Source organism: Oncorhynchus mykiss, chromosome 12 (genome assembly GCF_057628025.1).
Source record: "Oncorhynchus mykiss isolate SJ-2025 chromosome 12, ASM5762802v1, whole genome shotgun sequence".
In the NCBI taxonomy this organism is placed as follows: Eukaryota; Metazoa; Chordata; class Actinopteri; order Salmoniformes; family Salmonidae; genus Oncorhynchus; species Oncorhynchus mykiss.
The window spans coordinates 53,429,777-53,497,421 of record NC_143033.1 but is presented as its reverse complement, the minus strand read 5'-3'; the positions used below and the strand labels follow the sequence as shown (position 1 = coordinate 53,497,421).

The 67,645-nt window shown below is 41.4% G+C and overlaps 1 protein-coding gene and 1 pseudogene across 2 annotated transcripts; one reads left to right on the top strand and one right to left on the bottom strand.

The window, feature by feature from the left end:
• The window catches only part of LOC149979209 (ankyrin repeat domain-containing protein SOWAHA-like), a 1,415-nt pseudogene extending 416 nt beyond the window's left edge, over positions 1-999 (bottom strand).
• Positions 1,000-6,950: 5,951 nt separating this feature from the next.
• Positions 6,951-54,815, top strand: LOC110537756 (septin-8-A). 2 transcript variants are annotated; one of them, XM_021624123.3, is made up of 10 exons: positions 6,951-7,447; positions 15,998-16,112; positions 16,370-16,565; positions 17,421-17,607; positions 19,163-19,324; positions 25,918-26,014; positions 28,118-28,286; positions 28,495-28,627; positions 30,313-30,482; positions 52,807-54,815. In XM_021624123.3, the coding sequence occupies exons 1-10, from the start codon at positions 7,418-7,420 to the stop codon at positions 52,967-52,969; spliced, it is 1,422 nt and encodes a 473-aa protein (XP_021479798.2). In that variant the 5' UTR covers positions 6,951-7,417; the 3' UTR covers positions 52,970-54,815. The 2 variants fall into 2 exon arrangements, with proteins under 2 accessions (XP_021479798.2, XP_021479800.2); XM_021624125.3 differs by lacking the exon at positions 52,807-54,815 and adding an exon at positions 34,878-35,858.
• The last annotated feature ends 12,830 nt before the right edge of the window (positions 54,816-67,645 follow it).

The following is a 67,645-nucleotide window of genomic DNA, read 5'->3' as shown; positions in this document are numbered from 1 at the left end:
CACCTTGCCTGGATTTGTCAATGATCTTACCCACCATCTCACTGTTGCCCAGTGGAGGGCTGCGAAACCAGACATGAAGTCCTTCTTCTCTGCCAGCTGTGTGTCTCTGAGGAGCAGGCCGTACACCTAACTCCAATGTAAAGCAGCAGATCTCACTAGCCACTCGTGCTCTGCCTTTTCCAGGGGGACTGTGGATGTGTACTTAAGCTCCTCCGAGGGTTTGGTCGTCTTGACAGCCCTCCTTGGTATGGCCGAGCTCAAACCCACACTGTCAGTGGATGATCTTCTCTTGGTTCTAGAAGAGCTGAAGGCATCTTGGTCAGGTGAGCCTCTCCTTGGAGGGTCATCATCATCTTCCGATTTTAGTTTATGGATCTCCATTCTGGTTAAGTTTGGAGGCATTTGTAAAGTCAGTGCAAATGGCTTCTGCACATTAGGGTTCTCTATCTTCCATGGATACACAGTCCTTCCTGAGGGGCCATATTCTCTCTGTGCATCAGCCGTATGGTCTATGTTGAAATTCAGGGGCCTTTAAGGTTTGAAATCCACCTTTTTTAATTCCAGCTCTATAGATGAATGCACATCACTGTCATTTGAGATGCATTCACTGACACTTGGAATAACAGGTTCTTGGAGGTTTTCAGGACTTGAAGTCTCACTACCTCCACCTTGAGAACGTGCACTGTGCTTGATGTTCCATACAGGTGAGGATTCACCTGGCTCTGGGACCTCTTCACTTACAGACTCTATAACATGTACATAATTTGTTTCTCGTAAACAACTGCTGATTTTATTTTTTATTTTTGTAATATACCTGACATATTCAATTACTTTCACGACGGCAACAGTGTTGAACTAGAATAGATCCATGTGCTGTTTCTTCTCTGAGGGATCAGCGCAGTTCAGGAAACCTTTGAACCTACACAGTAACTCGGAATTCTTCAACAACCTCCTTCCTTCTATTGACAGTAAGATAATAGCTTCTTGAGTCAAATCCATTTGGAGCCCTATAAACAAAAAATTTAAATTAAGGACGAACGACCGAAAGTGAAAAGTCTTCTCAGACCTGTCAGATGTGTAACACCTACAGTTGAAGTCGGAAGTTTACATACACATTAACCAAATACATTCAAACTCAGTTTTTCACAATTACTGACATTTAATCCCAGTAAAACTTCCCTGTTTTAGGTCAGTTAGGATCACCACTTTAGAATGAATGTAAAATGTCAGAATAATAGTATAGAGAATTATTTATTTCAGCTTTTATTTCATTCATCACATTCCCAGTGGGTCACAAGTTTACATATACTCAATTAGTATTTGGTAGCATTGCCTTTAAATTGTTTCACTTGGGTCAAACGTTATGGGTAGTTTTCCACAAGCTTCCCACAATAAGTTGGGTGAATTTTGGCCCGTTCCTCCAGACAGAGCTGATGTAACTGAGTTAGGTTTGTCAGCCTCCTTGCTCACGCATGCTTTTTCAGTTCAGTTCAGTTTTCTATAGGTTTGAGGTCAAGGCTTTGTGATGGCCACTCCAATACCTTGACTTTGTTGTCCTTAAGCCATTTTGCCAAAACTTTAGAAGTATGCCTGGGGTCATTGTCCATTTGGAAGACCCATTTGCGACCAAGCTTTAACTTCCTGCCTGACTGATGTCTTGAGATGTTGCTTCAATATATGAACATTATTTTTCTACCTCATGATGCCATCTATTTTGTGAAGTGCACCAGTCCCTCCTGCAGCAAAGCACCCTCACAACATGATGCTGCCACCCCTGTGCTTCATGGTTGGGATGGTGTTTTTTTGGCTTGCAAGCCTCCCCCTTTTTCCTCCAAACATAAAGATGGTCATTATGGCCAAACAGTTCTATTTTGTTTCATCAGACCAGAGGACATTTCTCCAAAAAGTACGATATTTGTCCCCATGTGCAGATGCAAACTGTAGTCTGGCTTTCTTATGGCGGTTATGGAGTATTGGCTTCTTCCTTGCTGAGCGGCCTTTCAGGTTATGTCGTTATAGAACTTGTTTTACTGTGGATATAGATACTTTTGTACCTGTCTCCTCCAGCATATTCACAAGGTCCTTTGCTGTTGTTCTGGGATTGATTTGCACTTTTCGCACCAAAGTACCTTCATCTCTAGGAGACAGAACGCGTCTCCTTCCTGAGCGGTGGGACGGCTGCGTGGTCCCATGGTGTTTATACTTGTGTACTATTGTTTGTACAGATGAACAGATGAAATCTTGGCTGATTTCTTTTGATTTTCCCATGATGTCAAGCACTGAGGCACTGAGTTTGAAGGTAGGCCTTGAAATACATCCACAGGTACACCTCCAATTGACGCAAATGATGTCAATTAGCCTATCAGAAGCTTCTAAAGCCATGACATAATTTTCTGGAATTTTCCAAGGTGTTTAAAGGCACAGTCAACTTATTGTATGTAAACTTCTGACCCACTATAATTGTGATACAGTGAGTAATAAGTGAAACAATCTGTCCGTAAACAATTGTTGGAAAAATGTATTCTGTCATGTGCAAAGTAAATGTCCTAACCGACTTGCCAAAACTATAGTTTGTCAACAATATATTTATGGAGTGGTTGAAAAACGAGTTTTAATGACTCCAACCTAAGTGTATGTAAACTTCCGACTTCAACTGTAACTACCTGCAGATTCAGGGGACACATGGAAATAATGTAAAAAATACTTGTCTTGGGAGGTGGGCTCAGCTAGCCTGTAGTTGTCAGCACATTATATAAATGTTAGCCTACTCCAACATTATTCAACGGTTAGCCAACAAAAAGTTTGAAAAAAATACCGAAAACACTAGGGAGTATCTGACCATTCACATACCTATTCCACACATGCATAGAATGCATTGATACATTTAAGTATTACAATATGCTAGGCAAAGATGATGCAATGTTACAAAAACAGTAGAAATGCCAGGCAACACTGTTTCAATACCAAAGACACGGGGTGTATTCATTACGCCGATTCTGTTGCAAAACATTTAGTCTGTTGCAAAAGTAACCTTTTACTCCAAACGGAAAATGTTTTGCAATGAGAACGAGAGTTTTGGACAAATTCAGGTTGGTCCCTCCCATTGATGGTCCCTCCCCGTTTCGTTCTGTTTGTTCTGTTTGCTTCTGTTTGGGTCTTAAAGGCCCAGTGCAGTCATATATTTCCACTCTTTGAGATTTAAATAATACTGTGAAATTGTGAAGATGATGAAAATGCCCTTTTAATGTAATAGCTGTTTTAAAAATACCACCTGCAATACCAGCCTGTTTTGATGGGATGGAATTTTGGCCTGCCTGGTGACATCACAAGGCAGTAAGTTAGCTAATAGACCAATAGGAAAGAGAGTTCCAAATCTCTCTGCCAATAACATCTAGTTTTCAGTTTCCCCCTCCCCACTCAGACCACTCCAAGACCAATAAGAAATTTACAGCAGAAAATGTTTTGTCTTTGGAAAAGGGACATATCCATAGATTTTTGTTGTTGATGTATCTACACTCAAGCTGGGTGACGTTTTTACAATGTCCACATGTAGCCTACACCTGAAGGGATATCCCTTTAAAAAAGAGTGCAGCATTGAAACTGCAGTAAAAGTGCAATAACTGCAGTCGACTGTGGAATTTTGGACGCAGTAATTGCAGAATAACTGCAGTGTACTACACTATAACTGCAATTATACTGCAGCTACACTGTAAAATTACTGCAGTTTAAAAAACTGTGTTATTTTGGATGCAGTATTCGCAGCATACTGCAGTTATACTGCACTCTAACTGCAATCTTTAATCGTAAGGAATTAGTTATTGGATTTGTCTCCCAGGAAAGATCTAACAGTGGACATGAGAGATGAGACAAAACTAGCCAATTATAGAATAATGTGTTGAAGGACAGCTGAGCTGACTGAAGACCACTTAGGCTTGTTGATATTGTTTCCACGGTAGCAATTGACATGACGTGATGAAACTTTGAAAATAAGTTGCAAGCTACTTTCGTAGCAAGGCGCTGTAAAACAAGTGCCTTATGAAACACTTTCCAGACACTGGGTCTTGCTATCTTGCCATAACTGACTTGACAGAGAAATATTAGCTAGATAGGATGGCCAAGAACTGAAGAACAAGGACATTGAAAAGATAAATCTAGCTCGTTTTTTATGCATCGGCAGAACAGAATGGCAGCGTCTCGTAAACTCATGGGTGGGGGAGTGTGTCTCTTTGTTAATAGCTAGTGCGCAATCTCTAATATTAAGGAAGTCTCAAGGTTCTGCTTGCCTGAGTTAGAATACTTCACGATAAGCTGTAGACCATACTATTTACCAAGAGAATTTTCATCTATATTTTCTGTAGCTGTATATTTACCACCACAAACCGATGCTGGTACTAAGACCGCACTCAACAAGCTATATAGGGCCAGCATTCCTAGTGGCCGGGGATTTTAATGCAGGAAAACTGAAATCCGTTTGACCTCATTTCTACCAGCATGTCACCTGAGTGTGCAAAGCTGTCATCAAGGCAAATGGTGGCTACTTTGAAGAATCTCAAATATAAAATATATTTTGATTTATTAAAAACTTTTTTGCTTACTACATGATTCCATATGTGCTATTTCATAGTTTTGATGTCTTCACTATTATTCTACAATGTAAAAAATAGTAAAAATAAAGAAAAACCCTTGGATGAGTAGGTGTATCCAAACCTTAGACTGATACTGTATATGTATAGTACATAGCTATCTCAACTACCTTGTACCCTGCACATCGTCTCGGTACTGGTACTCCTTGTACAGTCGTGGCCAAATGTTTTGAGAATGACACAAATATTCATTTTCACAAAGTTTGCTTCTTCAGTGTCTTTAGATATTTTTTGTCAGATGTTACTATGGAATACGGAAGTATAATTACAAGTATTTCATAAGTGTCAAAGGCTTTTATTGAAAATTACATGAAGTTGATGCAAAGAGTCAATATTTGCAGTGTTGACCCTTCTTTTTAAAGACCTCTGCTATCCGCCCTGGCATGCTGTCACTTAACATCTGGGCCACATCCTGACTCATGGCAGCCCATTCTTGCATAATCAATGCTTGCAGTTTGTCAGAATTTGTGGGGTTTTGTTTGTCCACCCACCTCTTGAGGATTGACCACAAATTTTCAATGGGATTAATGTCTGGGGAGTTTCCTGGCCATGGACCCAAAATATCAATGTTTTGTTCCCCGAGCCACTTGGTTATCACTTTTGCCTTATGGCAAGGTGCTCCATCATGCTGGAAAGGCATTATTCGTCACCAAACTGTTCCTGGATTGTTGGGAGAAGTTGCTCTCGGAGGATGTGTTGGTACCATTCTTTATTTTTGGCTGTGGCTGTGTTCTTAGGCAAAATTGTGAGTGAGCCCACTCCCTTGGCTGAGGAGCAACCCCACACATGAATGGTCTCAGGATGCTTTACTGAAGGCATGACACAGGACTGATGGTAGTGCTCACCATGTTGTCTCTGGACAAGCTTTTTTCCGGATGCCCCAAACAATCGGAAAGGGGATTCATCAGAGAAAATGACTTTACCCCAGTCCTCAGCAGTCCAATCCCTGTACCTTTTGCAGAATATCAGTCTGTCCCCGATGTTGTTCCTGGAGAGAGGTGGCTTCTTTGCTGCCCTTCTTGACTCCAAAAGTCTTCGTCTCACTGTGCGTGCAGATGCCATGGTTGACAGATGAAGAACAATGATTCCAAGCACCACCCTCCTTTTGAAGCTTCCAGTCTGTTATTCAAACTCACTCAGCATGACAAAGTGATCTCCAGCCTTGTCCTCGTCAACACTCACACCTGTGTTAACGAATCACTGACATGATGTCAGCTGGTCCTTTTGTGGCAGGGCTGAAATGTAGTGGAAATGTTTTTGGGGGATTCAGTTCATTTGTCTGGCAAAGAGGGACTTTGCAATTAATTGCATTTTTTAACATATGCATATGTTAACTATGTATAAGTAAAAGCCCTGGGTGGCAAATTGATACAATTGCAAGTCTGGAAGGTTAAAACCACCCTTTGATTTAGAAAGATGTAGAACTTCCATTTTTATTCTATGAGTTGTATTTGACCATATAAAGTCTGTTATGACCTAGTATACTTTTTAAAAGAATGTATTCCGTGTGGTCATGGGTATTACCAAGAATAAATATAAAAACTTTGGGAGCCATGCCATTCTGAAGAGGTTTATTCTGCCTGTTAGATTTATGGGAAGATTGTTTGTTTTAATTAGATCTGTTTACGTATTGTTGAGTAATGGGATAAAGTTATCTTTATATATTTGTTGTTTGTTGTCACTTATTAAGCCATCCTAAGTATTTGATATGTTATTGTGGTCCACTTAAAGGGTTGCTGTAGAGATCAAGAGTTGTTATTTTCCCTATTTTATAGACAGAGCATTTAGAGTATTCTGAACATATTTTTTTGCAAGGGGGGCATTGCGTTTTCAATATTGGTCTGGAATATCAGGAACTATTCTGCAAATAAGTTTAGTTTATGTTCATGTTTACCAATACTGATACCTGTTAGGTTTGGGTCATGTAGTACAACTGCAGTTATAAAGTGCAGTATAACTGTTGTACGCGGCAAATACTGCGTCCAGAATAACAGTTTTTTACTGCAGTAATTTTGCAGTGTACCTGCATTTAGAGTGCAGTACAACGCAGTTATTCTGCAATTACTACATCCAAAATTCAACAGTTGACTGCAGTTAATGCACTTTTTGTCAGTTTCAATACGGCAATCTTTTTCTGTAAGGGCAGTGCAAACTGGTGGGAGAGAGGTCATTCATCCCTGTCTTGTGCCCCTTTCTAAAGCGATTCATCAGATAATGCATTATTATCAGTACATTTGTAACAGCCTAAACATAACGAGACTTATATTCGATCAAATAAGCTTCACGTAATTCGACACTCTATCATAGACCTCCATACAAAAAAAGGGTTTATCTCATTCGGACAAATTTTGGGCGCAGGAAAATCCTCTCGCTTCGCCTCTTACGCTCTTGCATTGATTGAAGAAAAACGAGGCCAAATCAGGTATTGCAGTCAAAGCTCTCCAAACTACAAATCCCATGAGTGACCCTGCACGGCAAAAGCTTATCGATGGCTTTTCATAATCATCAGCGCTTGGAACGTCAATGATACAATGTTGAAAAGGTTTCTTCATCTGCAAAGATAATAATAACCGTTCCAAATCTTCAGCGCGCTGTCCTGTCGTCGCTTGCATACCTCCGACAGCATTCCTAAACCAAATGGGAGTTTCCAGGAAGTGGCCATATTGGAAGCACTACCAAGCTCGTTCCCCTGTGTCAGTTTACGGAGAGAGTGAGACGAGGGCAGTTAGTTCCCTTTTGCCTAGCTCGGCATTAAAACGTATACATTCCGCACCATGGCTGCTACGGATGTAGACATATTTTCCGTAAGTACACTAATACAGTTTTCTGCCTATCAGCGTATCGCAATATGCATCTATGTAAGGGAATTTGCAATTATTCGTGGAAGTGTGGGCTATGTGGACTAACCGTAGTGAGCAGAGATGGTGGAAGTGATTTCTCTCAATAAGTGTTCACGTTGGATTGTCTTGATGGTGTTGTGCTCAGGACATGGCTCATTAATTATTTGCGAGTTTCGTAATGAGTTGACTACAAACAGAGGCATATCGTTATTGCTGTATTGATAGTAGCATATACCGGTAGTATGTGCATTGGTGTAATTCCTCCATTGAGTTACACCAGCTGATAGCTGCTCATACCACGGTATGGTACCTACAGGAAATTGTAGTGACTCCAAATCTCCCTGGACAAGCATTTAGCCTACCCCATATTAGCTACAATGTAGCAACATTGTTTACTAATCATTGGTTGGTTTTATCTAATCATTGATTTGACCTTCTTCCTTTGAGAAACAATGTGGTTACATTGGAACTTCCTGTTTAGGCAGTCTAAAATTATGCTTTAGGCTAGCCGCCATACTAATGATTTAATGTTGTGATGGAGATTGAATTGCCTTTTTGAAGGGAAGATGGGCATCTTTTTGTTCAGTAGCCTAATTCAATTCTCAGGGATTTTTTTTGAAGAGTATTTTTTTATATATATATATTTTTTGCAGCACTTCATTGTTTCTGAGTATTATTAAACTGATGTTTTATTTTTTGTTTAACTAGGCAAATCAGTTCAGAACAAATTCATATTTTACAATGACGGCCTACCCCGGCCAAACCCTCCCCTACCCAGGACGACGCTGGGCCAATTGTGTGCCGCCTGATGACGGCCGGTTGTGATACAGCCCGGGATCGAACCAGGGTCTGTAGTGACGCCTCTAGTACTGAGAAGCAGTGCCTTAGACCGCTGCGCAACTTGGGAGCCGTGATGTAGTAGTTCTTTCTGTCTGAATGCATCCCAAAATCTATCCTGAAGATACAATGTTGAATTGCATCTCACAACCTCTAAAAGCCAGGATGTTGAATTAAAAACATATTTAAACTTATTTTACCAGTTGTCTGTACGGTTGGTCCTTTTGCAGATAGGAATGTGATACAATTTATCCAAAGGAAAGTATAATTACATGAACTTTTCAAAGCGCTGGTACGAAGTTCAGATTTCTATGATCTGAAACATGCGCAGATCCACGTTGTGTGCATACTTCGGGTGATGGAAATCTGAACGCACTACCAGCGCTTTGAAAAGTTGAAGTAATTAATCAAATAAAATCAATAATTGTCACATGCTTCGTATCAACCGGTGTAGACTAACAGTGAAATGCTTACTTATGGGCCCTTCCCAACAATGGAGAGAGAGGAAAAATAATAACACAAGGAATAAATACACAATGAGTAACATTAATTTGCCTATATTCACAGGGTACCAGTACCGATTGTATGTACAAGGTAATTGAGGTTGATATGTACATATAGGTGGTGATAAAGTGACTAGGCAACAGGATAGATAGATAAAACAGTAGCAGCAGCGTATGTGATGAGTCAAGAGTTATTGCAAATAGGGTCCATGCACATAGTCCGGGTAGCAATTGGTTAACTAATTATACTTTTCTATGGATACAGAATCACACTCCAACTTGCAAAACGACCAACCACACGGACAACCGGTAAAGTAGGTTAAAACATTTTCATCAAAATTCTGTCTTTTAGAGGTTGTGAGATGAAACTTTCCTAATCCAAATGCTCATTTATGCCTGTCGTAGAATTCAATGTAACTCAACGTATGGTCTTCAGGGCAGTGTTCATTTTGGCAGCTATTTTAGATGGTCTAGTTTTAGTCTTAAAATACCTTTTTTAGTTTTAGCCATGTTTATGTAATTTAATCCTTCGTTAGTTTTAGTTATCAGTCGACTAAAACTCTGGACAATTTGTCTAGTTTTAGTCACAACCATCTTAGTCACAAGTCAGTGCATTTTTTATATTAAATTATGAATATTTAGGCACATTCAGATAGCCTTGTCCAACTAGGCCTATTATTCCTTTGTGTACCTTAGCTGGCAACATTGATATTGTGGCAGATTTTAACCAATGCCAGCCATAATTAACTCTATAGGCTATAGAGCTTTGACTACAGGTTAAACAATTTACAGCTCTGATTTTCTCCACATCATAATCAAGGGGGCGAAATAACAGTGGCATTAAAAAATGCCAGAAGTATTACTATACTTCTAAAATGTTACATTGTTTGAGTTTTTTTCCCCCCATGTGTCTCGTTATAGTCATAGTTTTAGTCAGGAAAAATGGGTAATTGACAAGTATTTTTCGTTATAGTTATTGTTGGGGAAATTAACACTGATTCAGGCTACCCAAAACCTAAAACTGGATTATGATTACATGTCATCATAAACAATGCAAAATATGAATGGTGTTTGTGAGGCATGTGGCTACAAAGACACCACACAAGATGGTGTGATAAGCTTTTTTGGTACAGGTCCACAGTGTTGATTTAACTTTTAGCCAATCCATAAGCACATTCCTTGAGTTGTTGAATTAGACAGTAAGCACTAAATTGCTTGGATAAGTAGATTAACAGAGGAGCCACTCCTTCCTCAACTTGTCACATTTGATTTAGGGAAGGGAGATTTTTCACCCTAAAGAGAGAACACCTCCTAAATTGCAGATTGCATGCAGATACAGTACTCCCCATAGGTTCCATTGTATTGCCGAGTAGGGGCAGTGATTACAGAATGATCAAGCCAAATGATTAGATTTGCGTATAGGGAATGCAGTGAAATTGGTGTGAGGAACAACTGTGTCATTCCTATTTACTACCCAAGTTTTATGTTGTAGCCTACGATGCAAGCAAGACGATTTGTTTGAAGGGCACTGTTAATTATGACTGGTTATTGATGGGGAGGATGTATGGTTGATTGCATTGATAGGTTGAACAAAGTAGGGTGCAGAAAGCTATGTGAAACAATCAGTGTCAAAACAATAAAACAAGAATTGTAGGGGAGCATTGATCGTATTGTACTACAGCGATCTATTTTAGCCCTGATTTATATAATGAATTGCCCGTAGCGGCTGTAGAATGTTTGATGCTTACTGACCCCTAAGAACATCAATGTGTTATGATGCCAACATAATGCATACCATTGGGCCACGCACATTGCCTTGAGATGAAAGGCATGCTAATGAGTTTTGACACTTAAAAAAAATCATAATTTTTTGGTTGTTGATGCGTATTAGTAATCCTATAGTAGATATGCATCTGCTGCTTGCAAACCAGTAGTGTTATTTTCTTGGATATCCACTTTTTCTTTGACAGTCTTTTATTCCCATCAGTGGAGGCTGCTCAAAGGAGGACGGGGAGGAGGACCATCCTCAGTGAATTTCATAAAAATTGTGAAATTAAAAAAGTTTAGAATTTAGAATTTTTAGGTAAAACTATTTTAAATATATTCACGTGACCAAATAAATGATTAAAACACACTGTGTTGCAATGGAAGTCTACAGTAATCTCAACAGCACTCTGTAGGGTAGCTCCATGGTGTAGTCGGAGGACAGCTAGTTTCCGTCCTCCTCTTGGTACATTGACTTCAATAAAAACCTAGGAGGCTCTTGGTTCTCACTCACTTCAATAGACTTACACGGTAATTATGACAACTTCCAGAGGACGTCCTCCAACTTATCAGAGGTCTTGCAGCATGAACTGACACGTTGTCCTCCCAATCAAAGGACCAGAGAATTAATCTAGTACTGAAAGCATAAGCTACAGCTAGCTAGCACTGCAGTACATAGAATGTGAATAGTTGACTCAGAGAAAAACAATAGTTGAACAGTTTTCAACAAATTAATTTCTTCAAAAATGAAGGAGAAGTGAGAGAGAGAGATTTTGTCTTTTTTGTCTTTTTCCACACTTTCAGTTTCACTTACTTAGCTAGCAAATGCAGATAGTTAGTTTAGTCTACTCAACACCTGGATCAAACAGAGGAATGCCATGTTAGCTAGCTGCCTATAACTATCCAACACAACACTGGAACTCTTCCAAGTCCAGGTAAGCTTTTGGTTTTATTAATTTATTGGCACCGGGACCCACCAGTGTAAATGCTGAACTGCTTAATGACTATACACTGTAATGTTACTGCATGATTGTAGCGGGTTTACTAACGCATTAGTTCTATTAGCTATGTTGACTGGGATGTTACTTTAGCTAATAAGGTGATGACGATGTAGGCTGTGTGCAGCGGTTATGACATGGTTTGGCAAGCCTTTTTTTGCCTGGTCACATACAGCTGATGTGTTGTGCATTGAAGTCCACAAATGAAGGAGAAAAGGTGAGAGAAGGAATACAACGTGGCTGCTATGAAAGTGAACTGTGTTTACACGTGATCAGGGGTGTATTAATTCTGTTGAAAAACATTTCTTAAACGGAAGCAAACGAAATGAATAAATTTACCTGAAATTGTCTAGTAGAAAGTCTTGTTTGCAACTGTTGGACTAATGATGACACGCTAGATGCAGGCATGTGTGTGCAAGGCAGTATTGAATGTGTCACTGTCTGTCACCTCAAAATTCTCTCCACCTGTGTGCACCTACGTTGTAAACTTTCATTCATAGGCTAGGTTGTAGCAACCTCATGATGGGTTAAGGGAAAATTAGAGTATCATGTAGTAGCCTAAACCTATCGATGGTACATTGAACTGGGTGAATGGAATATGAATGACCGTCATCCAATATGCTGTAAAAGACATAAGGCAATGCTTTTGGAACATTTCTTTTGTCCCCCCTCATCATAAACGGCACTGACCGCCACTGATCCCCATGATAATGAAGTTTCTAGCATTCTCTGTAGAACGATTTGGGACAGATTCTTGTAACCTGAGTGTTGCATAATCTGTTTTATATTGACCATGCAACACAGTACAGCCTGGAGGCTGGGCTGTCACATCCACTGTTGTAAAACACTGATTAGCTTAGGCTGTGTGGGGAGTCAATTATCCATGTTATTTTGATTCCTATATCTCACCATCTGATGTCATACACATGCACAAACCTATGAAACTGTCGATTTGGCTGTAACTGAATGCATTTCCTGACACCAACAGATTGGTATGCTCCTGTCGATCTCGTAAAATGGCCACTGCTGTCTCCCCTCTCCTCGGTCTTGTTTCTGTCTTTCCTTTTGGACAGAGGCGTGTGACGAGAGAGACGGAGGAGTTTCTGCCAGACAGGCAGCTCTGTGTATGAGTGTGTTTATTAAAGAAAATATAGACTTTATTTTTCCTTGGATGCCTGGTGCCATGCGATGACCTAATCTCCACCATCTGCATACTGTAGACCTGTGCAGCCTTGTGTTAATAATTCTCCATTATACTCTGTGTAGTGCCAGTAGCAGCAGTAGTGTGTCGCTGATGGGTTGTGTGTTAGTTCAGATCGACTTCAGATTGACTTCAGGTGGGGATGAAAATTCTTCTGGGGGTCTCTGTCAGTTTGTCTGGGAATAAATCGTCCCAAGATCCATGTTTTGCCCTAAGGCTTAATGTTAACATTGTTTTTTTTGTTTAAGTAATTTGTAATTTGTAATGTATTGTCACAGATAAAGCAAGGGACTGTAAAAAGAGCTTTCAATTCTTCTCAAGGTTTACTATCCTACCGGCAATTACATGGAAATGGAATTACGCAGAGACTCTGATTTTTCACTATAAAATGTACAGTCGTGGCCAAAAGTTTTGAGAATGACACAAATATTAATTTCCACAGTTTGCTGCTTCAGTGTCTTTAGATATTTTTTGTCAGATGTTACTATGGAATACTGAAGTATAATTACAAGCATTTTATAAGTGTCAGGCTTATAAAATGGGCTTTTATTGAAAATTACATGAAGTTGATGCGAAGTTGATGCGAAGAGTCAATATTTGCAGTGTTGACCCTTCTTTTTAAAGACCTCTGCAATCCGCCCTGGCATGCTGTCAATTAACTTCTGGGCCACATCCTGACTCATGGCAGCCCATTCTTGCATAATCAATGCTTGGAGTTTGTCAGAATTTGTGGGGTTTTGTTTGTCTACCCGCCTCTTGAGGATTGACCACAAATTCTCAATGGGATTAAGGCCTGGGGAGTTTCCTGGCCATGGACTCAAAATATCGATGTTCTGTTCCCCGAGCCACTTAGTTATCACTTTTGCCTTATGGCAAGGTGCTCCTTCATGCTGGAAAGGCATTGTTCGTCACCAAACTGTTCCTGGATGGTTGGGAGAAGTTGCTCTCGGAGGATGTGTTGGTACCATTCTTTATTCATGGCTGTGTTCTTAGGCAAAATTGTGAGTGAGCCTACTCCCTTGGCTGAGGAGCAACCCCACACATGAATGATCTCAGGATGCTTTACTGTTAGCATGACACAGGACTGATGGTAGCACTCACCTTGTCTTCTCCGGACAAGCTTTTTTCCTGATGCCCCAAACAATCGGAAAGGGGATTCATCAGAGAAAATGACTACCCCAGTCCTCAGCAGTCCAATCCCTGTACCTTTTGCAGAATATCAGTCTGTCCCTGATGTTGTTCCTTGAGAGAAGTGGCTTCTTTGCTGCCCTTCTTGACTCCAATTCTTCGCTTCACTGTGCGTGCAGATGCACTCACCTGCCTGCTGCCATTTCTGAGCAAGCTCTGTACAGGTGGTGCCCCAATACCGCAGCTGAATCAACTTTAGGAGACGGTCCTGGCGCATGCTGGACTTTCTTGGGTGCCCTGAAGCCTTCCTCACAACAATTGAACCGCTCTCCTTGAAGTTCTTGATGATCCGATAAATGATTTAGGTGCAATCTTACTGGCAGCAATATCCTTGCCTGTGAAGCCCTTTTTGTGCCAAGCAATGATGACCATGGTTAACAGAGGAAGAACAATGATCCCATGCACCACCGTCCTTTTGAAGCTTCCAGTCTGTTATTCAAACTCAATCAGTGTGACAGATTGATCTCCAGCCTTGTCCTCATCAACACTCACACCTGTGTTAACAAGAGAATCACTGACATGATGTCAGCTGGTCCTTTTGTGGAATGGCTGAAATGCAGTGGAAATGTTTTTTGGGATTCAGTTCATTTGCATGGCTAAGAGGGACTTCATCTGAACACTCTTCATAACATTCTGGAGTATATGCAAATTGCCATCATACAACCTGAGACAGCAGACTTGGTGCAAATTCATATTTGTGTCATTCTGAAAACTTTTGGCCACGACTGTATACCAAAAAACCAACAACATTGATTTCAAAGTTTAACAAACCGTAGGACTATAATATGCATAAGGATTACTTTTTACAAAAACACATTTACAGGAAGAACTGTGCAGATACAACACTTTGTACCAGAATAACATCGAGGGAGGGTTTACTGTGATTCAGTTAACAAACTTTGAACAATTTAAAAAGTAAAAAAATGTGCAGATGCAAAGTTGTCATTGTGCATAGAGTTTTATGGTTTGTTAACATTGATTTTTAATGTTTTTGGTTGGCAAATATTTTAAAGAGAGATATATCAGCGTAGTTCTGTCACTTTGGAATCGCCCTGACATATTTCTGAGGTCAGCCGTTTCCCATGCAAATCACTGGATCAAGAGGAAGTGTGGTGTTTCCTTTCCTCTGAACTTTTTACCAGAGCCTCTCTGAAAGGCACTATCTCATGACTCTTATACTATTACTTTGCACTCATATACAGACTCCATTCCCTGACTAGTGTGAAGGATGGATGCCTCTCAGCTTATGTGACGTGTGCATTCAGTCAGAGTTCATCTCTGAGGAGTTCGTGTCCACATCCGCAGTTCTGTATGATCCTTGAGAAAACACACTGGAGCAGGTTTTGTGTTTGTTTGCATTCCCTTTGTGGCCCTCAGTCGATTCCAATTGCACACAGGCCTGCCTGCACTGCTCAGCTCTTAGGCTGCGTCCGGTGACATCACCCCCCCCCCCCCCCCCCCCCCCAAATATGCAGCCTTAGTAGGAAAGACCAAGCCAGACACATGTGGCCTGTTGATCTCAAGATGGTCTCTCTGCTTTCCCTGCACAACGGAGATGGGCAAGATAAGGGACTACATTATTGTTCCCCCCCTGCCCCACCATGACTCATTAGAGATTAGCTGTTGTTCACTGAGGTGGGAGTAGGCTCACTCCCTAACCGTTGCAGTTGCCAGATTTATTTTGTGTGGCCTCAATTAATCCCACTTGATCTTTGGAATCTCTAGTCTCTTCTCTGTGCAGAGATGCCACCTCCTGTTTAAATGATTACTCCAGCTCCCTCCTCAGCACTCTCCAGAGTGCTCATCTCATTATTTAAGCTTTAAGGCACATTATGATGAGCTACATGTCCTGTATAATGTATTATCTGAAAATGGCATATGCATAGGGGACAAATGGAATATGGTGGTGGTATTTCATATTGCTTATGTCCTCGATTCACAGTAATACGTTTTCTCTCAGTGCTTTCACCCCCTCGCATATCTCTAGCCCTGCCATCATTATTCATTTATTTAATTTTTGCAGAATGAAGAAAAGCGTAACCTCAGTTTGGGCGGCCATGTTGGTTTTGACAGCCTTCCCGATCAGCTGGTCAGTAAATCGGTGACACAGGGTTTCTGCTTCAACATCCTCTGTGTAGGTGAGTATCAAACCACATGGTAGTGCTACTGTTACTGCACTATCTCAGGGCACCTTATTCCCTATATAGGGCTCTGGACAAAAGTAGTGCACTATATAGGGAATCGGGTGCCATTCGGTATGCAGCCAGGGTTATTTCTGTCCTTGATATGAACGAGAATTAAGACGACGACTGCTGCTGTGAAGAGGCTGAGAGAATAATGTCCCCCCTGAGAGTTATTGAGACCTAACAACACTTTTCCCTCTCTTGCCTCCTAGGGGAAACGGGTATTGGCAAGTCGACGTTAATGAATACACTTTTTAACACAATGTTTGAGAACGAGGAGGCCAGCCACTACCAGAATGGCGTGTGTATGCGGCCCAGAACATACGACCTCCAGGAGAGCAACGTCCACCTAAAGCTGACTATTGTGGACACTGTGGGGTTCGGGGATCAGATCAACAAGGAGGAGAGGTAAGCAGCAGATGCTTAGAATCCTACTTTCAGCTGTTCACTAATTGAAGCATTGCCATTGAGTCTCTCTATCCTTTTCATACTCACAGTGAATGATAACATGCCATCTTTTAGAGTAAATTGCTTACATTGCCTGGAATGTAGACAAGACAAGCACAGTCACTAATTTTTCAGGACATTTTTTTCCGCCCCCTGAATGGAGCAGGGTTTAGAAGGATGAGGAGGAGGACATTCTTGGTTTGAACTACAGCTGTGGGACTGAGTGTTTGTGTGATCTCCGCAGCAAGATGGCTCACACGCCCCTGAATGATACAGTGGGAGGAACAGGCCGTAACTCATGTTGTTTGGGAAAAAGCTGCAGCAATAATGCGTCCCAAATAGTCTTTAAAGGTCATCAGTGACGCGTTCTGGGAAAATAGCTTAGAGACGTTAAAGTCAAGGTTAAACATTGTGTATATATGTTCTTGGCAAGCCTTTAGATCACTTATTTACCCTACATGCTACAGTATAGTGGTGGACACAGGGATGTGACTAGTACTTTTAGTCCATGATTTCACAAGCTAACCAGGGTTTAATAGTGACTTTGTGATTGTTTTTTTGTCTCACTTCCTCAGAATGCTAGACTAAACGCACTGGCATATTAAATATTCACCTCTGTGACCTCTTAAATATTTTTTTTTACACAAGTAGATGCAGGATACTTGAATAAAGATCATTTCTGTACACAGACATCTGACACCCCCACTGGCAACTTTGAAAGAAACCAAGAAAGTACATGGGATAGTGGGAACAAAAGGAATCAAAGTCAAACTTTGTTTTACACTTCGTATAACTACATTGCTTTTCATTTTGCAGTTATAAACCGATAGTGGACTATATCGACACACAGTTTGAAAACTACCTTCAGGAAGAGCTGAAAATCAAGCGCTCCCTCTTCAACTACCACGACGGGAGGATCCACATCTGTCTGTACTTCATCGCTCCCACTGGGCATTCACTGAAGTCCTTGGATTTAGTTACCATGAAGAAACTGGACAGCAAGGTAAAGGATCACTACCACCAATGCCTTGTGGGCAAAAAACAGACTGCATCCGATTGTTTGACTTAAAAAATATTCAACTTTGACTGGTATGAATTTCAGTTGTAGAATAGTCAGATATTCATGTAGGTCTGGGGACCCACAATGTCCTAGAAAAGGAAGCGACAGACATTCCACATAGCATTTTATTGGATAGGATTTCCTGAGGTTTATATCATACCCTAGTGTATTGGTCAGAATTATTAAGCAACTATGAGGCTGTAACTTACTTCTATGAAGATCTTTTTTCGTTCATGGTTTCGTGTGAGTAACTGGGTATTGGGCAGCAGATCCATATTTTAGAACAGTACATTGATTTCAGCCTATTGGCAACATGAATGGTCGGTGCCTCGATTAGTAAACTTGTGGAATCCATCTCATCACTATTGCAGTTGAAGTGTGGGTGAGGGACAGAGTGTCAGAACTAGCAACTATTTTTTAGTTTTTTTAGTTACCCAAAAGGGGCGGGTGAAATGTGTGAAACACTGAGACAGACCTGACAATGCATACAGTACTCAAACCCCTATTAGCGACAACCCTACAGAGCTTGTATATCAGGCCGGTTGTACGGCCTATAAAGCGGTTCTAGGAGTGGTGGAGAGGCAATTACAGGCTTGTTTGTGTCTGGTAATGCAATGACGCATATCAAACCGATAGTGTGGTTATGAGCAAAGCATAGTAGCTTACTTTAGCCAATACTCTCCTCCAGCATGGCTGTATCGCTCTCTGAGCTGTCAGAAATGAACCTTTTTCACAGGAGGCAAAGAGCAGACTATAAATCAGTTTATATTTTTATTTAAAGTTCTATGATGTAAAGCAGACAGGCAATGGTGTTAAGTTGACTTACACTTCCAGAAAGGCTATTAAGCCGGAACGGTGACAGTTAAAAAATGTCTAGGGACTCTAGAGATGGGTATCTGCTCTTTTACCTCAATAGACTTTTTGTAAAGGAAGGAAGAAACTATGTAAAACAACCATCACATCTGTTTTGTAGCAACATTATTGTGAATGGTCACATCGAATAAGGCCTCCTTTTGACCTTAACAAACTATATTCTATATAGCCTGGAGGTGATGAGAGACGTCTGTGACTAAATCTATGTCGTCTCAGTAATCCGAGGAGCCAAAGAGAAACTGTCACAATGTGTTTATTTTCCCATCTCTTTTAGAGCAGAGATGGGACACCATTCAGTTTGTTTTCTTAATTGCTGTTTGTTTTATTTCTCTGTGTGGGTTTGACTGAGCTCAACCCATCGTGGTTGCAAAGTGCCTCTTTTGCGACATTCAGTAATTTAAGTATGTGTTGATGACCCTGTGGCAAAAATACAGATGCTCTGACTCATTTATTTTCAGCATCTTATCTAATCATGCTTTGATTTACAATTGTACGCACACCCGCCATGAAACCCTTCTAAACCTTTTCAGAATATCTGAAGATATTCCATTCGAAGGAATAACCTCAAAGCAAACCAAGTGGAGTTGATCTTAAGGCCAGAAATAAACTTTTTTTTATCCTTCAGGTGAATATAATCCCCATCATTGCTAAAGCTGACACAATCTCCAAGAGTGAGCTCCATAAATTCAAGATCAAGATCATGAGTGAGCTGGTGAGCAATGGAGTGCAGATCTACCAGTTCCCCACAGACGATGATGCAGTCACCGAGATCAACTCCTCCATGAATGTGAGTTGTACACTCACTCAGTGTTAACCTCACTGTATAGGAATGTATGGTTTTAATAGCTGAACATAGTTTCCTCCCTTTGAAACTGCCTCCGTTTGTACTATTTTCCAACTGTAGAGAACTGTGAAGAACTGCACGACTCGTTCTCTGTGCCAGCTATTTCCTATTATGTAAATCAGGGATGGGCAACTGGCGGCTCGCAGATAAAAAAAAATAATTGTGTGAATGTAATATATAGTCGGAAGTTTACATACAGTTAGGTTGGAGTCATTAAAACTCGTTTCACAACCACTCCACAAATGTCATGTTAACAAAATATAGATTTGGCAAGTTGGTTAGGACATCTACTTCAGTTAGGACTGCTATCTACTTTGTGCATGACACAAGTAATTTTTCCAACAATTGTTTACAGACAGATTATTTCACTTATAATTCACTGTATCACAATTCCAGTGGGTCAGAAGTTTACATACACTAAGTTGACTGTGCCTTTAAACAGCTTGGAAAATTCTTGGAAAACAGCTTGAGAAAAAATTACATGGCTTTCGAAGTTTTTGATAGGCTAACTGACATCATTTGAGTCAATTGAAGGTGTACCTGTGGATGTATTTCAAGGCCTACCTTCAAACTCAGTGCCTCTTTGCTTGACATCATGGGAAAATCAAAAGAAATCAGCCAAGATCTCAGAAACCTCCACGAGTCTGGTTCATCCTTCTGATCAATTTGATGTTTTAAATTGACAAAAAAAGTGCTTTCCTTTCAAAAACAAGGACATTTCTAAATGACCCCAAAATATTGAACGGTAATATGCATGTACAGTGGGGCAAAAGTATTTAGTCAGTCACCAATTGTGCAAGTTCTCCCACTTAAAAAGATGAGAGGCCTGTAATTTTCATCATAGGTACACTTCAACTATGACAGACAAAATTAGAAAAGAAAATCACACTGTAGGATTTTTAATGAATTTATTTGCAAATTATAGTGGAAAATAAGTATTTGGTCACCTACAAACAAGTAAGATTTCTGGCTCTCACAGACCTGTAACTTCTTCTTTAAGAGGCTCCTCTGTCCTCCACTCGTTACCTGTATTAATGGCACCTGTGTGAACTTGTTATCAGTATAAGACACCTCTTCACAACCTCAAACAGTCACACTCCAAACTCCACTATGGCCAAGACCAAAGAGCTGTCGAAGGACACCAGAAACTAGTCCTGCACCAGTCTGGGAAGACTGAATCTGCAATAGGTAAGCAGCTTGGTTTGAAGAAATCAACTGTGGGAGCAATTATAAGGAAATGGAAGACATACAAGACCACTGATAATCTCCCTCGATCTGGGGCTCCACGCAAGATCTCACCCCGTGGGGTCAAAATGATCACAAGAACGGTGAGCAAAAATCCCAGAACCACACGGGGGGACCTAGTGAATGACCTGCAGAGAGCTGGGACCAAAGTAACAAAGCCTACCATCAGTAACGCACTACGCCGCCAGGGACTCAAATCCTGCAGTGCCAGACGTGTCCCCCTGCTTAAGCCAGTACATGTCCAGGCCCATCTGAAGTTTGCTAGAGAGCATTTGGATGATCCAGAAGAAGATTGGGAGAATGTCATATGGTCAGATGAAACCAAAATATAACTTTTTGGTAAAAACTCAACTCGTCGTGTTTGAAGGACAAAGAATGCTGAGTTGCATCCAAAGAACACCATACCTACTGTGAAGCATGGGGGTGGAAACATCATGCTTTGGGGCTGTTTTTCTGCAAAGGGACCAGGACGACTGATCCGTGTAAAGGAAAGAATGAATGGGGCCATGTATCATGAAATTTTGAGTGAAAACCTCCTTCCATCAGCAAGGGCATTGAAGATGAAACGTGGCTGGGTCTTTCAGCATGACAATGATCCCAAACACACTGCCCGGGCAACGAAGGAGTGGCTTCGTAAGAAGCATTTCAAGGTCCTGGAGTGGCCTAGCCAGTCTCCAGATCTCAACCCTATAGAAAATCTTGGGAGGGAGTTGAAAGTCCGTGTTGCCCAGCAACAGCCCCAAAACATCACTGTTCTAGAGATCTGCATGGAGGAATGGGCCAAAATACCAGCAACAGTGTGTGAAAACCTTGTGAAGACTTACAGAAAACGTTTGACCTCTGTCATTGCCAACAAAGGGTATGTAACAAAGTATTGAGAAACTTTTGTTATTGATCAAATACTGATTTTCCACCATAATTTGCAAATTTATTAAAAATCCTACAATGTGATTTTCTGGAGAAAACATGAAAATTACAGGCCTCATCTTTTTAAGTGGGAGAACTTGCCCAATTGGTGGCTGACTAAATACTTTTTTGCCCCACTGTGTGATATACAAAAAAACATCCTCTCACTGTCAACTGCATATATTTTCAGCAAACTTAACATGTGTAAATATTTGTATGAACATAACAAGATTCAACAACTGAGACATAGACTGAACAAGTTCCACAGACATGTGACTAACAGAAATTGAAAAATGTGTCCCTGAACAAAGGGGGGGTCAACATCAAAAACATTGAATCAAGGCAAAGGGTGGCTATTTTTGATTTAACACTTTCTTTGATACTGCATGATTTCATATGTGTTATTTCATAGGTTTGATTTCTTCACTATTATTCTACAATGTAGAAAATAGTACAAATTAAGAAAAATCATTGAATGAGTAGGTGTGTCAAATTTTAACTGGTACTGTATTTCACAGCGGTTTAGATGGTACAATGATTCTCGACATCGGGGATGGGAAGCGTTTGATGGGGTCCACATAAAAGCAGTACTCATCATGGCTCGTGGGCCCCACCATTGTTGGTAATTCGACCATGCTTACTTCAAGTTTAGATTGCAGGCCGCTAGACTAACTTACCGATCAAATAGAAAATGGGCTAATTGAGTGACTGCTGATGCGCAGCTCCATTTTGAAATTGCACCTTGTTCATTCTATTATTCTTTCTCACCAGTAAATTAAGACTCTGACTGAGTTTAAAAACATTTGGACTTTTGTTGTTGTTGTGAAATTGGGCTGAGGGCTTATAAAAGGGGGCTGCCAGTTACCCATCTCTGCTCTACGCTATACTTTTTTGTTTTGTCATAAACTGCAATTAGGCAAACTATTAACATTTTAGCATCCAGGAAATGACGGAGCCCTTTCTGCATAGTGCATCTTTTAAGAAAAGCTTTCAATCATGCCAGACTTCTCTTAATTTCTATTCGGTGTCTGAACTGTGCGTTAAGTCGTTTTTAATTCATAAGAGTCAATATCAGTAACGTAATACAAACATCCCCATCAAAATCTGTCGGTTTAAGCTAGAGACCAGGGAAGGGGAGACTCATGAACACTATGGTGTTCTCCGTTTTGCTCTACGACCCCCTCAAGTGTCACTCGTCTGAAAGTAACCCATACAAAGAAATGGAGGTAGTTTTGTGTCAACAAAAATAAGGGGTTAAATATGTGTCCAAAAACTCATATCCTGAGCTTGCTCCTAGATACAGTACAGACACTTTTAAACCTTATTTTTGTCCCTGTCTTTTTTGCAATTCATGAATGTGTTGTTCAATGTGTTTCTATGGGCTATAGTATTAAAGGCCAAATTCAATATCTCCCCGCCCCCAACAGCTTAGACTTTGAGGTTGACTGCATAAATAGATTGATTGCACAAATCAGTTCTGCGTGTGTGGGTATGGATGTGGGCCTGCAGACCTGCGAGCCACTGCAGCCCCCACCCCCATTAAAGTTGCCCATCCCTGATGTAAATGAATTGGCCGACTGGCATTGGTAGAGCAGACAGAACAGGAGTTGTTGTTCTGTCCTGTCTATTGATGTGTCCCAAATGGCACCCTATTACTTATATACTATAGTGCGCTACTTTTGACCAGAGCCCTATGGGCCCTGATCAAATGTAGTCCACTAAATCGGGATTAGGGTGCCATTTGGGACGTACCCTATAGCACGGTGTTCAGGCTAGATTACCTCGTGCCTGGGCCCTTGCCAGTTTTGGCTTGCCACTTAATTCTTGAGGTTCCTTCTGGTGAACATGTTTTCCTCATGATGGCTCACTGGCCAGGGTCATTCTGGGAGCAATAAAGAACCATGGGCCAGTTGCACCAACACTGGTCACTAGATCATCGCCAGGGGTTCTCTCGTTATGCCCTTACACACACGCGTGGAAATGTACCTATATGCACAGGGCCAAATGTAAATGTTTCTAATAGTTGAATTATAAAAAGCATGGTAGCAATTGAAAGTGACCACTGGAGATTATGGGGAAATGATCACACCAAAGGTGAGGACACAACAGTTCACCTGACACAATAATTAATCCAAACATTACACTGTTGATTTGATGTGCACTTGACCTTTACTGTAGTTTTCACAGCATTGGTCAATAAGGAAATCTGAAAATATGTTCAGCAACATAAGTATATTCTTTGAAATGTGGGAGTAGGTGCAAGATAATAATAAAAAATATTACAAGGGTTTGAGCGAGAAGCCTCCAAGTGGCCTCACATCTCTCCAAACTGTGCCCATCATCAGACAATTACTGTTTTACGCAATCCAAAAATGGTCCATTATAAATCGCAATCTGGGTCAGGTGGGCATCATTTGAAAGCTTATTCTATTGCTGACATGGCTTGCTAAGTTCTAAAATACAATTTTACAGTGTTAGGCTTTCGAAGGCACATAGAATGTTACACATAGAATGGAGTCATGAGTGCATTTAAGTGTGTGTTCCATGGCAAACGCATCCCGTCATTGTAACTGTGGATCAAACATAGCGATCATAATCATCGATACTGCAAATTTACATGAGTTTTCAAATATGGAAATGTGAAGTTCACATTTGGGTATCATGGGTGTGTGGTTTGCTTGTATGACTTCAGAGCTGTATTTATTATAATTCTCAACTTTCAGAAACAGGTTGACCTCACTCGGATAACAACAAATGTGAAAAGGTATCTTAATTAGCAGAAGGGGAGGGGCATCTTTTTGTCGCGCACGGTACTCAAGTTTATAACTGCCGTCAGTCAAAACCATACAGTGAAGTGGAGAACCTGAACTCTGTAAAGCGTCTTACTGTACAGCCACTGTGTTCCAATTTAGGCGCTTATCAATGACGAACTCTGCCATTTTCAACTCGTATACGGAATGACACGTGCTGTGAGTGGAAAGGGCTTTCGCCATCATTACGTGCTCAAATCAACCACACGTCTGATCTCAATTACAACCATCACCCGCCACCGATTTTACCGCTCCATAACATGGGTGTCATAATCTTTAGTCCTGATTGCGACCAACATTTTTCAAGATAATACCCACCAGAGGACGAAATCATCATTGGAACAATTTGATCTTGCGATTTTATGTATTTGACAATCATTCTGTACAACTGAAATTAAGTATTTAATTTACTCATTTATCACAGCAAATCTACTATGGCAATGTAGCCTACTCTGTACATTTATGAATGGGAAAAATCATGGTGTTGGATAAAAAATTTTTGTTGACTATTTATGTAATCCATTAATGATTTTACTTGTCTGACTCGAATATGGCCATTTCTTATCAAGAGGGGAAAAATAAATATTCCTGAACTGTAAACCACACATGTGACATTTGAAACAAAATTGTGGTTGTGTTGTATTTTGAATCAAATTGTATTGTATCCTAATATTGTGCAGACAGCAGAGATTATTTATTTATTTGTAGAACGTGATAAGTCAATAATGAACCTTATCATTTCGTATAGTGCTACATTAATTAGGCAGTGGGCCTATTGTTTCATATTGTACTTTATTGAAGAATCAATGTCTGTCGCACATGTTGCTGCAATCCATGTAACTTTAATGAATTAATATAAAGTTGATCTTCAAGAACGTTACTTTCGCAGAGTTATAATCATTGTAATTAACAGGCTACATTTCCAGTCATAATATGTCACATTCTTCTCTTCAAAAAAAATGATTTATATTTTGTTGTTCCTGATAGGATGTTTTCTCCACTGGGGTGGGAGTAGTAAACGCAGACAATTGCCATTTCCATTGTCTAGTGTTAAGCCGGCTTGACAGTAACAGCGTCAGATCAGCTGGTCTTCTAGTTATATTTCCGCAGCTTTTTTCATTGCAACCAGGGTTATTTTAGCTTGGAGCTCTGTGTAATCTCCCGGTAGTAGAGTGTTGAGAAATCCAGCTGTAACCTGCAGGTAATCCGCAGTTTCCGCATCTCTATTGCAATCGGGCCCATATGTTTAATCAGACCAACAAGACATGCCTCTAAATACAGCTGGCTAGATGTTAAACACAGTAACTGAAGTAACGTATATGTCAACACTGTTTAGAGTTACTCTTGTGTGGTCTATGGCAACGTTGGTACAGCCAAAGTTTATCTATTGCCTGTCTGCTTTTTTTTCCTGTCTTCCTATGGACATCTGTCTAAGCAGTTAGACCTGTCCAGTAAAAATGTTGGCTATACTGTGAGGAAGGAAGTGTAACCTGTGTGAGAGTGATGGGTGTTGTGGAAGCTGCTTCTGGTCAAATCTGTAACCTGACTAACCTCTTGACCTCTGAACTCTTTCAGGCTCACCTCCCCTTCGCTGTGGTGGGGAGCATCGAGGAGGTCAAAGTTGGGAACAAAACAGTGCGGGCCAGGCAGTATCCCTGGGGAGTAGTGCAAGGTGAGTACCTTTCCTTCTGTACCGCTTTGCTTCTTTCCATTTCAGGAGAGAACCACTGTTCAGGAATGGCAGAGACCGATGAATGCACTATTGGTAGTATTACTGCAGGGACACTGCCACATCTATTGGTAGTATTACTACAGGGACACTGCTACATTGTTTGCTTTGTTTGCAGATGTTTAGCTGTGGTCGACAGGGATGGCTAAACGCTGTAATTTGATCTTGTCACTGAGCACTGTTGTGAGAATTTTTTTAGTGTTGAGTTTATTTTTATTTACAGGGATATTGTACAGTGCCGGTTTTAGCCAGTCAGCTAATTTTCAACCGCAGGCAGGTTATTAAAAACAATTACAATATAGACAATAGCAACATAGGACAAGCAAGACGAAGCATACAGACATAGCAACATAGAACAAAAAGCAGCAAGACAAAAATCATAAAAGTGTCAGCCTAATATTTGAACCCAGCTGGGAGTTTGATTCAGAACGCTCTCTCCATTATCCTGTGGCTGTTGTTTCCAATCCACAATCCTTCAAGGACTGTGGTTTAGGTTTATTTATAAAGCCTGCCTCATAGGTTAAGCGTGTAGCAGAGGATTTCCATCAATCAATAGGGTGATAAATTATAGGCTAGATAGAAAATTATTAAGTCAGAGGTTCCCAAAGTGATGTAAGAAACTGCCAGTTTTTGCTTTTTGAATTGGGACAATGACGGCCTATTACCAATCAGTCTGACCGTACTTTTGAAAGCATTTCAATCTGAAGAAAGTGTGGTTTGAAGTGATTAAAATACATCAGAAAGGTATTGGGAAGTTCAGAAGATCATCAGGAAATAATTTTGGATGATCTTCTGTCTTCCCCTTGTCAGGTTTGGTGCCTGGTCTTGTCCACTCTGTTCTAATGAGTCCTGCGCGGCTTGTGAGCATTGTCGAGGGAAACAGAAGATGCATATACGTGTTCCTGAGAGTCTTATCTTTCAGTGAATGGGTCATTAAAAAAAACAATTTTGAAATTGTTTGGGAAACTGGATTAAGTGAATCTTGTGTGTTCACTTGATTGAATCTCCCTCGCTTATAGCAGCAACTATCTCAATCAAAACAGTTTTTCTATGTCATATATGGGTTATGATAAATGAGAAACACGTCTTGTAGGGGGATATTTTGAGTGCTTTTTTAAGTTTCACCTCAGGATATCTCTCTTGTTATCTCTGAACCCCAGACAACTATGACAGATGGCAGACCGCTGGTATTTCTTCCCTCCCAACTATTTCTGTGCAGAGTGTGTAATGTGTTTCTCCCCTGCCCTGGCAACTCTGGGTTTCCCGGGGTCAGCAAATTGCACCCCGGATCTCAGCGGGGAGAGTTTACCAGAGAGGTTGTTAGTTGCCAGATGTCAGCCATTTTCTTCCACATTTCTCATCTCCAAAGACTTCAAAGTGGAGGTCATTTGTCTGTGTATGTCATTTCTCTCAAAAAGTATTTTCACGTTCTCTGTATACTGAAGGCGTAGTGACTCATGTCGAAAGTGATCATGTTCCACACTAAACGCTGTGCTAATTGGCACTTTGTTTTTTTTACCACATCCTTACATCCAGCACAGCGCTCACAGCTGGGGTTGATACAGTATTTATTTCCACTATATCCTGCAGTATACCACTGTAGCCATGGAGTCCATGACCTTCCTCTGGGCAAATCCTCCCCCACTTATGTCAGTGTGAAAAGCAGGAAAGGCTTCCTGCTCCAGTCCTCACATGATTGGATGCCTGAGAACTCTTTGACTCTATTAGTGGACCATAACCTCTGAACTTTGTCCTTTTTTTTCTAATTAATGTACACTGCTCTTGCCAAATATCCCCACATTTTCCCCTCAATCGTACTGTGCTTTCCTCAGTTGATGTGATGCTACTCCTACTCTGAGAGGAGAGTTATCTTACAGCTCCTAGTTTATCATTAATCAATTGCAGGAGTCCCACAACGTGGACCCATTGAACTTGTATATCATTCATGTAGATTCATTGACCGTGGTTGATGGTGGTGCCTGTGACCTCAGATGTTAGTAACATAGTCTCGTTGACATTGCATTGTCTCTGTGCTGTCCCGCCCAGTGGAGAACGAGAGCCACTGTGACTTTGTGAAGCTGCGTGAGATGCTAATCAGGGTGAACATGGAGGACCTGAGGGAGCAGACTCATGCCCGCCACTACGAGCTCTACCGCCGCTGCAAACTGGAGGAGATGGGATTCAAAGATACAGACCCTGACTGTGAGCCATTCAGGTGAGGCAGCAAGGCTGATCACAGAACACACAAACACTGAAATGAATTGTTTAGTCATATGTTATAAGAAAGCAGACCAATGAATCTGAGTTCAGCATGTAAAGATGCTCTGTGAGTGATTTAAAAATGGTAATTCCTTTGTGAGTTAGTCCAAGCTGTAGTTAGTCTGATATGTAGTAAGCCACTTCTTTGTTTGTCCTGTCCACAGCCTCCAGGAGACCTACGAAGCCAAGAGGAAAGAGTTCATGGGAGACCTGCAGAAGAAGGAGGAGGAGATGAGACAGATGTTTGTCAACAAAGTGAAGGAGACTGAGGCAGAGCTGAAAGAGAAGGAGAGAGAGGTGAGGGTGTGGCTGCTGGCTGGGAAAGAGGAGGAAGGTGGGGGGGTGAAGGAAATGAGTTTGCGGTCTTATGTAGGATTCAGTTGTTACATATACAGTACCTGTCAAAAGTTTGGACATCTATTTATTGAAGACATCACAACTATGAAATAACACATGGAATTATGTAGTAACCAATAAAGTGTTATTTCATTTTAGATTCTTCAAAGTAGCCACTCTTTGCCTTGATGACAGCTTTGAACACTCTTCATTCTCTCAACCAGCTTTTGCTTTTCCAACAGTCTTGAAGGAGTTCCCACATATGCTGAGCACTTGTTGGCTGCTTTTCCTTCACTCTGCAGTCCAACTCATCCCAAACCATCTCAATTGGGTTGAGGTCAGATGATTGTGGAGGCCAGGTCATCTGATGCAGCACAATCACTCTCCTTTTTGGTCAAATAGCCCTTATAAAACCTAAAATGATAGTCCCACTAAGCTCAAACCAGATGGGATGGCATATCACTGCAGAATGCTGTGGTAGCCATGCTGGTGAAGTGTGCCTTGAATTCTAAATAAACCACAGTGTCACCAGCAAAGCACCCCCACACCATGACACCACCACCTCCATGCTTCACGGTGTGAACTACACATGCGGAGATCATCCGTTCACCTTCTCCAAGTCTCAAAGACATGGCGATTGGAACCTAAAATTTCAAATTTGGACTCATCAGACCAAAGGACAGATTTCCACCGGTCTAATGTCCATTGCTCGTGTTTCATGGCCCAAGCATGTCTCATTTTATTGGTGTCTTTTAGTAGTGGTTTCTTTGCAGCAATTAGACAATGAAGGCCTGATTCACACAGTCTCCTCTGAACAGTTGATGTTGAGATTTGTCTGTTACTTGAACTCTTTGAAGCATTTATTTGGGCTGCAATTTCTGAGGCCAGTAACTCTAATGAACTTATCCTCTGCAGCAGAGGTAACTCTGGGTCTTCTTTTCCTGTGGCGGTCCTCATGAGAGACAGTTTTATCATAGCGCTTGATGGTTTTTAGCAACCGCACTTGAAGAAACTTTAAAAGTTATTGAAATTTTCCACATTGACAGACCTTCATGTCTTAAAGTTATGGACTCATTTCTCTTTGCTTATTTGAGCTGTTCTTGCCATAATATGGACTTGGTCTTTACCAAATAGGGCTATCTTCTGTATATCCCCCCACCTTGTCACAACACAACTGATTGGCTCAAATGCATTAAGAAGGAAAGAAATTCCACAAATTAACTTTTAACGAGGCACACCTGTTAATTGAAATGCATTCCAGGTGACTACCTCATGAAGCTGGGTGAGAGAGTATGCAAATCTGTCAAGGCAAAGGGTGGCTACTTTGACGAATCTCAAATGTGAAATATATTTGGATTTATTTAACACTTTTTTTGGTTTATACATGATTCCATATGTGTTATTTCATAGTTGTGGTGTCTTCACTATTATTATACAATGTAGAAAATAGTAACAAATAAAAACACTTGAATGAGTAGGTGTGTCCAAACTTTTGACTGGTACTGAATGTTGACATTGACACCTACATACTGTCAAATGTAACAATGCATATTTATACCTGTGCTGACCTTTTTGATATATATTTGGTTTGTAGATAATCAAGTTTTATCTCTTGGCCTGACATCTTATCTATCTGCCACAATCAGTTGCACAACAAATTTGAGCAGCTGAAGCATATGCACCAGGAGGAGAAGAGGAAGGTGGAGGAGAAGAGGCGGGAACTGGAAGAGGAAATGAACGCCTTCAACCGCAGGAAGGTGGCAGCTGAGACATTGTCCTTAGCCCAGCCACTCAAGAAGGACAAGGACAAGAAAAAGTAAGCAAGTTCCTGTCCTCTTCCACTCACTCTCCCTTTATTCCTCCCTTACCTTCTCTTACCCTATGGTTTAGCTTCAAAGTTCCTTTGTCCTCCCTTTCTCCCCAAAGGATTGAATTGAGATCACAGATAGCAGTGGATTGACTTAGAGTATATACCCTGATCATGAGGGGCCTTCCCCTCCGTCCCCCCAAATTCCATACCAGGGTGATGTATTTATTGTACACTGAAATAGTTATATGAATATGAGCAGACAGACTTATGGAAAATACCTGACCTTAGCAGTTCCTAGTTGGAGAGAGACAGGTTCTCTGTGAGGCAGTCACAGACACTTTTTTTTTTTTTTGCTTCTGAAGTCTCCATCTAGTGGATAATATGTGCATTGGCAGTTATTAGTGAAACCGTTCATCCATTTTGTGGTTAGTCTGACATATTTCATAGTTCCTGAGGTAGTGCTTGGGTTTTCACTACATTAGGTATTGTATGTTATTTATGGGGGATACCTGGAGAAAATGGTAACTCTCTGAAGTTTAAATGGTAGTAAAATATATTTTTACTCAACCCTCCCTGAGCACTTGAAAAAACTGTTCCCTCAAAAGAAATGTGGCACTGCGCAAATTTCAGGTCTGCTGAGTGCAAACATGAATGTTGTCAAATTCAGTGCAACTTCCATTGCGCGTTTACTATGAACACTGAGGCCGTATCCGCTTTAATTATTTAATTGATTTTTTTTGCTATTGCCCGTCGGTCGGAGGCATGAACACTTTAAGCGGGCCAAGTCCAACATAACAGCCACAGACATCTCTACCAGGGGTTTCTAAAACGGCTGTCGTCAACAGTCTTGTATGACAAGACTTGAACTCGCCCTACTATCGGAGTACCACCACTACTGCATATGCAGACAAACTGATCCATCGCACAAACCTTATCACAAGATCTAGGATCCACATTTTTTTGTGTGTCCGTCTTGATGTCCATAAAACTCCACGGACCCCCTTGCGCATTGGAATTTAGAATGATACGTGACTACTGCTATCCATTCAGCACCACGGTTCAAAAGGCGCTCAAAATAATCCTCATCAAGATGTTGCCTACATCTGATAGACCTACTCGTCACTTATTATTTTATACAACGGGTGGGTTTAATCCAGAATGCTGATTGGTTAAACCGCATTCCAGCCAGTGTCTATTCCACAAGCTACCACCGGCTGAATCTATGATGTTAAAATGCCTATTTACTCTGTTCCATCGGACTGGCAATCCACTGTCTAGTCTGCCCAGCCAGGCAATTTATAAACTTTATCTCCATTATAAAAAGCATTTAGACATTATCTCTCATTTCTTTTAGACTGACATTTAGTTTAACAGTGGAGATTTGTATAAACCTTGCTGTTTGTCTCCGACGTTTGCAGCCTTGTTTCAATATTCAAATTCGATCTTCAGCTGTCGCATAGTAATGAACGTGTTGGGATGAGACAGACAGACAGGCGGGCAGCTTTTCTCAACCAGTCGAAATCATGAATCAGCATACATTTTCAAGGATATATACAAAGAAATGTCAATAGAAAACAGGTCAAACAAAACTAAGTGCAGCTAGTTTGCAGCTTGTATGATGTGACTGTGTTGTTAGCTCCTCTGAACAACGGTGTCCTGCGAGAGAGCACATTTTCTATGCCAGGTGAAATTGCACATCATTAGCTCATTGTTATGGATGTATCCAAATAGAGAGACGGGTTCTATGTGAGGCAGTCACATAACTTTTTTTTATTGCTTCTACAGTCTCCATCTAGTGGATAATATGATAATACCGGCCCTCGACACCAGTGTTAATATATCCTCCAAACACCGGCTTATCGGGATTATCATTTAAGTATTCAATCTGTGGGTACAAACTTTGATCTGAGAACTACACCACTGCTTCTCGGCTATAGAAAGTTGTAGCGCTCCCTCTGAATGTCAGTCAAACCATGAATGGGAACGCCTATCCATCGCAATGTGTAATGCAGTGTAGCCTAGTGTTATATATTATATATTATATATATATATCACACACACACCATCCCAGCAGTGCAAAAACCCAAAGTACAATGCCTTGCGAAAGTATTCGGCCCCCTTGAACTTTGTGACCTTTTGCCACATTTCAGGCTTCAAACATAAAGATATAAAACTGTATTTTTTTGTGAAGAATCAACAACAAGTGGGACACAATCATGAAGTGGAATGACATTTATTGGATATTTCAAACTTTTTTAACAAATCAAAAACTGAAAAATTGGGCGTGCAAAATTATTCAGCCCCTTTACTTTCAGTGCAGATCTCTGAATGATCCAATGTTGACCTAAATGACTAATGATGATAAATACAATCCACCTGTGTGTAATCAAGTCTCCGTATAAATGCACCTGCACTGTGATAGTCTCAGAGGTCCGTTAAAAGCGCAGAGAGCATCATGAAGAACAAGGAACACACCAGGCAGGTCCGAGATACTGTTGTGAAGAAGTTTAAAGCCGGATTTGGATACAAAAAGATTTCCCAAGCTTTAAACATCCCAAGGAGCACTGTGCAAGCGATAATATTGAAATGGAAGGAGTATCAGACCACTGCAAATCTACCAAGACCTGGCCGTCCCTCTAAACTTTCAGCTCATGCAAGGAGAAGACGGATCAGAGATGCAGCCAAGAGGCCCATGATCACTCTGGATGAACTGCAGAGATCTACAGCTGAGGTGGGAGACTCTGTCCATAGGACAACAATCAGTCGTATATTGCACAAATCTGGCCTTTATGGAAGAGTGGCAAGAAGAAAGCCATTTCTTAAAGATATCCATAAAAAGTGTTGTTTAAAGTTTGCCACAAGCCACCTGGGAGACACACCAAACATGTGGAAGAAGGTGCTCTGGTCAGATGAAACCAAAATTGAACTTTTTGGCAACAATGCAAAATGTTATGTTTGGTGTAAAAGCAACACAGCTGAACACACCATCCCCACTGTCAAACATGGTGGTGGCAGCATCATGGTTTGGGCCTGCTTTTCTTCAGCAGGGACAGGGAAGATGGTTAAAATTGATGGGAAGATGGATGGAGCCAAATACAGGACCATTCTGGAAGAAAACCTGATGGAGTCTGCAAAAGACCTGAGACTGGGACAGAGATGTGTCTTCCAACAAGACAATGATCCAAAACATAAAGCAAAATCTACAATGGAATGTTTCAAAAATAAACATATCCAGGTGTTTAGAATGGCCAAGTCAAAGTCCAGACCTGAATCCAATCAAGAATCTGTGGAAAGAACTGAAAACTGCTGTTCACAGATGCTCTCCATCCAACCTCACTGAGCTCGAGCTGTTTTGCAAGGAGGAATGGGAAAAAATGTCAGTCTCTCGATGTGCAAAACTGATAGAGACATACCCCAAGCGACTTACAGCTGTAATCGCAGCAAAAGGTGGCGCTACAAAGTATTAACTTAAGGGGGCTGAATAATTTTGCACGCCCAATTTTTCAGTTTTTGATTTGTTAAAAGAGTTTGAAATATCCAATAAATGTCGTTCCACTTCATGATTGTGTCCCACTTGTTGTTGATTCTTCACAAAAAAATACAGTTTTATATCTTTGTTTGAAGCCTGAAATGTGGCAAACGGTCGCAAAGTTCAAGGGGGCCGAATACTTTCGCAAGGCACTGTACATTTTCTTAAAAATATAACTTTGCCCTGTGCTTCTCCCAGCATGCTTGTTGTATAGCCTAGGCCATGGATCATTTGATTGAGACCACACTAGGCGTGCTAGATATTGCGCACCCAGCAGAGAATCGGGGATGAGGGGCAGCATTGGGCACACATGAGATACTATTATAAGAAACTAATTCTCAAACCCTGAGCATGTGGAATTTCATCCATTTACAAATTACACGACCCTCCCCTGGACTAAACAAAAAAAAACATATTACCCCCCCCCATTTAAAAAAATAAATACATTGAAATTGAAAAGGCATGACGCTCCCCCATTTTCCTCCCGGTAACTATTGTGTAAATTTCGATCTCTTCGTAACAGTTTTGTTAGAACTTTACATTTACACTGGCATTTTTCATGAGTGGTCTTCAAAATGGAGTTGAAGGGCTCCCTCCCCTGACAGCTCTGAATTATCACTCCTTCATTAATTATTCTGTACTGACATTATATTGATTTTCTGAGGCACAATCCACACATTTTCTGACCTTATTTTTTTCTTTTTTCTGTCTTCTCTTTCACCTTCATTATACTTCATCTTCATGAAGTCATACATTTTTCTGAAAGCATGTGAATGTGGAATGTATATGATTTGCATAATTTCACTCCACAGTGTGTTTCCATTCACTTTATTTTGTCATTTGTGGTCATTTTCTTTGTCATTTTCTTTCAGTTAATGTATGAGCCCAGTATGCCAAGCCGACCATGGATTTGTCTTCCATCATCATAGTGACGTCAACGTTTGTTTTTTGACATTCCTTCATGACATTGTGCACATGGACCAAAGACCCTGATGGGACAGGAGACCGAGAGAGCTAACTTGCTGACAGTGGCCATTCCCTTCTCTAGGATCATTAATGTTATAATTTGGAACATGTTTTTTTTATACATCTTGTTCTTTTTCTAGTTTGAGACTTACTGATGTGTTTTGCTCACCATCACTGATTTATAACAGGCACAACAACAAATCATGGACTTTGAACTTCACTGTTTTTTGGTACTAACTTGTGTTGTTACCTTGTTCTCCCATATTGTCAGTTAATGTAATGTTAACGGATAAGCATTTACTGGTAGTGTAGGTGGACTCGACTCCTCACCAGCCAAACACCATTGTCTTACATCAGGTGGCGTCACTCCTACGTGACATTCAACCGACAGTGTAGACATTTCATTACGCTATCTGACATAAGACAATGGCCGTACACCTCAGAGTGGGGTCTGAATTCTGAGCCAAACAAGGCCAGACCTTAATCCTGCATAGCAATAACGTAACTAAGTACAGTACCTGTATATTTATATTTTTGCAAACCGGTATATGTAGGTACCATCAAGTATACTAGTACTAAATATTAAAAATATGCAATCATTTCTGGTGCTGTTTTATGTTAATCCAGAAACCTGTATGTGAATATTTTCAGAACTTACTTGGCTTTATTAAAATGCAGATATGAAAAATGGATATGATAAAGCACACTATCCTGTATGTTGTCTAATTGTGATGTACCGTAAGCCATTGACATGAGTATGTGAGTGGTGTCAGTTTACACGGCCCATATACAATGCAGAAACTAAGAGGCCTGGACTAACAATAGAAATGTTTATGTCGAAAGACTAGAAGTACTCGTTTTCATTGAAAATAAATGCAACCATCGCATTGGATGTCTCCCTATCCCATGATTTGATAAACTTGGGGGTTCGAGCCCTGAAAGCTGTGGCATATCAGACCGTATACCATGGGTATGACAAAACATTTATCTTTACTGCTCTAATTATGTTTAAACAGTTTATAATGTACAGACGTCAGATCCTAATATGACCCATTTCGTCGTAGGAGGAAAATAATCTTGCACAATAAGGATTTTGAATGTGTATTTAGAATTGACGCTAGGAGTCAGCTGGTAGCTGTGTTAGTAGTCTACACAATAATTTAGACTGCAGATTCACTGGTTGTCAGTACAAGTAGCCTATGTATGCTACGTGCAAGCTACAGAGCGCCACTTGTGGATTATAATAAATGGACAATATTTGTAGGGGATAATGTATTCTTCGTTAGGGGAAAATCTGTTTCTTTAGATCAATTGTTTTATTCTATGTTTAAGGCAACCAATAGGCAAAATAAATTAAAGGTTATTTCAGTTCCTTCCATGAACCAGTGGGTACAGCCACTGACAATGGCACACGTGCCTGAGTAGTCTTGAGTTTGAATCTGGTCCACAAATGCCCTTAATATTTTTGGAGGAACTAGTACTTTTCTAGTTACTCTCTAATTTCTGGGGGAAGTAACTGACTTTTTACTAAGTTTCAATTGACCAAATCCCTTTCGTTACATATACTGAAAAAATAATATATAAAACGCAACATTCAACAATGTCTTATATGTTGCTGCCTTACAGTTCATTAGGAAATAAGTCAATTGAAATAAATTCATTAGGCTCTAATCTATGGAGTTCACATGACTGGGCAGGGGTGCACCGACTGGGGAGCCAAGCCCACCAATAAAAATGAGTTTTTCCGGTGAAGAAACCGGGCGTGGAGGTCCTGAGCAGGCGTGGTTACTCGTGGTCTGCGGTTTTGAGGCCAGTTGGACGTACTGCAAAATTCTCTCAAACAACGTTGGAGGGGCTTTATGGTAGATTATAATTAAATTCTCTGGCAACAGCTCTGCCTGACATTCCTGCAGTCAGCATGCCAATTGCACCGCCCTCAACTTGAGACATTTGTGGCATTGTGTTGTGACACAACTGGACATTTTAGTGGCCTATTTATTGTCCCCAGCAAGGCGCACCTGTGTAATGATCATGCTGTTTAATCAGCTTTTTGATGCGTCACACCTGTCAAGTGGATGGATTATCTTGGCAAAGGATAAAACGCTCACTAACAGGGATGTAATCCAATTTGTGCACAAAATCTGAGAGAAATAAACATTTTGTGTGGATTTTTTTTTTCAGATCATGAAACATGGGACCAGCGCTTTACATGTTGCGTTTATATTTTTTGTCAGTGTAGATTTATTATATTATTGCTGACAGACACAAACCTCCCAACCAAACATGATTAAAAAAATATTTACATGAATTGATACTATTGGTTCCCCTTTAAATCTGTATGACTATTGAAGTGAAGCAGGTGTCTTCATATTTTTGTTATTGGGTTCTTAGCCAGACGTGATCAGAGGTAAGTTGCACTTTACCTTCGGCCTTTTAATAATATATTTCTGGAGTAAGATAACTATTTCTAAGATATTCTACTGTTAATTGTGTTTTGAGGAGAAGTACAAATCAAATGGCTACTTAGCTAGCTTTGGCAAACCCAGAATCTGACAAAAAGTTGAATCTCCTGTTTTTAGCTCATATGATCTGTTAGTTGGTCAACTAGCGACCTTGTCATTGGCACAACGCTTGAATAGATTAATCAGATGTGTGTGGAAGTAGCTATCATATTAGGTTGCCACTACGTAAACTGTCTAAGCTAGCTAGCTGTGTCAACCATGTAGGTAGCTAATGTTAGCTGGATCAATGGGTCAGTTCAGCTCAGCATCCTCCCACACATTTCTCACTCTTGCTCTCTCAAGGAAATAAAATACCCCTCAGTGGAAAGGAGATATTTGGAAGATGAAGACACATTTCATAGCAGGTTAGGAAAAGGCAAAATAAAACACAACATCAATTTCATTCCATGGTGAAAATGTCTAATTTGCATACTGGTAACATAAATGGTGAAAATTCGGTATTGACTGTTGTAACACTTACCTGTTCATTCTGAATGAAACATTTTACATCACACTTGGTGTAAATCTTTTTAGTATGATTTCACCATCACATACCTCAAATGATATTGTAACATGTATTTCTTCCAATGTCTGGAGTACCATTATGAAATTGTGCACATTGATAGATTAAGTCGATACTGAATTATCATAATTGAAACTGTAACTTACAGCCTACAGACTTTGTTTAATGTCAGTCTTCATGGGAGAGTACCTGTGCTGGGGGACATCTGCAAGATGGTGCTGTCAGGCTTTAATGATAGATTAATGTCAAATAAATTGCACGAAGTTGTCCTTTTGGTTTGCTGTCACAGTTTATTTTTATTTACCTTTATTTAACTAGACAAGTTAAGAACAAAGTCTTATTTTCAGTGACGGCCTAGGAACAGTGGGTTAACTGCCTTGTTCAGGGGCAAAACAACAGTTTTACCTTCTCAGCTCGGGGATATGAACTTGCAACCTTTTGGTTACTAGTCCAATGCTCTACACAAGGCTACCCTGCCGCTCCCTAGTTAAGTCAATTTCTGGCCGGATACTTTTTACTGTTACTTGAGTAGTTTAAGGAGTCAAATTTTACTTGAGCAAATTACAATTAAGTGACAGTACTTTTACTTAAGTTTTCAGTACTCTACCCACCTCTGCAAATACTATAAAACGTGGGCGAGCAGCCGCATATGAAACACATTGGGCTTATTTTGGCGAGAGTGAGCCCTCTCACTTCGCCTCTTCCTCTCTGCCTTAGTCCTGCTTGCAACCAAAGTCTTTCAAGTGGAAACGTCTAGGAGCAACAACGGCTCAGCCGCAAAGTGCTAGGCCACACAAGCTCACAGGACAGGACCGCCGAGTGCTGAGGTGTGTAAAAACTGTCTCTCCTCGGTTTCAACACTCACTGAGTTCCAAACTGCCTCTGGAAGCAATGTCAGTACAAGAACCCATGAAATTGGTTTCCATGGCCGAGCAGCCACACTAAGATCACCATGGTTCGGGCCCCTTAGATCCAGCGAAGGGAAATCTCAACATTACAGCATACAATGACATTCTAGGCGATCCTGTGCCAACAAGATCATCAAGGACCTCAGCCATGGCCTATTCACCCAGTTATCATCCAGAAGGCAAGGTCAGTACAGGTGCATCAAAGCTTGGATAGAGAGACGGAATAACAGCTTCTACCTCAAGACCAGAGAATTTTTTAATCTTTTTTTTTTTACCCAGTTTTCAACCCAATTTTGTGGTAGTTATAATCTTGTCGCATAGCTGCAACTCCCATATGGACTCAGGAGAGGCGAAGGTCGAGAGCCGTGCGTCCCTCGAAACACAACCCAACCACCCTGCACCGTTTCTTGACACAATGCCCAATTAACCTGGAAGACAGCCGCACCAATGTGTTGGAGGAAACACTGTGCACCTGGCAACTGTGTCAGCGTGCACTGCGCCTGGCCCGCCACAGTAGTCACTAGTGTGCGATGGGACAAGGACATCCATGCCGGCCAAACCCTCCCCTAACCCGGACGACGCTGGGCCAATTGTGCGCCGTCCCAAGGGTCTCCCGGTCAAGGCTGGCTGCAACAGAGCCTGGACCCGAACCCAGAATCTCTAGTGGCACAGCTAACACTGCAATGCAGTGCCTTAGACCACTCGGGAGGCCGCTACCATCAGACTATTAAACAGCCATCATTAGCCGGCCTCCACCCAGGCGGCAGATAGCCTAGTGGTTAGAACGTTGGGCCAGTAACCGGAAGGTTACTGGATTAAATCCCTGAGCTGACAAGGTAAAAATCTGTCGTTCTGCCCCCGAGCAAGGCAGTTAACCCACTGTTCCCCGGGCCTGAAGACGTGGATGTCGATTATGGCAGCCCCCCGCACCGCTCTGATTCAGAGGGGTTGGGTTAAATGTGGAAGACACATTTGTTGGACAACTGACTAGGTACCCCCCCTTTCCGACCCTGAACTTAGTCACTGTCACTAGCAATGTTTCCCAAACTTTATATTGACACCGAACATATTTCAGGTCTGCTGAGCGCAAACTTGAACGTTGTGAAAATGATGTGCACCTTCCTGCATGGACAACACTAAGGCTTTACCCGCTTTGTTTTTTTTTTAACAGTGGCATTATGCTACTGAGGCTATTTGATCATAATATAGGCCTACCAGAGTCGCCTACCATCAAAAACAATGGAGAAAATGCATCCCATAACATTTTAACATAGAACAGCCATTTCCATCGTTCAGTCTACAGTAACAGCCAATGTGTGGTGTTCAATGTAGGCCTACATTCCATGAGACTTTTGAAAAACAATATGCAGAGCTTGACATTAAGGTAACAAATGTTTGTTGCAAGAAACCAATCAACAAAATAAAATGCATTGTTATTCCCTTACCATTATTACAGAGAAAAATAAATTATTCCATCCTCTGCCTATTGACTATTTAGTTTATTCAAGCCTGTCTCAAAATACCCCACTGGTCTGTGTAGAGTATGGGCTGAGTCGTGCGCAATAGAATCCTACCCCGATGCGTTCTTCCTACAACAACATCTCTTGCATAGTTCGTTTTGTTTCGGTATGTTGCATTAAAAGTGGCTAATATCGCGTTGATTCGATCACAATTGTCACAGTAAAGGGAAACATTGATAGTGTTAACTTCACTCAACTTTCTAGAATTTTCCCTGTTATTTCCATGGGCAAATCTCGAGCTTCTTGCCATGCGCTGATATTTTCTTCTGTTCTGCGTGGCAGTCCCGGGGGAGCTGCTCGGCAGTCTCGGACGAGACTAAGCTACCTCCGGGTTACTTAGCCCTGCTGCCCTGTGTAGATAGACATGGAACACTGGTCACTTTAATAATGTTTAAACATGTGTAAACATACTGTTTTAGTACAAAAGCTGAAGAACATAAGCACATCCAGGTACGTTCCGCAAGTGCTGGAGTTGCAGGCAAACTCATGGAAAACAAATTAATGCGATGTCACTGAGTACTGCCCTTCCACCACCACCTGGGATATGGATGCCTGATGAAGACCTAAGGGTTGAAACGTTGTTAATAAATATCACCTGGGACATGAGCCATGAGCAGTGTGCGGCATTTTCCTTTCTGTTTTACCCATTTCATATGTACAGTGTATTCAGACCCCTTCACTTTTCCCACATTTTGTTATGTTACAACCTTATTCTAAAATGGATGAAATTGTTTTTTCCCACTCATCAATCTACACACAATACCCCATAATGACAAAACAAAAACAGGTTTTAGACATTTTTGCAAATGTATTAAAAATAATACTATCACATTTACAGTTGAAGTTGGAAGTTTACATACACCTTAGCCAAATACATTTAAATGCAGTTTTTCCACAATTTCTGACATTTAATCCTAGTAAAAATTCCCTGTTTTTAGGTCAGTTAGGATCACCACTTTATTTTAAAAATGTGAAATGTCAGAATAATAGTAGAGAGAATGATTTCTTTCAGCTTTTATTTCTTTCATCACATTCCCAGTACATACTGGGACTCAAATAGTATTTGGTAGCATTGCCTTTAAAATTGTTTAACTTGGGTCAAGCTTCCCACAATAAGTTGGGTGAATGTTGGCCCATTCCTCCTGACAGAGCTGGTGTAACTGAGTCAGGTTTGTAGGCCTCCTTGCTCGCACACACTTTTTTAGTTCTGCCCATACATTTTCTATAGGATTGAGGTCAGGGCTTTGTGATGGCCACTCCAATACCTTGACTTTGTTATCCTTAACTTACTGGGACAAATCAACAGAAATCTCATAAATCAAAATTCTCAAACATACATGTATTAGGCACCATTTTAAATATAAAATTCTCGTCAATCCAGCCATAGTGTCGGATTTCAAAAATGCTTAACAGCAAAAGCTCCACAAACGATTCTGTTAGGTCACCACCAACTCACAGAAAAACCCAGCAATTTTTCCAGCCAAAGAGAGGAGTCACAAAAAGCACAAATAGAGATAAAATTAATCACTAACCTTTGATGATCCTCAAATGACACTCATAGGACTTCATGTTACGCAATACATGTATGTTTTGTTCGGTAAAGTTAATATTTATATCCAAAAATCTTATTTTACATTGGCGTGTTATGTTCAGAAGTTCCAAAACATGCAGTGATATTGCAGAGAGCCACATGAATTCACAGAAATACTCATTATAAATGTTGATGAAAATTCAAGTGTTATGCATGGAACTTTAGATACACTTCTCCTTAATGCAACCGCTGTGTCAGATTTTTAATTTTTTTTACGGATAAAGCATAATCTGAGAACGGCGCTCAGAGCCCAAACCAGCCAAAATAAATATCCTCCATGTTGCGCAGTCAACATTAGTCATAAATAGCTTTATAAATATTCACTTACCTTTGATGATCTTCATCAGAATGCACTCCCAGTAATCACAGTTCCACAATAAATGCTTGTTTTGTTCGATAATGTCCATTTATGTCCAAATAGCTTCTTTTGTTATGGCGTTTGGTAAACAAATCCAAAAGCGGGTTCAGGTCCAGTCGGACGAAAAATTCAAAAAGTTACATTACAGGTCAAAGAAACTTGTCAAACTAAGAATGGAATAAATTTTTTGGATGTTTTTATCATAAATGTTCAATAATGTTCCAACCGGAGAATTCCATTGTCTGTAGAAAAGCAATGGAACGAGAGATACCTCTCACGTGAAATGCGCGTGTGAGAACGAGGTTGCTGGCAGACCCCTTAGGCAAACAGCTCCCATCCGGCCCCCCTTCACACGAGAAGCCTGAAACAACGTTCTAAAGACGGTTGACATCTAGTGGAAGCCCTAGGAATTGCCTAATAACCCACTGTGAATTCGATAGGGGCTGAGTTCAAAAACTACAAACCTCAGATTTCCCACTTCCGGTTTGGATTTTTTCTCAGGTTTTTGCCTGCCATATGAGTTCTGTTATACTCACAGACATCATTCAAACAGTTTTAGAAACCTCAGAGTGTTTTTTATCCAATACTAATAACAATATGCATATATTAGCATCTGGGACTGAGTAGGAGGCAGTTCACTCTGGGCATGCTATTCATCCAAGAGTGAAAATGCTGCCCCCTATCCCAAGAAGTTAAGCCATTTTGCCACAACTTTGGAAGAATGCTTGGGGTCATTGTCCATTTGCAAACATGCTTTATCTTCCTGACTGATGTCTTGAGATGTTGCTTCAGTATATCCACATCATTCTCTTCCCTCATGATGCAATCTATTTTGTGAAGTTCACCAGTCCCTCCTGCAGCAAAGCACCCCACAACATGACCCCTGTGCTTCACGGTTGGGATGGTGTTCTTCGGCTTGCAAGCCTCCCCCTTTTTCCTCCAAACATAACGATGGTCATTATGGCCAAACAGTTCTATTTTTGTTTCATCAGACCAGAGGACATTTCTCCAAAAAGTACAATATTTGTCCCCATGTGCAGTTGCAAACCGTAGTCTGGCTTTTTCATGGCGGTTTTGGAGCAGGGGTGATATAGGATATGTGGATATAGATACTTTCATACCCGTTTCCTCCAGCATCTTCACAAGGTCCTTAGCTGTTGTTCTGTGATTGATTTGCACTTTTTACACCAAAGTGCGTTCATCTCTAGAAGACAGAATGCGTCTCCTTCCTGAGCAGTATGACGGCTGCGTGGTCCCATGATGTTTATACTTGCGTACTATTGTTTTTACAGATAAACGTGGTACCTTCAGGCATTTGGAAATTGCCTCCAAGGATGAGTCAGACTTGTGGTCTACAATGTTTTTTTCTGAGATCTTGGATGTTTTCTTTTGATTTTCCCATGATGTCAAGCAAAGAGGCACTGAGTTTGAAGGTAGGCCTTGAAATATATCCTCAGGTACACCACCAGTTGACTCAAATGATGTCAATTAGCCAATCAGAAGCTTCTAAAGCCATGACATAATTTTATGGAATTTTCCAAGTTGTTTTCCAAACTTCTGACCCACTGGAATTGTGATACAGTGAGTTATAAGTGAAACAATCTGTCTGCAAACAATTGTTGGAAAATTACTTGTGTCATGCACAAAGTAGATGTCCTAACCGACTTGCCAAAACTATAGTTTGTTAACAATAAATGTGTGGAGTGGTTGAAAAACAATTTTTAATTACTCCAATCTAAGTGTATGTAAACTTCCGACTTCAACTGTACATATTCAGACCCTTTACTCAGTACTTTGTTGAAGCACCTTTGGCAGCGATTCTTCAAGTCTCTGAATTAACTTGAGTGACCCAGCCAGAGCCCAGACTTGAACTGGATCAAACATCTCTGGAGAGACATGAAAATAGCTGTGCAGCGACGCTCCCCGTCCAACCTGACAGAGCTTGAGAGGATCTGCAGAGAAGAATGGGACAATGACTACAAGCTTGGCACACCTGTATTTGGGGAGATTGTCCCATTCTTCTCTGCAGATCCTCTCGAGCTCTGTCAGGTTGGACGGGGAGCGTCGTTGCACAGCTATTTTCATGTCTCTCCAGAGATGTTTGATCCGGTTCAAGTCTGGGCTCTGGCTGGGTCACTCAAGTACATTCAGAGACTTATCCCGAAGCCACTCCTGTGTTGTCTTTGCTGTGTGCTTATGGTTGTTGTCCTGTTGGAAGGTGAACCTTCGCCCCAGGTTGAGGTCCTGAGCGCTCTGGAGCAGGTTTTCATCAAGGATCTCTCTGTACTTTGCTCCGTTCATCTTTCCCTTGATCCTGACGATTCTCCCAGTCCCTGCCGGTGATGCTGCCACCACCATGCTTTACCTTAGGGATGGTATTGGCCAGGTAATGAACGGTACCTGGTTTCCTCCAGACGTCACTCTTGGCATTCAGACCAAAGAGTTTAATCTTAGTTTCATCATGATCTGAGTGTTTTAGGTGCCTTTTGGCAAACTCCAAGTGGGCTGTCATGTGCCTTTTACTGAGGAGTGGCTTCTGTCTGGCCACTCTCCCATAAAGGCCTGGTTTGGTAGAGTGCTGCAGAGATGGTTGTCCTTCTGACCAAGGCCGATCTCCCCCGATTGCTCAGTTTGGCTGGGCAGTCAGCTCTAGGAAGAGTCTTGGTGGTTCCAAACGTCTTCCATTTAAGAATGATGGAGGCCACTGTTCTTGGGGACCTTCAATGCTGCAGACATTTTTTGGTACCCTTCCCCAGATCTGTGCCTCGACAAATTCCTGCCTCTGAGCTCTATGGACAATGTTTTCGACCTCATGGCTTAGGTTTTGCTCTGACATGCACTGTCAACTGTGGGACCTTACATAGACAGGTGTGTGTCTTTCCAAATAATGTCTAATCAATTGAATTGAGCACAGGTGGACTCCAATCAAGTTGTAGAAACATCTCAAGGATGATCAATGGAAACCGGATGCACCTGAGCTCAATTTTGAGTCTCTTAGCAAAGTGTCTGAAAACTTAAATAAATAAGGTATTTATGTTTTTGAAGGTTTTATGCATTTGCAAAAATGTCAGAAACCTGTTTTATCTTGTCATTATGGGGTATTGTGTGTTGGTTGAGGAGGGAAAAATTATAATTGAATCAATTTTAGAATAAAGCTGTAACGTAACTGTGGAAAGAGTGAGGGGGCTGAATACTTTCTGAATGCCCTGAATATGCTGTATTCAACTATTGCTGTACATACACTATTCTATCCATGTTTTCTTCAGATATACTATATATATATATATATCCAGTAAAAAGTTTGGACACACCTACTCATTCAAGGGTTTTTCTTTATTTTTTACTATTTTCTACATTGCAGAATAATATTGAAGACATCAAAACTATGACTTAACACACATGGAATCATGTAGTAACCAAAAAAGTGTAAAACAAATCAAAATACATTTGACATTCTTCAAAGTAGCCACCCTTTGCCTTGATGACAGCTATGCACACTCTTGGCATTCTCTCAACCAGCTTCATTTCAATTAACAGGTGTGCCTTGTTAATTTGTGGAATTCCTTTCCTTAATGTGTTTGAGCAAATGAGTTGTGTTGTGACAATGTAGGGGTGGTATACAGAAGATAGCCCTATTTGGTAAATTATGGCAAGAACAGCTCAAACAAGCAAAGAGCAACGACAGCCCATCATTACTTTAAGACATGAAGGTCAATGCGGAACATTTCAAGGACTTTGAAAGTTTCTTCAAGTGCAGTCACAAAAACCATCAAGCGCTATGATGAAAATGGCTTTCATGAGGACCACCACAGGAAAGGAAGACCCAGAGTTAAGTTCATTTGAGTTAACTGCACCTCAGATTGCAGCCCAAATAAATGCTTCACAGAGTTCAAGTAACAGACACATCAACACACATCACATCAACTGTTCAGAGGAGACTGTGTGAATCAGGCCTTCATTATCGAATTGCTGCAAAGAAACCACTACTAAAGGACACCAATAAGAAAAAGAGACTTGCTTGGGCCAAGAAACATGAGCAATGGACATTAGACCAGTGGACATTTTTCCTTTGGTCTGGAGTCCAAATTTGAGATTTTTGGTTCCAACCTCTGTGTCTATGTCAAAATCAAATCAAATTTACTTATATAGCCCTTCTTACATCAGCTGATATATCAAAGTGCTGTACAGAAACCCAGCCTAAAACCCCAAACAGCAAGCAATGCAGGTGTAGAAGCACGGTGGCTAGGATAAACTCCCTAGAAAGGCCCAAACCTAGGAAAAAACCTAGAGAGGAACCAGGCTATGAGGGGTGGCCAATCTTCTTCTGGCTGTGCCGGGTGGAGATTATAACAGAACATGGCCAAGATGTTCAAATGTTCATAAATGACCAGCATGGTCAAATAATAGTAATCACAGTGAACAGGTCAGGGTTCCATAGCCGCAGGCAGAACAGTTGAAACTGGAGCAGCAGCCAGGTGGACTGGGGACAACAAGGAGTCATCATGCCAGGTAGTTGTGAGGCATGGTCCTAGGGCTCAGGTCCTCCGAGAGAGAGAGGGAGAAAGAAAGAGAGAAATAGAGAATTAGAGAGAGCATACTTAAATTCACACAGGACACCGGATAAGACAAGAGAAATACTCCAGATATAACAGACTTACCCTAGCACCCCGACACATAACCTACTGCAGCATAAATACAGGAAGCTGACACAGATGGGGCCAGGAGACACTGTGGCCCCATCCGATGATACCCCCGGACAGTGCCAAACAGGCAGGATATAACCCCACCCACTTTGCCAAAGCACAGACCCCACACCACTAGAGGGATATCTTCAACCACCAACTTACCATCCTGAGACAAGGCCGAGTATAGCCTACAAAGATCTCCACCACGGCACAACCCAAGGGGGGGCGCCAACCCAGACTCAACCTTCTCAAGTGACGCACAACGCCTAGGGACGGCATGGAAGAGCACCAGTAAGCCAGTGACTCAGCCCCTGTAATAGGGTTAGAGGCAGAGAATCCCAGTGGAGAGAGGGGAACCGGCCAGGCAGAGACAGCAAGGGCTGTTCGTTGCTCCAGTGCCTTTCCGTTCATCTTCACACTCCTGGGCCAGACTACACTCAATCATAGGACCTTTTGAAGAGATGAGTCTTCAATAAAGACTTAAAGGTTGAGATCGAGTCTGCGTCTCTCACATGGGTAGGCAGACCATTCCATAAAAATTGAGTTCTATAGGAGAAAGCCCCGCCTCCAGCTGTTTGCTTAGAAATTCTAGGGACAATTAGGAGGCCTGCGTCTTGTGACCGCAGCGTACGTGTAGGTATGCACAGCAGGACCAAATCGGAAAGATAGGTAGGAGCAAGCCCATGGAATGCTTTGTAGGTTAGCAGTAAAACCTTGAAATCAGCCATTGCCTTAACAGGAAGCCAGTGTAGGGAGGCTAGCACTGGAGTAATATGATCGCATTTTTTGTTTCTAGTCAGGATTATAGCAGCCGTATTTAGCACTAACTGAAGTTTATTTAGTGCTTTATCCGGGTAGCTGGAAAGTAGAGCATTGCAGTAGTCTAACCTAGAAGCAACAAAAGCATGGACCAACCTTTCTGTATCATTTTTGGACAGAACATTTCTGATTTTTGCAATGTTACGTAAATGGAAAAAAGCTGTCCTTGAAACAGTCTTGATATGTTCGTCAAAAGAGAGATCAGGGTGCAGAGTAAGAGTGGGTGAACGTATGATCTCCGCATGTGTATTTCCCACTGTAAAACATGGAGGAGTTTGTTTTTTTAACAGGACAATGTCCCTACACATTTCCAGGCTGTGTAAGGGCTATTTTACAAATAAGGAGAGTGATGGAGTGCTGCATCAGATGACCTGTCCTCCACAATCCCCCTACCTCAACCAAATTGAGATGGTTTGGGATGAGTCGGACCGCAGAGAAGGAAAAGCAGCCAACAAGTGCTCAGCATATGTGGGAACTCCTTCAAGCCTGTTGGAAATGCATTTCAGGTGAAGCTGGTTGAGAGAATGATTCTACAATGTAGAAAATAGTAAAAAATAAAAACAAACCCTTGAATGAGTAGGTGTTCTAAGACTTTTGACTGGTAGTTTATGTGGGAACTCCTTCAAGACTGTTGGAAAAGCATTCCTCGTGACGCTGGTTGAGAGAATGCCAAGAGTGTGCAAAACTGTCATCAAGGCGAAGGATGGCTACTTTGAAGAATATAAAATATATTAGTGATTAACAGTTTTTTGGTTACTACATGATTCCGTATGTGTTATTCCACAGTTTTGATGTCTTCACTATTATTCTACATTGTAGAAAATAGTCAACATAAAGGATAACTCTTGAATGAGTAGGTGTGTACAAACTTTTGACTGGTACTGTATTTCTACTACAGACTACTTGCTCCTCTTAATATTTATATATTTCTTAATTCCATTATTTTACTTTTTAGATTTGATATTACTGCACTGTTGGAGCAAGGAACACAAGCATTTCATTACACCTGCAATAACATCTGCTAAACATTTATGCAACCAATAAAATGTGATATGATTTGAACTTTGTGGCATCAGTTTGGAAAAGGCCTTTTCCAGTTCCAGCATGACAATGCTCCCGCCGTGCACAATGCGAGGTCCAAACAGAAATGGTTTGTCGATCGGTGTACAAGAAGTTGACTGGCCTCCACAGAGCCCTGACCTCAACCCTGTCGGACACCTTTGGGAGGAATTAGAATGCCAACTGCGAGCCAGTCCTAATTGCCCAACATCAGTACCCGACCTCACTAATGCTCTTGTGGCTGAATGAAAGCAAGTCCCTGCAGGAATGTTCCAACATTTAGTGGAAAACCTTCCCAGAAGAGTCAAGGCTGTTTAAGGCTGTTATAGCAGCAAAGGGTGGACCAATGGCATATTAATGCCCATGATTTTGGAATATGTTTGACAAGCAGTTGTCCACATACTGTTGGCCATGTAGTGTATGTGAAAACACCCTAAGATAGCAAGCCAGGATCCCAAGGACTTTGACTGCCTCAGAACGGAGAAAGAGAACTGCTCATGTTTAGCCAATCACAAGGCTCATTTGAATTTCCTGTTGCATCAGAAAAGTTATCTGCAACGAGAGAGATTTAAGTTAAGATCTGGCATCTGTACACTAATTATATAAGTTGTAGACCAACAGAACAAAATGGAGAGAGCCCATCTTAGCCTTACAGTAAAAAGTATAACCCTCTGCTATTAAGAAGTAAACAAGAGTGAAAGAGGAAGTTGCTGTGTGCGTTCTCCCCCACCACGTGATTTACAACAAAAAAGTTTACGAAAGGCTGGTACATTGTGGTCTTGAACCAACCTGAAGTAGAACAGAGAGCTGTCATCCATTTACCATGAACACTTGAAACAGCAGACTTCATAGAATTTGTGCATAGAATACATTCTTTTTTTTTCAGGGTCTACATACAACTTTTAAGGTTATGATGGGTAGAAAGGGATGGATACATGTGGACAGCTTATTGAAAACTCATAGATCTTCTTGTTTCAGTTACAAAGAAGAGATGGTGGTCATGAAATTGAACGTTTGTCATAGCTTTTATTCTGGAGATAACATAACAGTAACATAGCTGCCTTTTCTGACAACCAAAGAGATAAGAAATGAACGCTTTTCACTTTGGAAAACAGTGTAACATCAACGACGGAACACCATTTACGTTATAACTTCACACACACAAAAAAAAATTATTTCACAGTCGAAAGCACTACAATACTCCACTGTATAACTATAACACATCAGTTCAATGTGGTAAGTAAAGAGGCACGTTATAACAGTCCCACACATTGAGATGTGACTAGCTTTAAAATGAAAGAATTTCATGTCTTTGCAGCACTGTCATTTGTAATCAAAGCATTTTGTAAAAGTAGCTATAGTGATTAACTTGTTTGAAAGGTCAACAGAACAAACATGTTTTAGTACAACAAAGTAAAAACAAAAGATGAGTCTTGAAAAATATAATTATAAAATTATATGTATATAAAAAGCTCCTCTAAATATCAAAGTGCTGAATAGGTCATGGAAGAGGCAATACCAAGTTCCTGACAAGGTATTCTTGGTCCTCAACTAAATAAAAACAATCCCCAACACATGCAGACAGGTTCAGTCCAACAGGATATTAGCTCACAGCAGGGTGGAGAGGTGGGCAGGGGGACACATTCTTCTGGTGGGCCTCATGGAGGATATTAGTATCACTGTCCCCGTCGACCTCCAGAGCCAACCCCTCGTTGTATAGGCACCTAAAACCATCGTAGAACTTGTCTGTATCCCCCTCCCCCTGGCTTCCTTTTCCCCTCCTGGACTGCCCGAGACCCGGTTTGCCCGCAGGCTCCCAGGACACCTCATCCTGAAGCTTGGTCATCTTGGTGCTGTCAAATATGTACACTGCATTGGCTGGTAGGGAGAATTCCAGGCTGGTGAGGTATTCGTCCACCATCTCCTTGCAGTGGATGAACTCCATGCTCTGAATCTGGAGCAGAAAAACACACAGTGATTTCCTCAGACAAGGCAAACAGGTTTAGTAAAAATAAAAACACCTTATGACAGATGTCGATTGTGTGGGTTCCATTGTTTTTAACTCAACTGTAATAAAAAATAAGATTGAAATATAAAAAAAAATTATGGACGGCATTTTTTTTTTTTTAACCAGGAACGTACAAATACAAAGACCAAATACAAAAGAAAAGTGAGAAAAAAGCTGTTATTGTGAACTGAAAGAAAGATTTATACCTGTCAAAGGTTTGGACACCTACTCAGTTTTTTTATTTTTTTATTTATTTTGACTATTTTTCTACATTGTAGAATAATAGTGAAGACATCAAAACTATGAAATAACACATGTAGTAACCAAAACAAGTGTTAATCAAATCAAAATATATTTGAGATTCTTCAAAGTAGCCACCGTTTGCCTTGCGTTTGCCTTTGTACACTCTTGGCATTCTCCCAACCAGCTTAATGAGGTAGTCACCTGGAATGCAATTCAATTAACAGGTGTGCCTTGTTAAAAGTTAATTTGTGGATTTTTTTCCTTAATGCATTTGAGTCAATCAGTTGTGTTGTGACAAGGTAGGTGGTGGTATACAGAAGATAGCTCAATTTGGTAAAAGTCCATATTATGGCAAGAACAGCTAAAATAAGCAAAGAGAAACGACAGCCCATCATTACTTTAAGACATGAAGGTCAGTCAATACAGAACATTTTAAGAACTTTGAACGTTTCTTCAAGTGCAGTTGCAAAAACCATCAAGCGCTATGATGAAACTGGCTCTCATGAGGAGTGCCACAGGAAAGAAAGACCCAGAGTTACCACTGCTGCAGAGGATAAGTTCATTAGAGTTACCAGCCTCAGATTGCAACCCAAATAAATGCTTCACAGAGTTCAAGTAGACACATCTCAACATCAACTGTTCAGAGGAGACTCAGGCCTTCATGGTCGAATTGCTGCAAAGAAACCACCACTAAAGGTCACCAATTAGAAGAAGAGACTTGCTTGGGCCAAGAAACATGAGCAATGGACATTAGACCGGTGGAAATCTGTCCTATGATCTGATGAGTCCAAATGTAATATTTTTGGTTCCGTCTTTGTGAGACGCAGAGTAGGTGAACGGATGATCTCTGCATGTGTGGTTCCCATCGTGAAGCATGGAGGAGGTGTGATGGTGCTTTGCTGGTGACATTATCTTAACCAGCATGGCTACCACAGCCTTCTGCATTGATACACCATCCAGTCTGGTTTGCGCTTAGTGGTACTATCATTTGTTTTTCAACAGGACAATGACCCAACACACCTTCAGGCTGGGTAACAGCTATTTGACCAAGGAGAGTGATGGTGCTGCATCAGATGTCATGGCCTCCACAATCACCCGACTTCAACCCAATTGAGATGGTTTGGGATGAGTTTGATCACAGAGTGAAGGAAAAACAGCCAACAAGTCCTCAGCATATGTGGGAACTCCTTCAAGACTGTTGGAAAAGCATTCCAGGTGAAGCTGGTTGAGAGAATGCCAAGAGTGTGTAAAGCTGTCAAAGGCAAAGGGTGGCTACTTTGAAGAAATCTCAAAATATTTTTGTTTTTTTTAACACTGTTGGTTACTACATGATTCCATGTGTTATTTCATAGTTTTGATGTCTTCACTATTATTCTCCAATGTAGAAAATATTACAATCAAAGAAAAACCCTGGAATGAGTAGTTGTGTCAACTTTTGACTTGTAATATGGTCCAACATACTTCCCTAATGTTTACTTACATGAGCACCAACTTGGTTGCATAATTACACTGCAAACACAAAAGCATGACAGCAAACAGCCAAGTGTTTTGAACAGTGTGAGGGGTGGTGATAGCGCCATTGGGAGATGTGGCGTGTCTTACCTGTGCTTTCTTCAGCAGATCGGTGAAGACTGAGAACCAGTCTGGGGTGAGCCTCTCCAACTCCAAGGTAATGATGGCCAAGGCTAGTGTGGAGCCTTTGAACTGTGATAGCTGGTGGCAGGCCATACAGTGCTGCACCTGCCTAGTCCACAATGCCGCCTGGAGGCAAGGCCTCTTCTGAGAATGAGCACCCACAGATGAAAGGTGGGGGTGGCCAGAGATCAACAGGGCATGGAACTGCAATAATCACAAAATACAGAAGATGGAGACCATCATTAATACATATCCACTGTTTCATTCATTCATTCGTCACAATTCATATCGATCACGGACAACTTTCCACATCTTCTCTTTAACAGCCATTCCCATATTACATTATCTTCTTAGTAACCCCCCCATCTGCCCCCTTTCCTTGCCTGGGGTGTGATGCCCTCTTTGCTGTGTGCAGTGCTAGTCTGTCTCCCTGTTTTAAGACTGTTAGTGTAAAACCAACATGGGGGGGCTACATTTGTAATGCCCAAACCTTTTTTTCTTCTTCTTTGTCACAAAATTGTGAATGCATTTGCATGTCTCCACTCTTTAGCAAATAGTCAGCCATGTTGTTTGAGCAAAGGAAAAACACTTTAGAATTTCAGGTTGTCGTTTAACAGATCTAGTGGAAATGTTGAAAGAGCTCATCTTTGAATCCACAGCTCAATCATACAACTGTGTTATGGTGGAAAGTATGTGACAATATTCCTGTAGTACCCATTGTTGTTTGAAAGACAATGGAGATATGACCACTATTTCGGTTGCTGAATGCAAAGTACATTTTCAGGGGAATGTAATTGTTGGAAAGTTTATTTGAAAAGTATTAGAGAATTTATTTTTATTTAACTAGATTTTCTTTGTATCATGTTTCTTTTTTGAATTCTACAATACTTGTATTTTTGTAATAAACCTATTGTGAGCTAGGACAATATGGAATAGTTCTTATGGATTAAACTAAAATCTACACACAACTAACTGGTGAGACATTCATCAATCTCTGAAATGTTTCAGTATTCAGAACAATCTTATGTTATAATTTGAGGAAATTCTCACATTGGCTCTGGTGTGAAACAATGAAACTGCCCTTAAGTTTTACTTCACACCAATAGAATTCTGTTCAAGGATGTTGGCCAATGGTTGTGGTCTGCCATGGTAACATTGCAGAGACGTCTACTACTAGACTTGAGGATGAAATATGTCTGGTAATAGTTAGTGTTTGATGCTTATTTGACTTCCAGTTTGTGGTGTGTAGTATAAAGTATGGATCTTTCCAAGATGTCAAACTCCAGTGTGCCATAAACAATCTATACAGCATGGCATTTTTTTTAATGAAAATAAATATGCATACATGACAGCACAGTACTAGTCCAATTAATCTAATTTGATTTAACCTTTTGAAACTAGGCAAGTCTAGGCAAATTCTTATTTATGTTAAAATTGTAATTGGAAGTGGGTTAGGGTTGGACAAATTATATCTTAAAAGCCTCTCCCCTTGTTAAATAACAGGGTTCTACTTTCTGCTTTACTACTGGAGGTAAATCAGATAAGTGCCTTGGCTTGATCTTAGCTCTAAATTGCACTTAATCACCTTGTTTTAGATGACCGCTTGTCAATGGTGTCAGGTGTGGACAGAGACATATCACAGGTGGACACAAGTCAAATCAATGCACAATTTCTAGGACCAATACTCTTATCGGGGAGATGTTAACATTGGCCATCTTTGACAAGATGAAGCGTGTGTTCCCTTGTGCTTTTGTACCGTGTTTGAGCCTGTCAAAGCAGTGAGGACGTGTTCACGGCTACTTACGATGTGAATGAAGTCGATTGGCGTTGCGGTATACAGGTCCCAGCTCAGCTTATCTAGTATGATCCTCTCCATGCGAAGAATCTCCGCTGTTGAAAAGTTGCATCCGCTCTGCACAACAAGGCCCTTGACTGATCCAATCACCTGTTTCAACAGACATCAGCAAGGGAGCTAATAAACATATTGTATTAAACTAGAGTTGTGTTTTATTTTGATTTATAAGAAAGAATAAACTTATGTTCTCTATGTTCAATTATGTTTTGCTAAACTTCCAAGAGATAAAAATCCCACCTCATCCTCCTCATTGATTTTTGCTGAGAGAATCAGAGAGGTGAAGGCGATACACTTCAGGTATTTGGGCGATGCCTGAAACAGAAGGTGATTTAGCACCTCTAGAATTTAGCAGAATGTGAGCTGTGAATTATTTTCAAGAACAGAGGATTTCCATACCTTCACTGTTGCTAGAAGTCTATTCAGAACACAGACTCCAAGAGCAAATGTTTCTTGACAGAAGTTGAACAGTCTGCACATTTCACCCAGCCAGAGGATCACATCTTGCAGTTGGAATGGGGTAATGTCAGTACCCTGTGTGCGATGGAAAGAATCAAGAGGTCAGAACTTTGCAGGGGTGTGTGGTGAATGTGTCAGACTGTGTCAAACATTAGGCTCAGTCAAGATGGTTGCCCATATACCTGAATGCAGCTGTTCTTGAAGACTGGCACTTTCCAGAGGCGCATCTCCCTGCCCAGTGCATCCTCCAATAACGCCACCAACCGTTGGTTCTCTGCAGCTCCTGGGTTCTTCATTGTGACCTTGGTGCCGGCCAGGGTTCTCCACCACCTAAGGACACACCGCGTAGTGTTACAGGCCATGCCATTTACAGTGGGAGAATGAAATGGATCACAGCTAAACACAACTTCATAGGTTACATTGAAAGTCAAAGTCATAGATACTTTGCAACAAAACCTTTTCTGAAATGTCCAATTAATAGCCCAAGGTTCTCCTTTCTTCTTCACAAAGGGTTAATCTAATGTCACTTTCTAATTCTAAACAGCTGATTTCTGAGCAGAATGTGTCAACCAGTGGAGTAAAGTACTTAAGTAAAAATACTTTAAAGTACCACTTAATACATTTTTTGAGGTACCTGTACTTCACTACATTCCTAAAGAAAACATTGTACTTTTTACTCCAAACATTTTCCCTGACAACCCAAAGTACTAGTTATATATATTGAATGCTTAGCAGGACAGGAAAATTGTGAAATTCACACACTTATCAAGAGAACACGTGGTCATCCTTACTGCCTATGTTCTGGCAGACTCACTAAACACAAATGCATCTTTTGTAAATAATGTGAGTGTTGGAGTGTGCCCCTGGCTATCTGGAAATTTGCTTTGCTTAATATAAGGAATATGAAATGATTTATACTTTTACTTTCGATACTTAAGTATATTTTCAAAATTAAGTATCAAAAGTAAAATGTAAGTATTTTTAAAACCAAATACTTTTACTCAAATAGTATTTTACTGGGTAACTTTCTATTAAGGTATCTATACTTTTACTCAAGTATGACAATTGGGTACTTTTTCCACCACTGGTGTCAACATAATCAGCCTGGTTGTCTCATAGACTAGAATTAACATAGACACTCATTAGTATATGTTAGGTTTGGAATGGTTACATAAAACAGAATGTTACTTAAAGCTGGGACCCTACAAAATTAACATAGAAATGTGACTTACAGTCATTCTAGTCGAACGTAAGTCTAGGCGGTAGATCTGTTCTATGTGTACTATTTCTATGCTTCCCGTTATTAAGTTTCATTTTTGCGTCTTTTACTTTCGGTGTTGTACACCAGTTTCAAACAGATGAAAATACAATAATTTTGGTTATGGATGGGTAGGTGTGTAACTCGAACGTCTGGTAACTCAAATGTTGCGTATTCGAATCTTATCACAGACATCTTTAGCAACTACTTACTAATTTTTTTGCAGCTACTTAACATGTTAGGTAACCCTTCCTGACCACCTAGCTAATGTTAGCCACAACAAAATTGGAATTCCTAAAATATCAAACAGTTGCAAATTCTTAATATATTGTACCAATTGCAATTCGTAAAATATACGAATTGTAATTCGTGACATATAATACGAAATGGATGACGGACGACATCCACAAATGAATACATACGAAACCTAACATATCATTCTAAATGGAGGGCAATAGATTTACATGTACTATGTTAAGTCTACCCCTGAGTCAGGTTGCAGCAATGGATCGTACATAAGCACCGAAGGGATTTTTCAACAGTGTACAAAAGCACACAGCGCTCCATTGATAGATTGACTAGGCAGGAAATCATGAAAAAAGCGTTACATTTTTGTTAAGGCACGCCATTTTTAGATTTTCATATGCTGTGCAACAATTTTGCACATTCATAAGTTATTAACTTTTGCTTGTGCATAAAAACAGAAGACATATGGGCGGGATAGTGAACAGCTGCAACTGAAGTCAATTGCTCTTGTTTTGCATCTCAGATGCTGCCGTGATATCTTTCTATCCTTTATTTCTTCAATTAGTTTTCTTACCTTTCGAAGTGCAGATATGTTCTTCGACAACAGGCGCATTTATATTCAGATTTTAATCGTCCATGTTTACCAAAGCAAGATGATTCAATCAAACAAGATGGAATTTGTCAGTAACAATAGTACAGGATCTCCTCGCAATCTAGTACACAACCAAATAAAAGACACATACTTAATTTCATACAGCCTTATACGGATGTATAAACACTACATAAAAACGATAAAAATGAAGACGGCATATAAGAGAAAAACAACATCAAGCCCAGCAGCGACTGTTTTGAACGCCCCTGACTCCGCCTATCTTTTCATCATGTCGGTAATAAAACATTGTGTTAGTGGGGCAAACATACGGGATCCGTTATACAAAATGGTCGAGCCTCCACCGAAAATGTCCCTTACAACATGTATTGTAAATTACTATTAAGTTATATTATTTGGGCTACGCTACTTTTATCATGTGCATGAAACCAGTCGTCTGATTTTGGGCATTGTGTTTCAAACAATGAAACCTTATCGGGTTGTGTTCCTTCTGCAGCACTCTCTGAGCCAGAGACAAAGGAGACATAACATTATGAGGGCCCCCAGCCCCTATAACAGTGGCCCGACGTTGTGGGTAGGCTAAGCTTGTCGGTTGTTCTCCCTCAAGCACTAGGCCTTCATTTAATAAATTACAATAATTCTATATGTTTTTTAATGAACAAGAATACAACACAAAAACAACTGTAAGCATAGATTTTGTTAGGCTACTGCATAGAGGATGACCATCGACAGACATTACATAAATCAGTTACCACAAAACAAGTAGACCTAATACCGCTGTTGCAGAAATGCATTTTTGCCATAGATAACATTTCTGGGTGAAGGGTGCACTTGCAGCCTGCAATTCGGGGTGTTCCTGCATCTGTACTTCTATTGGTAAATGTTTAAGCTAGGACAGGTGGGAGGTGAAGGCACTCCAATACAGTAGGTGGCGTTAATTGCACAATAACGTTGGATACCAGCCGCCGATAAACCCCACAGAAGAAGAGGCTGGGGCGACAATGGTAACTAGCCGTACACCATTAGACAGTGTCCTTTGTTCCCGCCTGTTGGGCATTGTTTTCTGCAGTTCTGTTCACAACGGCAGGGGGCATGTGTTCAGCAGGCGGTAGCGAAGAACACTGTGTGCTAGCTTAGCCAGCTAGTCCGGGAGGCGGTGGCGACCCCGTGAACTAGCATGCTAGCTATATATTTATTTTTTCTCTCAGTTTTTTTGCAACAATAATATAACAATATTATACATCAATACAGGGACATTCCTGTGTACACAAAGCTAGCTAGTTAGCTAACATACAGTGTCGCCCCAGCCTCTCGCCTGCTGTGCTAGCGGGAGGTGAGGGAGACCTGTAGACAGTATCCTTCGCCGCTGTCTGTCAGGCAAAGTTTTCTCCGGTACACAGCACGTGGGAGGCAGGGGACACACCATGTGCTAGCTAACTAGCAAACCAGTACATGGTTAGCTAGCACACAGTGTCCCCCCATCCTCCCACCTGCTGTGCTAGCGGTAGGTGTTCATGCAGGAACCAATGGGATGCTCGGGGGGGTTGTTCATGAAGGAACCAATGGGATACTTTATATTTAGAAATTTTATTTCACCTTTATTTAACCAGGTAGGCTAGGTGAGAATGAGTTCTCATTTACAACTGCGACCTGGCCAAGATAAAGCACAGCAGTTCGACACATACAACAACACAGAGTTACACATGGAATAAACAAACATATTGTCAATAACACAGTAGAAAAAAGAAAAGTCTATATGCAGTGAGTGCAAATGAGGTATGATAAGGGGGGTAAGGCCATAAATAGGCCATGGTGGCGAAGAAATTACAATATAGTAATTAAACACTGGAATGGTAGATGTGCGGAAGATGAATGTGCAAGTAGAGATACTGGGGTGCAAAGGAGCAAGATAAATAAATAAATACAGTATGGGGGTGAGGTAGTTGGGTGGGCTGTTTACAGATGGGCTATGTACAGGTGCAGTGATCTGTGAGCTGCTCTGACAGCCAGTGCTTAAAGCTAGTGATGGAGACATGAGTCTCCAGCTTCAGTGATTTTTGCAGTTCGTTCCAGTCATTGGCAGCAGAGAACTGGATCGGTAGGATGGTCAGATTTACGAGGGTACGTTTGGCAGCATGAGTGAAGGATGCTTTGTTGCAAAATAGGAAGCCGATTCTAGATTTAATTTTGGATTGGAGATGCTTAATGTGAGTCTGGAAGGAGAGTTTACAGTCTAGCCAGACACCTAGGTATTTGTAGTTGTCCACATATTCTAAGTTAGAACCATCCAGAGTAGTGATGCTGGACGGGCGGGCAGTGATTGGTTGAAGAGCATGCATTTAGTTTTACTTGCGTTTAAGAGCAGTTGGAGGCCACGGAAGGAGAGTTGTATGGCAATGAAGCTCGTCTGGAGGTTAGTTAACACAGTGTCCAAAGAAGGGCCAGAAGTATAAAGAATGACCTTGTCTGCGTAGAGGTGGATCAGAGAATCACCAGCAGCGAGAGCGACATCATTGATGTATACAGAGAAGAGAGTCGGCCTGAGAATTGAACCCTGTGGCACCCCCATAGACTGCCAGAGGTCCGGACAGCAGGACCTCCGATTTGACACACTGAACTCTATCAGAGAAGTAGTTGGTGAACCAGGCGAGGCAATCATTTGAGAAACCAAGGCTGTTGAGTCTGCCGATAAGAATGTGGTTATTGACAGAGTCGAAGCCTTGGCCAGGTCGATGAATACGGCTGCACAGTATTGCCTCTTATGGATGGCGGTTAAGATATCGTTTAGGACCTTGAGCGTGGCTGAGGTGCACCCATGACCAGCTCGGAAGCCAGATTGCATAGCGGAGAAGGTACGGTGGGATACGAAACGGTCAGTAATCTGTTTGTTGACTTGGCTTTCAAAGACCTTAGAAAGGCAGGGTAGGATAGATATAGGTCTGTAGTATTTGGGTCTAGAGTGTCTCCCCCTTTGAAGAGGGGGATGACCACGGCAGCTTTCCAATCTTTGGGAATCTCAGACGATATGAAAGAGAGGTTGAACAGGCTAGTAATAGGGGTTGCAACAATTTCGGCGGATAATTTTCAAAAGAGAGGGTCCAGATTGTCTAGCCCGGCTGATTTGTAGGGGTCCAGATTTGGCTGCTCTTTAAGAACATCAGCTATCTGGATTTGGGTGAAGGAGAAATGGGTGAGGCTTGGGCGAGTTGCTGTGGGGAGTGCAGGGCTGTTGACCGGGGTAGGGGTAGCCAGGTGGAAAGCATGGCTAGCCGTAGAAAAATGCTTATTGAAATTCTCAATTATTGTGGATTTATCGGTGGTGATAGTGTTTCCTAGCCTCAGTGCAGTGGGCAGCTGGGAGGAGGTGTTCTTATTCTCCATGGACTTTACAGTGTCCCAGAACTTTTTTGAGTTTGTGCTACAGGATGCAAATTTCTGTTTGAAAAAGCTAGCATGTGCTTTCCTAACTGCCTGTGTATATTTGCAACTAACTTCCCTGAAAAGTTGCATATCACGGGGGCTATTCGATGCTAATGCAGAACGCCACAGGATGTTTTTGTGCTGGTCAAGGGCAGCCAGGTCTGGAGAGAACCAAGGGCTATATCTGTTCCTGGTTCTATATTTTTTGAAAGGGGCATACTTATTTAAGATGGTGAGGAAGGCACTTTTAAAGAATAACCAGGCATCCTCTACAGACGGGATGAGGTCAATATCCTTCCAGGATACCCGGGCCGGGGGGGGGGGGGGGGGGGGATTGCAGGAGCGCCCTGAATTTACTTTTTGGATGAACAAAAATACTTTTGGTTATGGAAAATATAATTCCCTGCAGTTTATATGGTGATTATATACACTATACAGGTTTGTTTTGTCACATAAACTGAAATTAGGTTAACTATTAGAATTTTAGCAACCAGGAAATGACGGAGCGATTTCCCCATGGTTCATCTTTTTTGACATAAAAGTCAGTGCAGTGCAATGCTTTCACAACTGTGTTGGTGTGAAAGACCATGATAGACCATGATAGGTCCTTAGTGATGTGGGCATAAAGGAACTTGAAGCTCTTTACCCGCTCCACTACAGTCCCGTCGATGTGAATGGGGACGTGCTCGGCCCTCCATTTCCTGTAGTCCACGATAAGCTCCTTTGCCTTGCTGACGTTGAGGGAGAGGTTGACCACACTGTCATGTCTCTGACCTCCTTAATGATGGTGTTGGAGTCGTGCGTGGACAAGCTTTTGTTGGTGAATAGGTAGTACAGGAGGGGACTAAGAACACACCCCTGAGTGTAGGCGACAAAACATCCACCATGCTGACCCTCACCACCTGGGAGAATCCTGTCAGGAAGTCCAGGATCCAGTTGCAAAGGGAGATGTTCAGTCCTAGGGTCCTTAGCTTTGTGATGAGATTGGAGGGCACTATGGGGTTGACCGCTGAGCTGTAATCAATGAACAGCATTCTTACGTAGGTGTTCCTTTTGTCCAGGTGGGAAAAGGCAGTGTGGAGTGCAATAGAAATTGCATCATCTGTGGATCTGTTTGGGCAGTAAGCGAATTGGAGTGGGTCCAGGGCGTCTGGGATGATGGTGTTGATGTGAGCCATAACCAACCTTTCAAAGCATTTCATGGCCACAGATGTGAGTGCTATGGGGTGATGATCATTTAGACAGGTTACCTTGGCATTCTTGGGCACAGGGTCTGCTGGTCTGCTGGAAACAGATACAACAGACTAGGTCAGGGAGAGGTTGAAAATATCAGTGAAGACACTTGCCGGCTAGTCAGCGCATGCTCTGAGTACACGTCCTGGTAATCCATTTGGCCCTGCGACCTTGTGAATGTTAACGTCTTTAAAGGTCTTACATCGGCTACAGAGAGTGAGATCACACAGTTGTCCAGAACAGCGGGTGCTCTCATGCATGGTTCAGTGTTGCTAGCCTCGAAGCGAGCATATAAGGTATTTAGCACACCTGGTAGGGTTCAGCTGGGCAGCTCGCAGCTGGGTTTCCCTTTGTAATCCATGATAGTTTGCAAGCCTGACACAGCTGACGAGTGTCATAACCGGGGTAGTAGGATTCGATCTTAGTCCTGTATTGACTCTTGGCCTGTTTTGTTGTTCATCAGAGGGCATAGTGGGATTTCTTATTAGCGCCCGGATTAGTGTCCCACTCCTTAAAAATGGCAGCTCTAGCCTTTAGTTCAGTGCGGATGTTGCCTGTAATCCATGGCTTCTAGTTGGGATATGTAGGTACGGTCACTGTGGGGACGACGTCGTCGATGCACTAATTAATGAAGCCAGTGACTGATGTGGTAAACTCCTCAATGTCATCGGATGAATCCCAGAACATATTAGAGTCTGTTCTAGCGAAACAGTCCTGTAGATTAGCATCCGCGTCATCGGCCCACTTACATATTGAGCACGTCACTGGTACTTCCTGTTTGAGTTTTTGCTTGTAAGCAGGAACCAGGAGGATAAAGTTATGGTAATATTTGCCAAATGGAGGGTGAGGGAGAGCTTTGAAAGATCCCTTTGTGTGGAGTTAAGGTGATCTAGAGTTTTTCCCCCTCTAGTTGCATTTCTACATGCTGATAGAAAAGATGTAAGACGGATTTGCATTAGAATCACCAGCCACTAGGACCGTCGCCTCTGGGTAAGCATTTTATTGTTTGCTTATGGCCATATACAGCTCATTGAGTGCATTTTTAGTGCCAGCATCGGTTTGTGGTGGAAAGTAGACAGCTACGGAAAATATAGATGAAAACTCTTTTGGTAAACATTATGTTCTACAGCGTATCATGAGGTATTCGAACTCAAGCAAGTAGAACCTTGAGACTTCCTTAATATTAGAAATTGCGCACCAGCTGTTGTTAACAAAGCGACATATCACACCCCGAGTTTACATAACGCTGACGTTCTGTCCTGCCGATGTATAGAAAAATATTTTCCATGTCCTTGTTCAGCCACGACTCGGAGAAACATATTACAGTTCGATCACGTTGGAAGGATAGTTTCGAACGGAGCTCATCCAGTTTATTCTCCAGTAATTGTACGTTCGCCAGTAGAACGGAGGGTAGAAGCGCTTTACGACGTAGTCTTGTCAGGTATCCCACACGCCGGCCTCTATAATACCGCCTCTTCCTTCTTCGAGTGTCCGGGATTTGGGCCTGGTCCGGGATGAGCAGTATGTAATTCACATCCTATTCATACATCAAATCAAATCAAATGTTATTTGTTACATACACATGGTTAGCAGATGTTAATGCGAGTATAGCGAAATGCTTGTGCTTCTAATTCCGACAATGCAGTAATAACCAACGAGTAATCTAACCTAACAATTTCATAACAACTACCTTATACAAACAAGTGTAAAGGGATGAAGAATATGTACGTAAAGATATATGAAGGAGTGATGGTACAGAACGGCATAGTCAAGATGCAGTTGATGGTATCGAGTACAGTATATACATACTGTATGAAATGAGTAATGTAGGGTATGTAAACATATAAAAGTGGCATTGTTTAAAGTGGCTAGTGATACATTTTTTACATCAATTTGTCCAATATGAAAGTGGCTGGAGTTGAGTCAGTAATGTTGGCAGCAGCCACTCAATGTTAGTGGTGGCTGTTTAACAATCTGATGGCCTTGAGATAGAAGCTGTTTTTCAGTCTGTCGGTTCCTGCTTTGATGCACCTGTACTGACCTCGCCTTCTGGATGATAGCGGGGTGTACAGGCAGTGGCTCGGGTGGTGTAGGTGTCCTGGAGGGCAGGTAGTTTTCCCCCGGTGATGTGTTGTGCAGATCTCGCTACCCTCTGGAGAGCCTTACGGTTGTGGGCGGAGCAGTTGCCGTACCAGGCGGTGATACAGGATGTTCTCGATTGTGAATCTGTAAAAGTTTGTGAGTCCTTTTGGTGACAAGCCAAATTTCTTCAGCCTCCTGAGGTTGAAGAGGCGCTGCTGCGCCTTCTTCACCACGCTGTCTGTGTGGGTGGACCAATTCAGTTTGTCCGTGATGTGTACGCCGAGGAACTTAAAACTTACTACCCACTCCACTACTGTCCCGTGGATGTGGATAGGGGGGTTGTCCCTCTGCTGTTTCCTGAAGTCCCCGATCATCTCTTTTGTTTTGTTGACGTGTGAGGTTATTTTCCTGACACAACACTCCAAGGGCCATAACCTCCTCCCTGTAGGCCGTCTCGTCGTTGTTGGTAATCAAGCCTACCACTGTAGTGTCATCTGCAAACGTAAAGATTGAGTTGGCGTGCATGGCCTCGCAGTCGTGGGTGAACAGGGAGTACAGGAGAGTGCTCAGAACGCAACCTTGTGGGGCCCCACTGTTGAGGATCAGCGCGGTAGAGATGTTGTTACCTACCCTCACCACCTGGGGGCGGCCCGTCAGGACGTCCAGTACCAAGTTGCACAGGGCGGGGTCGAGACCCAGGGTCTCGAGCTTGATGACGAGTTTGGAGGGTACTATGGTGGTAAATGCTGAGCTGTAGTCGATGAACAGCATTCTCACATAAGTATTCCTCTTGTCCAGATGGGTTAGGGCAGTGTGCAGTGTGGTTGCGATTGCGTCGTCTGTGGACCTATTGGGGCGGTAAGCAAATTGGAGTGGGTCTAGGGTGTCAGATAGGGTGGAGGTGATATGGTCCTTGATTAGTCTCTCAAAGCACTTCATGATGACGGAAGTGAGTGCTACGGGGCGGCAGTCGTTTAGCTCAGTTACCTTAGCTTTCTTGGGAACAGGAACAATGGTGGCCCTCTTGAAGCATGTTGGAACAGCAGACTGGGATAAGGATTGATTGAATGCTGCCATCAATCCACTGTTTCTGGTTTGGGAATGTTTTAATAGTTGCTGTGGGTACGAAATCGCCGATGCATTTGCTAATAAACTCGCTCACCGAATCAGTGTATTCATCAATGTTGTTGTTTAACGCAATGCGGAACATATCCCAATCCACTTGATCGAAGCAATCTTGAAGAATGGATTCAGATTGGTCGGACCAGCATTGAACAGACCTGAGCGCGGGAGCTTCCTGTTTTAGTCTCTGTCTATAGGCAGGGAGCAACAAAATGGAGTCGTCGTCAGCTTTTCCGAAAGGAGGGCGGGGGAGGACCTTATATGCGTCGCGGAGGTTAGAATAACAATGATCCAGGGTTTTACCAGCTCTGGTAGCACAATCGATATGCTGATAGATTTTAGGGAGTCTTGTTTTCAGATTAGCCTAACTTTTTGGGATAGGGGGCAGCATTTTCACTTTTGGATGAATAGCGTGCCCAGAGTGAACTGCCTCCTACTCTATTATTATTAGTATTGGATAGAAAACACTCTGAAGTTTCTAAAACTGTTTGAAGGATGTCTGTGAGTATAACAGAACTCATATGGTAGGAAAAAAACCTGAGAAAAATCCAACCAGGAAGTGGGACATCTGAGGTTTGTAGTTTTTCAAAGCTTGGCCTACCGAATACACATTGAGATATGGATGAGGTTCCACTTCCTAGGGCTTCCACTAGATGTCAACCGTCTTTTGAAACTTGAATGAGGATTCTACTATAAAGGAGGGGCTCATGAGACCTCTTTGAGTCAGTGGTCTGGCAAAGAGCCTTGGTCTCATGACATGAGCTCCCGACAGAGTTACCTCGCGTTCCAGCGCTTTTTCTGAAGACAAAGGAATTCTCCGGTTGGAACATTATTGATGTTTTATGTTAAAAACATCCTAACGATTGATTCCATACATCGTTTGACATGTTTCTAAAGGACTGTAAAGGAACTTTTCGAGATTTTGTCTGAATGAAGTGCCTGCACCTCATGAAGATGGATTACTGGGCTGAACACGCTAACAACAAGTGGCTATATGGACATAAATGATGGAACTTTATGGAACAAATCAGTCATTCATTGTTGAACTGGGATTCTTGGGAGTGCCTTCTGATGAAGATCATCAAAGTTAATTGAATATTTATGGTGTTGTTTCTAACTTTGTTGATTCCAAAATAGCGGATATTCCTCTGGCTGTTTTGGGCGCTGAGCGCTGTTCTCAGTTTATGCTTTTTCCATAATTAAAAATATAATAATCTGACACAGCGGTTGCATTAAGGAGAAGTCTATCTTTAATTCTCTTTTATCAATGTTTATTATGAGTATTTCTGCAAAATCACTGGATGATTTGGAATCAAAACATTACTGCACGTAAGGCGCCAATGTAAACTGAGATTTTTGGATATAAATATGCACATTATCGAACAAAACATACATGTATTGTGTAACATGATGTCCTATGAGTGTCATCTGATGAAGATCATCAAAGGTTAGGGATTAATCTTATCTATATTTCTGCTTTTTGTGACTCCTATCTTTGGCTGGAAAAATGGCTGTGTGTTTTTTTCAACCTGGCGGTGATCTAACATAATCATATGTTGTGCTTTAGCTGTAAAGCATTTTTTAAATCGGACACGATGGGTAGATTACCAAGATGTTTATCTTTCATTTGCTGTATTGGACTTGTTAATGTGTGAAAGTTACTGTACATATTTCTCAAAAATATTTTGGAATTTCTCGCACTGCCTTTTCAGCAGAAAGTTGTTGAGGTGTTCCGCTAGCGGAACCCCTGCGCTAGAAAGGTTAAAAAAAACAGCTACAATGAATGTAGCCTCAGGATATGTGGTTTCCAGTTTACATAGAGTCAAATAAAGTTCGTTCAGGGCCATCGATGTGTCTGCTTGGGGGGGAATATATGCGGCTGTGATTATAATCGAAGAGAATTCTCTTGGTAGGTAATGCGGTCAACATTTGATTGTGAGGAATTCTAAGTCAGGTGAACAGAAGGACTTGAGTTCCTGTATGTTGTTATGTTCACACCACGTCTCGTTAATCATAAGGCATACCTCCCCGCTCCTCTTCTTACCAGAAAGATGCTTGTTTCTGTCGGCGCGATGCGTGAAGAAACCAACTGGTTGTACCGACTCCGATAGCGTGTCTCGAGTGAGCCATGTTTCCGTGAAGCAAAGAACGTTACAGTCTCTTATGTCTCTCTGGAATGCTACCCTTGCTCGGATTTCATCAACCTTGTTGTCAAGAGACTGGACATTGGCGAGTAGTATTCTCGGGAGCGGTGCACGATGTGCCCGTCTCCGGAGCCTGACCAGAAGACCGCTTCGTCTGCCCCTTTTACTGAGTCGTTGTTTTGGTTCGCCGGCTGGGATCCGATCCATTGTCCAGGGTGGTGGGCAAAACACAGGATCCGCTTCGGGAAAGTCGTATTCCTGGTCGTAATAATGGTGAGTTGACCTTGCTCTTATATCCAGTAGTTCCTCCCAACTGTATGTAATAAAACCTAAGATTATCTGGTGCACCAATGTAAGAAATAACACGTAAAAAACAAAATACTGCAAAGTTTCCTAGG

Coding starts and splice junctions, on each gene's coding strand:
- LOC110537756 (XM_021624123.3), top strand. CDS start 7,418: ATGGCTGCTACGGATGTAGACATATTTTCC. Junction 17,608..19,162: donor TGAAGAAACTGGACAGCAAG/GTAAAGGATCAC, acceptor TTTATCCTTCAG/GTGAATATAATCCCCATCAT. Junction 28,628..30,312: donor TGAAAGAGAAGGAGAGAGAG/GTGAGGGTGTGG, acceptor TGCCACAATCAG/TTGCACAACAAATTTGAGCA.